At 40.1% G+C, this 66,373-nt stretch overlaps 1 protein-coding gene across 1 annotated transcript; it reads right to left on the bottom strand.

Moving 5' to 3' along the window:
* Positions 1-15,583: 15,583 nt before the first annotated feature.
* LOC130045739 (olfactory receptor 1J4-like) lies at positions 15,584-43,881 on the bottom strand. Its single transcript, XM_056138575.1, has 3 exons — positions 43,387-43,881; positions 31,648-31,662; positions 15,584-16,516 (listed from the first exon to the last, which is right to left on the bottom strand). Exons 1-3 carry the CDS (start codon positions 43,879-43,881, stop codon positions 15,584-15,586), a joined length of 1,443 nt encoding a protein of 480 aa, XP_055994550.1.
* Positions 43,882-66,373: the final 22,492 nt, after the last annotated feature.

Below are 66,373 nucleotides of genomic sequence, written 5' to 3'. Positions count from 1 at the left end.
CATAGTACTCCATTGTGTAGATGTACCAAAGTTTCTTTAACCAGTCATCTGTTCTTGGGCACTCAGGTCTCTTCCAGTTTCTGGCTACTGTAAAGAGTGCTGCAATGAACAAACAAGTGCAGATGTCACTTCGGCTACACATTTTTGCCTCTCTGGGATATATTCCCAGGAGTGGTATCGCTGGGTCAAATGGGAGCTCAATTTCTAATTTTTTGAGGAACGGTCATACTGTTTTCCAAAAGGGCTGAACCAGTCGGCATTCCCACCAACAGTGAAGGAGTGTCTCTTTCTCGCCACATCCGCGCCAGCAATGGTTGCTTTTGTTCTTTTGAATGTGGGCCAGTCTCTGAGGTGTGAGATGGTATCTCATTGTGGTTTTGATCTGCATCTCCCTGATGATTAATGATGTAGAGCATTTTCTCATGTGCTTTTTTGCCATTCGGATTTCTTCTTTGAGAAAGTTTCTGTTCATTTCATTGCCCCATTTTTGGATGGGGTTGGATGTTTTCTTCTTGTGGAGTTCAACCAGTATTTTGTATATCCTTGATATCAACCCCTTGTCAGATGTGTATCCGGCGAATATTCTTTCCCATTCTGTAGACTGTCTTTGTATTTTGGTCACTGTTTCTTTGGAGGTGCAGAAGCTTCTTAGTTTAAGATAGTCCCATTAATCTATCTCTGTTTTCACTTGCTCGGCCAGTGGCGTGGCATCTTTGAAAATACCATTAGCCTCAATGTCATGGAGGGTTTTGCCAACTTTGTCTTCAATGTACCTTATGGTTTCTGGTCTGATGTTGAGGTCTTTAATCCATTTTGATCTTACTTTTGTACATGGTATTAGGCAGAGTTCTGAGCCCATTTTTTTGCATGTAGCCGTCCAGTGATGCCAACACAATTTATTAAAGAGGCTTTCCTTACTCCACTTCACATTACTTGCACCTTTATCAAAGATTAGATGAACATATGATTGAGGGGAGATGTCAGTGTATTCAACCCTGTTCCATTGGTCTGCAGTTCTGCCTTTGTTCCAGTACCATGCTGTTTTAGTTATTACTGCTTTGTAGTACAGTTTGAAGTTAGGGAGGTTGATTCCTCCCATTTTCTTTTTCCCAAGAATTGCTTTAGCTATTCGTGGGGGCTTATTGTTCCATATAAATTTCAGGAGTGTTTGCTCCATTTCTTTGAAGAATGTCATGGGTATCCTTATAGGGATTGCATTGAATTTATACAATGCTTTTGGTAGTATTGCCATTTTGACAATGTTAAGTCTCCCGACCCATGAGCAGGGGATATCTTTCCATTTCCTCATGTACTCTTTTATTTCCTGAAGTAGCGTTTTGTAGTTTTCTTTGTACAGGTCCTTTACTTCCTTAGTTAAGCTGATTCCTAGGTACTTGATTTTCTGGGGCACAATTGTGAACGGGATTGATTTTTTCATGTAGCTTTCCTCTCTCTCACTGTTTGCGTATAGGAAAGCCATGGACTGTTGGGTATTGATTTTATAGCCTGCAACTTTACTATACAAGTCTATTGTTTCTAGGAGTTTTTGGTGGAGGTTATTTGGTTCTCTAAGTATAGTATCATATCATCTGTGAATAGTGAGAGCTTGATTTCTTCCTTTCCTACCTGAATGCCCTTAATATCTTTTTCTTGCCTAATTGCTATTGCAAGTACTTCCAGTACTATATTGAACAGCAGTGGAGAGAGTGGGCATCCTTGTCTCGTCCCTGATCTTAGAGGGAAGGCTCGGTGGAGAGCAATTTTTCATGTGCCTTTTGCTCATTTGAATTTCTTCTTCGAGAAAATTTCTTTTCATTTCTACTGTCCATGATTTGATGTGGTTGAATATCTTTTTTTTGTAAAGTACTACAAGTGCCTTATATATATTTGATATTAAACCCTTATCAGATGGGATTGTGTAAATAATTTTTCCCATTAATGGGCTGTCTTTGTGTCTTAGGCACTGTTTTTCTTTTTTTTCTTTTCTTTTTTTTTAGTTTCATTTCCTTTACTCCATTTTTAACTATGAGATATCATTCCAATACCATATAAATACTTGCAAAATTTTATTTCTTTTTTTCTCCTAAATTTTTATTAGTGAAACACCATGAGGTACAGTTGTAGACTTACAAATTTTTGTGCTTGGGTTTCATACAATGATCGAATACCCATCCCTCCAGCAGTGCCCATTCTCCACCACCACCTGTCTCAGTATCGCTCCCACCCCCCTTCTCCCCATCCCACCCTACCTCTGTGGCAGGGCATTCCCTTTTGTTATCTCTCTCCTTTTGAGGGCTGTGGTTTGCAAATGAGACATTGAGTGCCAGTCTTTTTCGGACTATAGTCTACTCTCATCACGCATTTCCCATCCTGAGAGGAACCTCCCAACACCCTTTATTTGGTGCTCCCTTCTCTATCTGAGCTGACTTTTCCCCTAGCGTGTGCGGCTGTCCTCAAAGCCATGGAGTAATCCTCCTGGTACTTATCTCGGCTATTCTTGGGTGTTAGTCTCCTATTTTGTTTCTTTATGTTCCCCAGATGAATGCAATCTTTCTATGTCTATCCCTTTCTTTCTGACTCATTTCGCTTAGCATACTTTCCGTGTAGTACCACTTGTATGTAAATTTCATGACTTCATCCTTTCTGACAGTTACATAGTATTCCATTGTGTAGATGTACCAAAACTTCTTTAACCAGTCATCTGTTCCTGGGTACTCAGGTTTTTTCCAGATTCTAGCTATTGTAAACAGTGCTGCAATTAACAGACAACTGCAGATGTCGCTTTGACTATACTTTTTTGCCTCTCTACAGTATATTCCCAGGAGTGGAATTGCTGGGTCAAATGGGAGCTCAATTTTGAGAATCGTCCATACTGTTTTCCAGAAGTGCTGAACCAGTCGGCATTCCCACCATCAGTGAAGGAGGGTCCCTTTCTCTCCACATCCATGTCAGTACCGATTGCTTTTGTTCTTTTGGATGAGGGCCAGTCTGTGTGGTGTGAAATGATATCTCATTGTTGTTTTGATCTGCATCTCCCTGATGATTAATGATGTAGAGTATTTTCTCATGTGTCTTTTTGCCCCCATTCGGATTTCATCTTTGAGGAAGTTTCTGTTCATTTCGTCGCCCCATTTTCTGATAGGGTTAGTATTTGCAATAGCGATTAGACAAGAAAAAGATATTAAGGGTATCCAAGTAGGAAAAGAAGAAATCAAGCTCTCACTATTCGCAGATGATATGATACTATACTTAGAGAATCCTAAAACCTCTACCAAGAAACTCCTAGAAACAATAGATCTGCATAGTAAAGTTGCAGGCTATAAAATCAATACCCAAAAGTCCATGGCTTTCCTATATGCAAATAGTGAGAGAGAAGAAAACCACATGAAGAAAACAATCCCATTACAAGTGTGCCCCAGAAATTCAACTACCTAGAAATTAGCTTAACTAAAGAAGTAAAAGACCTGTACAAAGAAAACTACAAAACTCTGCTTCAGGAAATAAAAGAGGTCACAAGGAGGTGGAAAAATATCCCCTGTTCATGGATCGGGAGAATTAACATTGTCAAAATGTCAGTACTTCCCAAAGCACTGTACAAATTCAATGCCATCCCTATTAGGAAACCCATGACATTCTTCAAAGAACTGGAGCAAAAACTCCTGAAATTTATATGGAACAATTAGCCCCCACGAGTAGCTAAAGCAATTCTTGGGAAAAAGAAAATGGGAGGAATCAACCTCCCTAACTTCAAACTCTACTACAAAGCAGTAACAATTAAAACAGCATGGTACTGGAAAAAAAGCAGAACAGCAGGCCAATGGAACATTGTTGAATATACTGACATCTCCTCCCAAACATATGATCACCTTATCTTTGATAAAGGAGCAATAATTGTGAAGTGGAGTAAGGAAAGCCTTTTTAACAAATGTTGCTGGCAAAAGTGGATGGCTACATGCAAAAAAATGGGCTCAGATCTCTGCCTAACACTATGTACAAAAGTAAGATCAAAATGGATTAAAGACCTCAACATCAGACTGGAAAATATAAGGTACATTGTAGACAAAGTCGGCAAAACCCTCCATGAAATTGAAGCTAATGGTGTCTTCAAAGATGTCACACCACTGGCTAAGCAAGTGAAAACAGAGATAGACAAATGGGATTATTTTAAACTAAGAAGCTTCTGCACCTCAAAAGAAACAGTGACCAAAATACAAAGACAGTACACAGAATGGGAAAGGATATTCGCCAAATAACATCCAACAAGGGGTTGATATCAAGGATATACAAAGTACTGGTTGAACTCCACAAGAAGAAAACATCTAACCCCAGCACTGTTTTTCTTGAGGTGTAAAGGCTTCTTGGCTTAATGTAGTCCTGTTTGTTTATATATGCTTCCCCTTGCTTGGTAAGTGGTGTTTCATCTTTGAAGATGCCTGTAGCTTCAAAGTCATGAGGGGGTTTGCCAATGTTTTCTTTGATGTATCTTATGGATTCGGGTCTGATATTAAGGTCTTTATTTCATTTTGATCTGCCTTTTGTGGATGACGTTATATAGATGTCTGAGTTCATTTCTTTTTTTACCTGTAGCTACCCAGTTTTTCCTGCACCACTTATTAAAGAGGCTATACTTGCTCCTTTACCAAATATTAAATGACTATATATTTGAAGGTCTGTGTCAAGATATTCAACTCTCTTCCATTGTTCTGTGGGTCTCTCTTTATTCTAATACCATGCTATTTGAATTAGTACTGCTTTGTAGTGCGGTGTGGACTGATTTTTTTCTTTTTGGTCACACGGAGGGATACTCAAGGTTACTCCTGGCTTTGCACTCAGGAATTATTCCTGGCGGTGCTTGAGGGACCACATGGGATGCCGGGGACCGAATCCAGGTCGGCTGCGTGCAAGGCAAATGCCCTACAGGCTGTGCTACCGCTCCGCCCCCTGTAGTGCAGTTTGAAGTCAGGGAAGGTAATGCTTCTCATCTTCTTCTTGGTCCCACATATTGCTTTAGCTATTCATAAGGGTTAGTGCCCCATATGAATTTTAGAAGTATTTGGTCTATTTCTTTGAAAAATATTCTGGGTGTTCTTACAGGGACTGCATTAAATTTGTATAATTCTTTGGAGAGGACTGCCATTTTGACTATGTTAATTCTCCCAATTCAAGAGCAGGGTACATTTCTCCATTTATTTGTGCCATCTTTTATTTCCTAAGGTAGAATTTTGTAATTTTCTTTGTACAGATCCTTTGTCTTCTCAGTTAAGCTGATTCTGAAGTATTTGATTATTCATATACGTAAGTATATAATTATTTCTTTTGAAACCATTATCGGTTGTCTTCTACTTGACACGACATTAAATGCCCTACTCCTGGTACATCAGTGGCTTGGAATATGAGATGTCAGGCAACGGTATTTGTGGCTGTGCACTCCAGGAATTCTAAAATTTTAAATAGGATCATACAGCTGAGGCTAATTTATTGAATTAAAAAAAAACTGGTTGGTACCTTTGGAGTCTATAGGCATCTCTGCAGTGTTTTGCTCTTCTCTGAGATTTATTTGTGACTCTCTGGATCATGGTTATTAATGAGCTTACAGGTTGCCAGGGGCAGTTCGTGGGCATGACTTCCAGCTCCCGGAAAAACAGGGAGATGTATGCCCATTCCCAACTCTGTGCAAGCCTTGAGGTTTTGGTCACAATACTCGCATGCCTGAGGTTTCCTGCAGATTCACTCAGAGATGAGGCCAGTCCAAGCCTGTGGAGATGGGCTGTGATCATGCAGGTTATTGAGTTCTGGAGGTTTTTTGCTTCCCTAGTCTTTGTTGGGACAGGTGGAAGGCCTTTGGATCATGGTCCCTGGATCATGGCCATAAATGAGCTTCTACACCAGCTTCGATTTCTTACACATGGTTATCCAATTCTCCCAATACAATTTGTTGATGGATTGTATTTATTCCAAAACATGCCTCAGCTCCTTGGCCTAAAATGGCATGGCCATCTATCTTTGGATGGGGATGTGTTTGGATATCTATTCTTAAACATTGGTCAGAGGACCTTTAATCTCGTACCACTCTATTTTGATCACTATGGCTTTATAGTATAATTTCAAGTAAGGTAATGAGAAGCCTCTCAATTTCTTATTTTTCTATGATTTTGACTATTTGGGACCTTTATAAATCCACACCAACTTTGTAATGGACTGTTCAAAGTTTTTTTTCTAATTTCAATAAATATTGCATTGAATACATACATATATGTACATATATACACATATATACTTAGTATTATAGGTAGGATGGTTATTTTGACAACATTCATTCTTCAATCCATGAGTATGGAATGCTTTTCCACTCATTTTGGTCTTTTTTTCATTCCTTTCTTTTGTGTTTAAAGTATTAGTTGTTTAGGTTTTTTGCCTCCTTTGTTAAGTTGGTTCTCATGTACTTGATTTTTGGCACACTATTTTATTTTATTTTTTTAAATTTCTAAAGAATCACCGTGGGGTACAGTTAAACACTTATAAACTTTTATACTTATGTTTCAGTCATACAGTAATCAAGTATCCAACCCTCCACCAGTGCCATTCTCCACCCACCAACGTTCCCAGTATCCCTCCACCAGCACCACCCACTCCCCAACCTCTGTGGCAGGAATATTCCTTTTTACTCTCTCTCCCATTAGAGTGTTGTAGTTTTCAATAGTATTGAGTGACCATAATGTTCGGCCTATAGTCTACTTTCAGCACACATCTCCCATCCTGATTGTGCCCTTCAAGGATCCATTACTTGGTGGTCCCTTCTGTACTGAGCTGCCTTTTTCCCAAGCATGTGAGGCCAGCTTCCAAGCCGTAGAGAAATTCTTCTGGTCCTTTACTATCCGTTGGTGTTAGTCTCCCATTCTGTTACTGTATATTTAACTAATGAGTGCAGTCCATCTATGTCTGCACCACTCTTTCTGACTCATTTCATTTAGCGTGATACTCTCCATGTTATCCACTTATATGCAAATTTTATGACTTTATTTTTCTAACAGCTGCACAGTATTCCATTGTGTAGATGTAATAAAGTTTCTTTAGCAAGTCATCTGTTCTTGGGCACTCAGGTTTTTCGCCCCCAGATTCTGGCTATTGCAAACAGTGCTGCAATGAACATACGAGTGCAGATGTCGTTTCAACTATACTTTTTTGCATCTCCTGGATATATTCCCAGAAGTGGTATTGCTGGGTCAAATGGGAGCTCAATTTCTAATTTTGTGAGAATCATCCATACTGTTTTCCAAAAGGGCTGAACCAGTTGGCATTCCCACTAGCAATAAAGGAGAGTTCCTTTCTCCCCATATCTACACCAGCACCGGCTGCTTTTGTTGTTTTGGATGTGAGCCAGTCTCTGTGGTGTGAGATGATATCTCATTGTTGTTTTGATCTGCATCTCCCTGATGATTAGTGGTGAAGAGCATTTTTTCATGTGCCTTTTGGTCATTCAGATTTTTTCTTTGTGAAAGTTTCTATTCATTTCATCGCCCCATTTTCTGATGGTGTTGGATTTTTTTTGTTTTAGAGTTCAACCAGTGCCTTGTAAATCCTTGATTTCAACCCCTTAGCAGATGGGTATTGGGTGAATATCCTTTTGCATTCTACAGATCATCTTTGTATTCTGGTCACTGTATCTTTTGAGGTGCAGAAGCTTCTCAGTTTAAGGTAGTCCCATTTGTTTGTCTCTGTTTCCACTTGGTTGGCCAGTGGAGTGTCACCTTTATAGATACTTTTAGCTTCAAAATTGTGGAGGGTTTTGCCGACCTTGTCTTCAGTGTACCTGATGCATTTGTTGAGGTCTTTAATAAATTTTGATCTGACTTTTGTACATGGTGTTAGGTAGAGGTCTGAGCCCATTTTTATTGCATGTACCTGTCCAGTTTTGCCAGTATCATTTGTTAAAGATGCTTTCATTGCTCCACTTCACATTTCTCTATCCATTATCAAAGATTAGATGATCATATGTTTGAGGGTGTGTGTAAGAGACTTTGGTCTGCAGCTCTGCCTTTGTTCCACTACCGGACTGTTTTCATTATTACTGCTTTGTAGTAGAGTTTAAGGTTGGGGAAGTTGATGCCTCCTATCTTGTTTTTATCTTAGAGGGAAGTTTTTCCCCATTATGGATAATGCTTGCCAAAGGTTTATGATAGATGGCTTTGACTATATAGAGGAAAGTTCATTTAAAAGACATTTTGGTGAGAGTTTCATCATAAACAGGTGCTGAATCTTGTCAAATGCTTTCTCTGCATCTATTGATATGATTATATGGTTTTTATCTTTTCTTTTGTTGATATAATGGATTATATTGATTGATTTCCAAATGTTAAACCATCCTTGCATCTCCGGATGAATCCCACTTTTGGGTGTTGTATGGTCTTTTTGATGAGTTTTTGGATTCTATTTGCTATTTTTTTTTGAGGATCTTCGCATCCAATTTCATCAGGGATATTGGTCTCTAGTTTTCTTTTTTTCTGGTGTCTTTGTTTTAGTATTGTATTAGGGTGATATATGCCTCATAACAACAGTTCGGAAGAGTTTCTGTTTCTTCAATTTCCAGGAAAAGCTTGAGAAGAGCTGGTAATGGGTGCTCTTCAAATGTTGGGAAGAATTCGCTGGTCAATCAGTCTGGACTCGGGCTTTTGTTTTTGGGAAGACTTTGGATTCCATTTTCAATTTCTTTGATATTAACAGTCTATTTAGGTATTCCAGTCCTTCTTGGTTCAACTTTGGGAGATTATAGGAATCCAGGAATTTATCCATTTCTCCTAGGTTCTCTAGTTTCGTGGCATAGACTTTCAAAGCAGTATCTGATGATCTTTCGAATATCTTTGGTTTCTGCTGTGATGTCACTCTTTTCATTTCTGATTTGGTTTATTAGGATTCTCTCTCTCTTTCTTTGTGATTCTTGGTAGTGGCTTATCCATCTTATTTATTTTATCAAAGAACCAGCTCTTGGTTTCATTCATCTTTTGGAATGTTTTTGGGTTTCCATGTCATTTATTTCTGCTCTAAGTTTTGTTATTTCTTTCCTTCAGCCAATGTTGGGATCTTTTTATGTCTCCTTTTCTAATATCTTGAGTTGTGAAGACGAATTATCTATGTAGGCCCTTTCTTTCTTCCCGAGTATTCCTTGCAGAGCTATAAATTTTCCCCTTCACGCGGCTTTAGTTGCGTCACATAGGTTCTCTTGTCTTTATTCTCATTTGTTTCCAGGTATCTTTTGATTTCTCCCTTGATTTCCTCCCTGACCCACTTGTTGTTCAACATTGAGTTGTTTAATTTCCAGGTGTTTGATTTGGTTCTCTGGATCTGTGTGTGATTAACTTCTATCTTCAACTCATCGTGGTCTGAAAAGATAGTAGATACAATTTCTATTTTTTGATTCTATTCAGGTATGTTTTGAGACCCAGCACATGGTTTGGTTTGGAAAATGTTCCGTGTGCCATGGAAAAGAATGTGTGTTTTTTCTTTTTGGGATGCAAAGTACTGTATAGATCTATTAGCCCTCTCTCTTCTATCTCTTCCTTCAAAGCCAGTGTTTCCTTGCTGAGTTTCATTCTTGTTGATCTATCTAGAGGTGATAGGGCAGTGTTGAAGTCTCCAACTACTATTATGTTGCTAGCAATGTCCTCGTTAAAATCTGTTAGCAGTTGTTTTAAGTATTTAGCTATTCCTTCATTAGGTGCATAACGTTTAGGAGTGTGATTTTTTCCTGCTGTAGGTATCCCTTGATTAGTAAAAAATTACCTTTGCTGTCCCTTTTAATCTTTTTCAACCTGAAATCTATGTTATTGGATACTAGTATGGCCACCTTAGCTTTTCATGAGTGAGTTGTTTGCTTACGGAATTGTTTTTCATCCTTTTACTTTGAGTCTGTATTTGTGAATGGTTGCTGTGGCTGCGTTTGGGTGGACACTGGTCTAGCCTGCCTCTTTCTGGGGTGCCCAAGAGGACTCAGCCATAAATAGGTGTCTGAAAAGATTTTCTTCAACTTGGTTTCTTTCAAGATTTATTTACGAGTATCTGGGGGCAAGGCCAGTAGATGAGCTTATATAATGGCACCAGAGGTGGTTCGTGGGTATGACCTCTGCATACCAAATATTTTGGCAATTTAATTTCTTGGAAAACTTGGTCCTGATCCAATGGAGTCCTGCCGGAGGCATGGTGGTGACTTTGGGTTATCAGGAAGCCTGAGAGTACCATCATGCGGCTTATTCTCTCGCCTAGTAAGTCCAGGTTGACCTGCAGGTGGTGCTATGCCATTGAGCGCCACCTGTTGGGGTGGTCGCCATGGCCAGGACTGGGACTGGGGTGGCGGCCATTCATGGCTCAGGTGCTCTGGGTGGGTCATCCCTATCAGTCCAGTAGAGTTCAGTCAGGGGGAACTTACCCTCATCCTGGGGTCTGGTCTCTAGGTAGTTGGAGCAGCTGAGGTACTTGGACAAGATTTCCCTCTGAGACATACTTCAGGTGGTGGTGGCAGTCAGGGCTGCGGTGTGGCTTGGCTAGGACTAGGGCCATGGGCCAGGGGTTGGGATCAGGGCCAGAGTGATCACTGTTCATGACTCCCGTGCCCCCTGTGGTCGCCTCTATAGTTCCAGCAGAGCCTGGCCAGGGGGCATTTGCTCTTGTCCTAGAGTCTGGTCTCCAGATAATCAGAACTCAGAGAGCTGAAGGACTCTGAGAAAATTTTCCTCCCAGATATACTGTGAGCAGCAGCAGCATCAAGGGCTGAGCTAGGTGAGCAGTGGTGGTGTTAGGTATGTCAGGGACATCCAGCTGCAGTGAGTTGCTGGGGCCACCCTATGCAGTCAATTACGGTGGGAACTAGGGGCTCCTTGGCAGCTCAAGGGCTGAATTGGGCTTGAAAAGCACTCTTTTGAGAGAAAATATCTAAATGACATATACATTCAAGGACACAGAGATTCTGTGACCACAGGAGACTGCTGTTCATAGGGCTGAGAGCTGCCACAACTTTTCCAGCCATGATGCCTGCAGTTGCACTTCTGCCATCTTCTTTCCATATTGAACGATCCTTGCACCCCTGGGATGAATCCCAGGAATTATGGTGTTGTATTGTTTTTTGATGTAGTTTTGTATTTGTTTTACTAAGATTTTTGTTGACTATGTTTTCATCAGTCTTCATCAAGATGATAAGTGTCTGTGTAAGCCAAAAAGATGGCAGCGGTCTATCTCTCCTGCCGCCTGTGTTTAGTAGTTTCAGGCCGTTTCCCCCACACCAGGTAGGTCGACTGCGATGGGCAGGCAAAGGAAGGAAACGAGGGCCAGTCTGGTTGATATTACTTGCAGTTTATTCCAATCCTCTCTCCATTCACTCCTGTCTCTCCTCTGTCTCCTTCAGCCCCCTCTTACAGTCCCATTTTATCCCATAAAAAAAAATTTATGTCATGGAGGGCCCAGGTTCTCTCAGACCTATCACTCTTGGTTCTCTCAGCCTGTGTTCCCCGGTTCTCTCAGACCTATCTCCCCCAGGTTCTCTCAAGCCTGAGTTCCCCAGATTCTTTCGGCTTGTGTTCCCCCAGATTCTCTCAGCCTGTGTTTTCCCCAGAGAGCCCCTAAAAATCTCATTATATAGATCATGGGACCTCTAAAGGGCACAATGCAGTGATGTCATCAAAAGGAGTTACAGAAAGAACATTGAGGCAGCAAAACATACATTGTTTCTTTACATCTGCAGGTCAGTAATTTTGGCCTTAGGAAAGAAGCTACAAAACCAAAACTGAAACCTTTCTTGGGCTACAAGAACTTGTATCTGCATTCCAAAGACTAGTCTGGCTAGAACCTGGAATGTACATCACAAAGATCAGGCCTGGCTAGCACCTGAGATCTGCATGTCAAAGACCAGCCAGGTTTCTGTGAGAAAAGGAAAACTGTCCTTTACAATATACTGAAATTATTCACTGAAGGCAGTTTGAAGGGGAGAGATATTCAGCCTCATCCAAACTAGTCAGTACACACAGGAAACCTGCTTCTAGGACAGATTCTCATGATCAGGTTGACCCACCCTAGAATGGAATCCCCTGGGTGTGTTTCTCCTCTCCTTGTCCAACAAACATATAAGCAAGCATAATATAATATAATATAATATAAATATAATATAAAAACATAATATAAATCATTTTGTATGGATATAGTAAGAAATACCATAAACTTATAGAATTGCTCTCCCTAGGGTCATCTCAATCTCAGACTACAGTGCTCAGGCCAGATATTCTTTCCTATCCCTAGCAGGGTCCTAGTCTCGTCATTATTTTTGGATCATGACACCATTTGTCTTGAAAGAATCCATATTAGGGCATCACATTTTTGTGTACTTTAGCTAACTTGCAACATTGCTTTCTGTAAAACTGCTTGGCTGCTTTGCACCTGGGGGAGAGGGGACTTGGAAAGTGAACAGGGCATAACTTCTTTCTAAACCAAGTGTGACAGGATTCAGGTGTATTTACTGTCCCTGAAATGTATTGTCTCAGTAAAGCAACCTGCAGATTTGGGTAAAGGATAACTCAGGATGCGGGTGGTTGGGGGAAATTGCCCTTTCCTGGAATGTATTGTCTCACTAAAGCACCCTGCAGACTTGGGTAACTCAAAAGGAGGATGGTCAAGGGAGATTACCTAAGGCTTAATGATTCCAGCTATAACCTTGCTTGTGCTGACAATTGATGTATGTAAATGCTGATCTTTGAATCTATAGGCTAAGGAGTGAGGTACTTTTAAATGGATTGGTTAAGAAAGTATATGTTGTTGCAAATCTATTGGCTATGAAATGCGCGGGCTTTGCTGTAACAGCCAGTGAAGGCCTATATATGATCCCCTTTGAAGAAGTTCGGGGCTCTCAGCCACTGCCCGTTTTTGGGGTATGCTGCGGAGCCCCAGCATGCTGGTCTAAATAAACCCCGTTTTTACTCCTGCAGGAATTGTGTCTATCTGGTCTCTCCGCGCCTCCCAGGGCTAGGGAACTCCCGATCCCAACAGTCTATGATAAAACTCTTAACTTATAGTTAAGAATTGTGGCACTTTGGCCTGACCCATCTCGATGCCAGGGTAGCACATAGCTTACAGCTTGCCCTGGAACACTCCAATTTCTCGTTGGGACCCTGCTTTTAGGGACGCTTGGAAGTAAGGGCAACTGAGGCTTAAGCCAAGAAAGCAGATGCCTGGGAGTGAATAATATTCAAAGCCAAATAAATCCTAAGCCACAAAGCATAATATTAACTGTCTTCCTGTATCTATACAAAAAGGACATTGCATTAAACTATTCAAAAGACATAAGGAGAGGAGAAAGGCAATATTAACTTACAATACAAGTTCAGTGTCCTAGAAGGATCTGACTTTACAAATTAACAGATTCTGACTAGGGGAAAAGCTGATTGATTGGTTGGGGTGGAGAGCACAAAGAAGTGGTTACAGACAAAAAAAAGGAATGGGAGTGGCTCGGGAGCACTGTGATGGGTGTGACTCAATGAACCTAAGCTCCTTGTGGCAAGGGAGAAAGGACAAATCAATTGTTAGGCCTAAAATATTTGGAGCTATATTCTAATAGGTCTGATATTTTCGTTATTTGTTTTATTTTTGTAATATCAGTCAGCTTTGGGAATCAGTGTATTGTCAACTTCATAGAAGGTGTTAGGAAGGATTCCTGTTGCTTTGACATTTTGAAAGAGCTTAAGGATCAGTGGAAGTAAATCTCTGAATAAAACTCTTGTAAACTTATCTAGAACAGGACTCTTTTCTTGAGGCTGTTTTTTTTTTTTTTTGCTTTTTGGGTCACACCCGGCATTGCACAGTGGTTACTCCTGGCTTGTGCACTCAGGAATTGCTCCTCACGGTTCGTAGGGGACTATATGGGATCCTGGGAATCGAACCCGGGTTGGCCATGTGCAAGGCAAACTCCCTACCCGCTGTGCTATTGCTCCAGCCCCTTTGAGGCTATTTTTAAATTACTGTTTCAGTTTCCTTGCTTGCCATTGGGCTATTCAGGTTTTCTGCTTATTAGGTTTTGGGAGATTATATGTTTCTAGGAATCCATCCATTTCTTCTATTATTTTCCAGCTTAACAGAGTCAAGTTGCTCACAGTATGCTCTCATATCGTTGTGTATTTCTAGGGGTTCTGTTGGAATTTCTTCCCTCTAATTTCTGATCCTATTTATTTAAGAATGTTCTTTTTTCCCCCACATGATTCCAGCCAATAGTTTGTCTCTATTGTTTATTCTTTTAAAGAACCAGCTTCTGGTTTCATTGATTCTTTGTATTGCTCTCTTGGTCACTGTATCATTTTTATTATTTTCTTACTTTTATTTGGTTGAATTTGTTTTTGTTTCTCCACACATTATTTGTTGTAAGGAGAGGAAAAACAATCAAGTAGGATCAATGGAAACATTTGGCCACCTGAGTGGGACTCATTTTTTATTTATGTATAAATGTATAAAGACCTGCCATTTTTGTCTTCACACGTTTATGTCTGAATATATTCACATATATGTCTACATTTTATTTGCGTACAATATTTTTATATTTTACATGTCAAATGGACTGGAGCGATAGCATAGCGGGTAGGGCTTTTGCCTTTTATACAGCTGACAGGGATTTGACTTCTCCATGCCTCTCAGAGAGCCCGCCAAGTTACCGAGAGTATCCTGCTCCCATGGCAGAGCCTGGCAAGCTCCCCGTGGCATATTCAATATGCAAAAAAACAGTAACAACAAGTATCACAATGGAGACATTACTGGAGCCCGCTTGAGCAAATTGATGAACAATGGGACGACAGTGCTACAGTGCTACATGTCACATATGTCTGTTGTAAAATAGAAAAGTTCCATTATTTATGTAATTTACATATGTGTAGATATTTCATAATAAACCTTACAATCAGAAAGTTATATATTGTTTTAATTCATCTCTATATTGTGTGTCCAAGCATAAAGAAAGCAAATAAACATAAAAAGCATATCATGTTCAATTTCTAGACATGTAATACATACATTAAATAGTCACCTGGATCAAGACAGAAAACATTTCTGACACGCCCATCAGAATTAATTTTGAAGAAGTACCTGAAGCATTATAGAGACAGAAAGTTTTCAAAATTGTGTCCTTAAACTTATTTAATAAAAAAATTAATTCATTTAAAACCGTACAATTATTGTAGGGGCCATCTCCAGTTCTAGGGAGCTGGGAAATCCCAGTTATTATTAAGTGGGGATGAACTGATAAAAAAAACTATCATATGGCAATATAGAGATTCTGAGGACTGGTATAAATCCATACTTAAGAGGAAACGCAAAGCAAAAACTAAAAATTTATAATGGAAATGTCAGAATAAAATAGAAAACATGATTATGTAAACCTTTCTTCCTTTAATATTCTCTTTACTGATCAGAATAGGTAATAAAACCTGTTTTATGTCAGCAGAGTGGAACATGGGAATACCAACCTCTCTGAGATGTGTGTGCTCGTAAACAGGTTTACTAAGCTCTCAGAACATCAGTTCTTGTATAATAGCTTCCTTATTCTTTTGTATATATGTTTTTTCTGTCATTTAGACTTAAAGAACATCATCTTATTAGAAAAAAACTTTAGTGCTTGTTTTATATCTCTGTTTCTCAGGCTGTAGATGAAAGGGTTCAGCATGGGGGTGATTATCATATACATCACAGAAGCAGCTATTTCTTTACCACTGGACATGGATGGGGAAGAGAAAAAGTACACTTCTACAATGGTACCATAGAATAAAGCTACTACGAGGAGATGGGAACCACAGGTAGAAAGGACTTTGAAGAATTTTTTAGCAGAAGGATTTTTCAGGACAGTGGCCCATATACAGATATAAGATCCAATGATAGAAGTAAATGGAATACATACAATCATTCCTCCCTCAATGAATATGACCAGTTTATTGAGTGAAGTGTCTGAGCAGCTTACCTCCAGCAATGCAGTGAGTTCACAGAAGAAGTGGGGGATTGTAATATCACCACAGAAGGACACTTGAATCAAGAGCAGGGTGTGAATCAGTGCATGTGAAAAATTGATGATCCAGGTCCAAGCTACTAAGGAGATACATCGTTCTTGCCTCATGATCATGGTGTAGTGGAGTGGCTGACAGATGGCTACATACCTGTCATAGGCCATCACTGCAAGAAGGAAATTGTCAGTACAAGCAAAAAATATTAAAAAATATACCTGAGAAATGCACCCTGAATAGGGGATGGACTTGTGAATACTCTGCATGTCCACCAACATTTTGGGAACCGTGACAGATGATAAAGACACGTCGTTGAAAGCCAAGATACTGAGGAAGAAGTACATGGGTGTGTGGAGACGAGAGTCTATCCTGATGAGTAGGATGATGAGCAGGTTCCCCAACATGGTGGTAAGGTATATGACCAGGAAGAGGGTCAAGAACCAGCCCTGTTGTTCTGGTGGTATAGGGAGACCCTGGAGGAGGAATTCAGAAACTCTGGTCTCATTCTGTCTCTTCATGATGCTCCTCTTTCTTCTGGGAGTCAAAAACAAGGAAATGTTCAGAACCCGAATAGCCATATTATAGTAAAACACTGTCCTCCCGTTGTTTATCAATTTGCTCGAGCGGGCCCAGTAACATCTCCATTTTGAGACTTGTTGTTACTGTGTTTGGCATATTGACTACGTCACGGGTTGCTTGTCAGGCTTTGCAATGCAGGGAGATAGATGCTCTCGGTAGCTTGCCGGGATCTCCCAGAGGGGCAGAGGAATTGAACCCGGTTCGGCCGGGCTGGCTGCGTTCAAGGCAAACACCCTACCGCTGTAGTATTGCTCCAATAATTTTTATATGAATGTGTTATTTTTAAACTAGTCTTTGTTTATAACTCACATATATGTATGCATGAATCATTTACCATTTGGGTTCTAATAATACATCACTTCTTCATAATTTATAAGATAGATTTCTTAATCTGGAAAAATACTTTGAACAACAACTTAATTCATGCTCTGTACAAAGCATTCCACAAAGTTCTATACACAAGAGTAAACAAGCAATGCAAGTCTCAGTGCTGAAGAAGTGTACAAAATCATAATATCTAAGTGTGCAAAGTTGCTTCGATGCTACAGATAACGGTGAAAGGAATGACAACATGTATCTAACCAGAATCTGTCTCTTAATTACAACACCCTGGCTCTCTTACTCCTCATTTTTTAGCATCTTCTGACATGCTAAGTGACACCACTCTAACATAGTTGAAGGATGGCATCTTTGCTGTCCTTGTATTCAAGATAAACAGCAGGATGGCAAGTATTTCTTAGAGCCTGAACTGCTCAGGGACACTGGTCTAACTCTCCAAATTCTCAAATGTGAATAGTGACTGAGCATGTGGGGACACACCACAATAAACTAACAAACTATAACAGAGAGCTTTGATTTTCACAGGATTCAATTTTTGATTATTGTAGTCCTTCACTCAGGAAAAGAGGAACAGATCATGTTCACAAAGAGTGTGAGATACCTATTTAGACAGGCTTATTTCATAAAACTTCTATAAGTATTGTCTCAGAATTTGGAGATTTATGAACATTGGAGATTTATAACAAAACATTTAGTTTGAGGAAAGATTATTATGATCCGTCTTGTAGACTGAACACCGATTATTTTTCAGACACAGTGCTGAATGATTAGTGAATGCTTTTCTATTTAAAATCTCAATATAGCATTGTGATTGAGACAAAGTCACCGTTTCTTTACCAGTGAAAGATGAACATAAGAGACAAACATAGCAGTCTCAGACGGTGGATTAAATCATTTCTGATCTATCGAGATATTGGAGTCAAAGGAACAAGTTTGTATACTTACCTAGAGGAAGAAATGTACCTGATCCTGCCAGCTCAATGCAGTAATGTGGCCATCATTGACAGATTCCTGAGTGTCTGTGGGCAAAAAAGATGGGCCCCATTTACTCACAGATTCCATCAGAGAAATACTGTATAAATCAGACATCATTAATTAATAAATAGAGCAAGCTTGATGACATGCAGAGATAACATAAGAGACATGAAGGAAAACAAAGATTACACATCACCACATCACTGAGTTAGAATTTCAAACCCCCCCCATGCTGACCATGGTTAAACTCAGGAAATTTCTCCTCCATTCTGGTGAGCATATCTATGTTTCTTGGACTCTGTATTCTCATGACTGAACTTTGATATCTGTTTACAAGTTGAGAATATGGAAGATATTAAACAAGAGCAGGCTAGATATTTGGTAACGAGGGTCCAAAGCACACTCGGAGTGCTCTACACTTGCTTCCTGGGACTTTCCTGATGCTTTGTGCACTGGTCGTAGAGAAAAGAATCTTTATGTCAAACGTAGTTTTATTTATAGCTTTTATTTAGATCTTGCCTTTTCTCCCAGTCTTTCTCTGTTTTTTTTAAATTGTTTTGAGTATTAGTCTCATACTATATTTTACATATTGCAAAATGACTGCAATCACTTTGTGTCTGTCCCTTCCTTCTGAATCACTTATAGTAGAAACCAGATTCAGGCAGACTGGTAAATGATTTAAAACTTGCCAGAGGGAGAGTGCAATTAGGATAGAGAGGGGCCCTCTAGGACAATGACAGTTGGAAATGATCATTCTGTAAATAACTGATAGCTGACAGGAGAAAAAGGGAAATACATGGTAATCATTCAGTACCTTTACTGAAAACTATAATGTGTAAAAGGAAAGAGAGAATGAGAGAAAGATATATATATAGAGAAAGAGAGAAGTAAGGTGTTTGCTGTAGATGCATACTGGGAGTGTGGGTGGCAGAATGGAAATGGGGAGATCAGTGCTCTATCTCATGATGGTTCAATGAAAAAAATAAAATCTTGTTTTTAGCCACACTCTATGGTACTAAGAGCATATCACTGGCTCTGTGATCAGGGGTCCCTCCTGGGTGTGCCTGGAAACCATTCGGCAATGCCAAGGATTGATGCAGATATTTGCAGGACAAATACCTTACCTCTTATCCTGTCTTTTAAGTCCTTCTGTGTCTGTTTTCTCTTACTGCATCAGAGATATCACATAGATAAAGATACCTGTTGAGTAAACGTACATTTTATCATATTACACAAGCAAGAAATCACCACACATCACATGCACATGGGGTGCACATACATGCTTCTATGCACACAGAGACAGAACTTTCTGTTCTACTATTATAAGCTTACTCTGATATCTTTACTCTTGGTTGGACAAGAGCCTTCTCATCCACTTTACGTGTCTTCAGCTTCTGTAGTACTTAAGAGGAACAAAACAGTGGGATGGAACCCACTGTGAGCCCATAATCACCTGAGCTTTCTGTGTCCGTCCTTGACCTACAAGTCAATAAAGAAGCCATTTTATAAACCTCATAGAGGACTAAGTCAAAGTCCCTAAGCTCCTGGTTAAATAAAGAAAAGTAATTATCATAGCCCATTTAGACCTTGGGGAGGTGGTTGAGCAGAGATCCTCAGGCCACATAAGAGTGTTTTCCAAGTATCAAGGGTCCCTGGAACTGAAATGCCTGCTAAGTGCCTGCTGGACACAGGAATGGCTGAGATGTTTCCAAACACCAGTGAAGCAAATGCACATGTCCGCCAGGGCTGGTTGTGGGTCTCTACCAGACACTCCTAATTGACCCTACATAGGTAAAGTAACTTCTCTCAGCCTTTTTTTTTTTTTTTGGTTTCTATTTTTTTTTTTCCGTTGTAGATTTACAATTTTTTTGTGCTTGGGTTTCGATTATACAATGATCAGATACCCATCCCTCCACCAGTGCCCATTTTCCACCACCATGAATAATATCCCCCCACCCCCATCCCCCCATCCCCCCCTGCCTCTGTGGCAGGGCAATCCCCTGTGTTCTCTCTCTCCTTTTGGGTGTTGTGGTCTGCAAAAGAGGCATTGAGTGGCAAACATGTTCAGTCCATAGTCTACTTTCGACATGCATCTCCCCTCCTGGGATGATCCTCCAAACACCCTTTATTTGGTGCTCCCTTCTCTATCTGAACTGCCCTTTCCTCTAGGATACCCGGCTGGCCTCTAAGTTATGGAGTAATCCTCCTGGTGCTGATCTCAGCTATTCTTGGGTATTAATCTCATACTTTGTTGCTTTATATCCCCCAGATGAATGCAATCTTTCTATGTCTATCCCACTCTTTCTGACTCATTTCGCTTAGCATGATACTTTCCATATTGTACCACTTGTATGTAAATTTCATGACTTCATCTTTTCTAAGAGCTACATAGTACTCCATTGTGTAGATGTACCAAAGTTTCTTTAACCAGTCATCTGTTCTTGGGCATTCAGGTTTCTTCCAGTTTCTGGCTACTGTAAAGAGTGCTGCAATGAACAAACAAGTGCAGATGTCACTTCGACTATACATTTTTGCCTCTCTGGGATATATTCCCAGGAGTGGTATTGCTGGGTCAAATGGGAGCTCAATTTCTAATTTTTTGAGAATTGTCCATACTGTTTTCCAGAAGGTCTCAGCCTTTTCTTTAGAAGGCTGACAGAAATATACTTAAGATAATGATTTCTGTCATTAAAAATATTTTATTACTGTTTTAGGCAGGACAGTGAAGAAAAGAACCGGCTGGAGGGCCCCACAGCTCTGGGAGAATGCTCTGGCCCTTTCTCGAGCCGATATCACTGGGAAGTCCCAGATAGGGTAGGTGCTGTCTCCCCGCCTTCCTCAGATGGAATCCCGGTAACCATGAACTTCTACAAGCATGGCTCTGGCATGCGGGTACCAGGACTTTTTCTGAACTGTAACAGAGCCGCCCCGGCTCCTAGGCAACCTTTGATTCCAGAAGTCATGCCCACAGCCCACTCCCAGCGCCATCTTACAGCACACCGCAGTGAAGAAAAAAACCGGCTGGAGATTGATGATGTAGAGCATTTTCTCATGTGCCTTTTAGCTATTCAGATTTCTTCTTTGAGAGGGTTTCTGTTCATTTCATCGCCCAATTTTTTGATGGGGTTGGATGTTTTCTTCTTGTGGAGTTTAACCAGTGCCTTGTACATCCTTGATGTCAACCACTTGTCGGATGTGTATTCGGTGAATATCCTTTTACCAGGAATTTTGCTCCATGGCTTGGAGGACAGCCGCACATGCTACGGGAAAAGGGAGCCCAGATAGAGAAGGGAGCACTAAATAAAGGGTGTTGGGAGGATCCTCCCAGGATGGGAGAATCATGCTGAAAGTAGACTATAGACCAAACATGATTGCCACTCAATGCCTCTTTTGCAAACCACAACACCCAAAAGGAGAGAGAGAGAACAAAAGGGAATGCCCTGCCACAGAGGCAGGGTGGGATGGGGATGATGGGGGGTGGGAGGGATACTGGGACCTGTGGTGATGGAAAATGGGCACTGGTGGAGGGATGGGTACTTGATCATTGTATAACTGAAACCCAAGCACAAAAATTTGTAAGTCTACAACTGTACCTCATGGTGTTTCACTAATAAAAATTTAAACAAAATCTTTTTATTACTGTTTTATTAGATCATCAAGCTAAGAAATATAGGTGCACAATATATGTCTAATGCTCTAATAAACATCACATATTTTAGTGAAAGATCACTCAATAGCTTAGTCACTGCTATTGAATCAGAATTGATAGTGATTGAATGGAGCTACAAGTTGATTAATATAGTCTTCATTTGTTAACTTCTGAGTTGCCCACACTCTCCTCACAACAGCACAACTATGTAACACAACATCCAGCAAATCATCAGCACAATTACATCCCCTCCATATTTAACAAGTACAAACACACACTCATTGTCAGAGGCAGATCAGAGCTTCATTCAGACTTCTCAGAAAACGGTTCTAAGTACATGATCCTTCTCAAGTTTTCCTTCAACACACTTTATTCAACTCACTCTCATCCCCAGTTGTTATGATACATTAATATGCCCTCCAGTAAAAAAGAGATAATTTTTTTTTTTTTATTTTTTATTAGTGAAACAACATGAGGTACAGTTATAGATTTACAAATTTTGTGCTTGGATCTCGGTCATACCACGATCAAATACCCATCCCTCCACCAGTGCCCATTTTCCACCACCAGGATAATATCCCTCCCCCCCATCCTCCCATCCCCCCATCCCCCCCTGCCACTGTGGCAGGGCATTCCCCCCTGTTCTCTCTCTCCTCCTGGGCGCTGTGATCAGCCAAAGAGGCATTGAGTGGCGAACATGTTCAGTCCAGTCTACTTTCAACCTGCATCTCCCCTCCTGGGAGGATCCTCCAAACACCCTCCACTTGGCGTTCCCCTCTCCATCTGAATTGTCCTTTCCCCTAGAATACCCAGCTGGCCTCTAAGTTATGGAGTAATTCTCCTGGTGTTGTGGGTATTAATCTCATATTTTATTATTTTATATCCCCCAGATGAATGCTATCTTTCTATGTCTATCCCTCTCTTTCTGACTCATTTCGCTTAGCATGATACTTTCCATATTGTACCACTTGTATGTAAAGTTCGTGATTTCATCTCTTTTAAGAGCCACATAGTACTCCATTGTGTAGATGTACCAAAGTTTCTTTAACCAGTCATCTGTTCTTGGGCACTCAGGTCTCTTCCAGTTTCTGGCTACTGTAAAGAGTGCTGCAATGAACAAACAAGTGCAGATGTCCCTTCGGCTACACGTTTTTGCCTCTCTGGGATATATTCCCAGGAGTGGTATCGCTGGGTCAAATGGGAGCTCAATTTCTAATTTTTTGAGGAACGTCCATACTGTTTTCCAGAAGGGCTGAACCAGTGGACATTCCCACCAACAGTGAAGGAGTGTCCCTTTCTCGCCACATCCGCGCCAGCAACGGTTGCTTTTGTTCTTTTGAATGTGGGCCAGTCTCTGAGGTGTGAGATGATATCTCATTGTGGTTTTGATCTGCATCTCCCTGATGATTAATGATGTAGAGCATTTTCTCATGTGCTTTTTTGCCATTCGGATTTCTTCTTTGAGAAAGTTTCTGTTCATTTCATTGCCCCATTTTTTGATGGGGTTGGATGTTTTCTTCTTGTGGAGTTCTACCAGTATTTTGTATATCCTTGATATCAACCCCTTGTCAGATGTGTATTCGGCGAATATTCTTTCCCATTCTGTAGGCTGTCTTTGTATTTTGGTCACTGTTTCTTTGGAGGTACAGAAGCTTCTTAGTTTAAGATAGTCCCATTTATCTATCTCTGTTTTCACTTGCTCAGCCAGTGGCGTGTCATCTTTGAACATACCATTAGCCTCAATGTCATGGAGGGTTTTGCCAACTTTGTCTTCAATGTATCTTATGGTTTCTGGTCTGATATTGAGGTCTTTAATCCATTTTGATCTTACCTTTGTACATGGTGTTAGGCAGAATTCTGAGCCCATTTTTTTGCATGTAGCCGTCCAGTGATGTCAGCACAATTTGTTAAAGAGGCTTTCCTTACTCCACTTCACATTTCTTGCACCTTTATCAAAGAAAAAAAGAGATAATTTTATTTATTCAGTGTAAAATATTCAGTGTAAAATAAATAACAATGTAAAATAATTTTTTCCCTTTTTGGGTCACACCCGACATTGCGCATGGGTTACTTCTGGCTCATGCACTCAGGAATTACTCCTGGCGTTGCTTGGGAGACCATATGGGATGCTGGGAATCAAATACGGGTTGGCTGCATGCAAGGCAAACACCTTACCCATTGTGCTATCGCTCCAGTCCCTCCACATCATCTTGTTATGGTTAATTTCTATTTTTGTTGCATTGTGGTCTGATAAGATATTTGATATGATCCTTATCTTTGTAAATTTGTTAGTTATACTTATGTCATTAAATGTGATCTATCCTGAAGTATGTTCCATGCATACTACAGATGAACATGTAATTGGCTTTTTCAGAGCGGAATGCTCTATATAAGTCCATTTGTCCCAGCATTACTAGTTGTTCATTTAGGGCTCTTTTGTCTTTAGTGACATTCTGTCTAGTGAATCTATCCAGGGTGTCAGTGGCGTGTTGAAATTTCCCACTTCTGTTACATTTCCAAGCATGTACTATTCTAGGTACACTGTAGGGAAGCTGTAGCACTGTCCTCCCATTGTTCATCGATTTTGCTGGAGCGGGCACTAGTAATGTCTCCATTGAGAGACTTGTTACTGTTTTTGGCATATCGAATATGCCACGGGGAGCTTGCCAGGCTCTGCTGCGAGGGAGGGATACTCTCAGTAGCTTGCCGGGCTCTTTGAGAGGGATAGAGGAATTGAACCCGGGTTGGCTACGTGCAAGGCAAATGCCCTACCCGATTACCCGATTTGAGAAAACATTGTTGACTCAACATTTGTTTTGTATATGTTAATTAGTTAATATCTCTTGGTCTATTGTTCCCTTGATCAATAAGCAGTGCACATCCCCATTTCTAATTCCTTTCTATAGATTGAACAGCGCCTGGTCTAAGAAATTTGTCTCTCTCTTTGGTTTCTCTGTGTCTTTATATGTTTGAGTCTACTTTGTTTGGTAGTTTTTTTTTATTTTTGCTTCTTGAATCTGCAGCTGTGTCTCTGCAGAGATTGGTGGTGTTCTCAGCTATTAGCCTTTCCAGAACTTTTTTTGTCCCCTATTCCTTTTTTCCTTCACCTTCTGATATTCCTATAATTCGGAGATTATCTTCTCATCTTTGTTCATTAAGTATCTTACATTTTCTTCCATTCTTTTGTTTCTCTTTTCTCTTTTGACTTTCTTTTCTTTTTTTAATTTTATTGAATCACTGTGAGATAGTTACAAGCTTTCATGTTTGGGTTACAATCACACAATGATCAAACACCTATCCCTCCACCAGTGCACATTCCCCATCACCAATATCCCGATATGTCCCCCCCTTTCCCACCCTCTCCCTGCCTCCATGGCAGAAAATATTCCCCATAATCTCTCTCTACTTTTGGGCATTATGGTTTGCAATACAGACACTGAGAGGTTATCATGTTTGGTCCTTTATCTACTTTCTGCACACATCTCCCATCCCAACTGATTCCTCCAACCATCATTTTCTTAGTGATCCCTTCTCTATTTCAACCGCCTCCTCCCCTTTGCTCATGAGGCAGACTTCCAGCTATGGAGCAATCTACCTGTCCCGTATATCTACTATCCTTAGGTGTTTGACTTCCTTTTCAATGCTGGCCTGTATCTTGTCTTCAAGGTCAGCTAAATGTGAGACTTTGCTACTGACTTGCTAGTGTGTTCTTTAGCTCCTTCAATTTCATTTGTGTGGAATATTTCACTCTCTGAAAGTTTTTTGGGGGGTTTGTTGAATTCGTTTATCTAGTGATTTTTCAATTTCGCTGGCAAGTTCTTGCTTAATTTTGATTTCCAATATAGTGAGAGCTGATTTTAGGTCCTCATCGAGTTGGGTAAAGTGTTTTGATGGGCTTGGGGACTTGCCTGGGTTTTTATTACTGTCTTAAACTGCAGCTGAGTTCTTTGGTTTCCCCGTTGTTCTTCGAGTTTTGTGGGTATTAATGGTGGAGGTTAAGATTCCCAATTACTTGGGAACTTATCTGCCTAGTTGTTTCTAAAAGACAGCTACTAATAATATATCTGCTATTCAGGTTATTTTCCTTATCATGCTGTTGTTATCCAAGTGTGCCCAGAAAATTGTCAGCTAGTTATTGGGTTGGCTAACTGAGATTTAAGGCTGTCAACTAGTTATTAGGTTGGCTAACTGAGATTTAAGGCTGTCAACTGTTTGAGAAATCAGAGCCCACCTGCCCTCTATAGAAGAGGTGTATGAAGTAAAGTTTTCACATGATGCTGGTGTGTCTACATGGGTTTAGTTTCAGGGGATAGATTGATGACTGACAGGGCCAATCCCTGGTCTAGTGGTGGATGCAGTAGCACAGCAAAGAAGGATGGGGGTCACCAGGCTTTCAGGCAAGTGGTTTCAGGGCAGGGAAGGGCTGGTCTGTGTCTGAAGGAACACACTTAGGTTTAGAACATATACTGATGTCAAGCACTGAGTTTCAGGCAGTAATTGCAGGTATTTAAAATGTGCAACTTGACGAATTTTGGATATACATTCATTCTTCAAAGCACTGGTTCAATCAAACTGGAGCTAAGAGGCCTCAACTTGAAAATCACCTTGTTCTTCTTTGGAAGTCCTGTTTAGCAAGGTCTTTCTACCCTCATATTTGCCAGGCATCCACTTCTCTTTTATTTCTATCAAACAGAGTGATTTTATCTTGAATTTATATTAATGGAGCGATAGCACAGCGGTAGGGTGTTTGCCTTGCACGCAGCCAACATGGCTGACCCGAGTTCGATTCCTCCGCCCCTCTCGGAGAGCCCGGCAAGCTGCCCAGAGTACCTCGCCCGCACGGCAGAGCCTGGCAAGCTACCCTTGAAGTATTTGATATGCCAAACACAGTAACAACAAGTCTCATGATGGAGATGTTACTGGGCCCGCTTGAGCAAATCGATGAATAACGGGAGGACCATGACCGTGACCGTTATATTAATGGAACAACACTAGTACATGCTGCTTAATGCCTAAGCTTTCCACTGGTGTGTTATTTTGAAATATATCATGTTGGGTATATTAAAAGGTTGTTTTGCATTTTCTTTTTTCTGATTTGGGTCCATAAAAATTAAGCTATGGGTGTATAAATCACTTTTTAAAGGATCTTAGCTTTCGGTCTTATGGCTACACATTTAAGATGAAGGAGTTAGATCATATGGTTTATTTTGATGAGAATTTTAAATGACTTCCTCCATTTTTCATATACATCATATCATTCTCCATCCTTGCAAATATTGTGAAGAATTTGAATGCCCTCAGATAACTTTTGGAGGTCACTGTTATTGAAATCAACATTCTCATAGGTGTGATCAACATTTACTATGACCTGACTTTGTAATTGTAACATTACAGTAAATGTAGAGTGATAGCTTTTGCTATCTTTACTCAATAACTGATGTATTTAACACATATTTGTCTTTGCCATTCATCTTTTCCTATCTATTGCTTATTTAAAATATTTATTTAATTTGTGGACACATCCCAGGGTGCTCAGGACATAGTTGTGGCTCTGAGCTCAGGATCATGCAAGGCAATCTCAGAGCATGGCAAGAACCCACCCTATGTAATATATATCTGGCCCCTTAGATTATTTTTAAAAAATCTTTTATTGTGAGTTCTTGAAATTTTTTTGGTACATTTTTAAAAGATGAGAGTTCAGTAATTTTATTTAAAGACAATACAGTGTACAGTTCTTTATAGATTTTGGATACAAGTCCTTGATTTCATATATTACTTAGAACTATCCTCACCCCTTTTGTGACTTATTCTTTAATTTACTAACAATATTACTCAGAATGACATAATGATGATTTTATCACCCAATTTTCAAAACTTTCTTTTTATAAACCGTGATTTCTACATTTTTATAAGAAAATACATTTCGTTTTAAAGAAAAATGTATTTTCTTATTGAGAAATAATTAAAAAATGATCTAGGCCTGTGATTTACAAGCTACCCATAATAGAATTCCTGGCACACAGCTTACAATAAATCTTTAGAAATCTGTGCTTATCATAAATTAAAATATTTCACATCACACATCTTCTAAGTATTTTAAACTTAAATCTTGTATTTAATTATATGCCTATGTTGTTTCAGTTTTTATTCATTGAAAGAAATGTCTAAAATTTAATTTGTTCCATCACTTGTATTACTTGTTACTTGTCATCCCGTTGCTCATGGATTTGCTTGAGTGAGCACCAGTAATGTCTCCATTTGTCCCTGTCACATGCTAATGTAGTCCAATGGCGTCTCTCGCTTCAGGAACACAAGAGCATCAAACCGTTCACTCAGGTTTTGACAAAGAAGTCCGACAAGTAGGTGGGCGGCCAGGCTCTTTTGACATCCCGTGGAATCCAGTTGGTAATGGCTCTAGTCCAGCAGTCGTCTCCAAATCGCATTATGTGTCCAATTTGTTCCATATAGACATTAAAATTTTTAATTATTTCTAGCTATTTTATTTTTTTCTGCACAGTTGCAAATGAATTATTTTCTAAAATTTTCTTTTAAACTTACATTATTTGTGTACATGAATGAACTATTTAAAAATATATTTCTTCATATTTTTTAAAAATTAAATTTAGGTATGTACTCTGCTTTACAATACTCTTTAGAATAATGTTTCAGGGATACCTGTTTCCACACCAAACCCCATACCAGAATGTCATTAAATCACTGATTCTAGATCCTCTCACCCTTTCTCACCAAAGCCACCTCTTAGTCAATCACTTCTGCAGCTAGATTATCAGGATCTGTTTCAACTGCTTACTTTTAAATTCTGGTATTATTTATAACTTTACTTCAAATAAGAGGAATCATTAGCTATTTGTTTTGTCTTTGATTTACCCTCTATTATGATTTACCCTCTATTTCTATTCAAGTAGTAATAATCTGCAGGATTTCTTGTTTCTCACAGCTGACTAGTATTCCATTGAGTGGGTATACATAGGATAGATTCTTTTTTAAGTCGCATGTTCTCAGGTCTTGGGTTGCTTCCATATGTTGGCAACTGTGACTAGCAGGGCAAAGAACTTAGAAGTGCAAGCATCTTTTCAAGTGAAAGAGTTTAGATTCTTCAAGGCAGGTGCCAAGAAGCGAAATCTCAAAGTCAAATGGAAGTTCATATCTCAGTGTTTTGAAGTCTCCATACTATTTTCCATAGAGACTGAAGCACAGGATATGCCCAGCAATAGTGGATGAAGGTTCCTTTTCCTTCACCCTCAACAGCGCTGTTATTTCTAGTCTTTGAGTGTGTGTTAGTCTAACTGGTGTGACATGATATCTTCTTGCCATTTTGCTTTGCACTTTATTTCTGAAGAGTGAAAAAAGACATTTTTACATATACCTGTTGCCCATCTGTATGTTTTTAGGAAGTGTTTGTTCTGCTTTTCCCCATTAATTAGAGGGGTTCTTTTAAAAAAAAATTATTAGTGAAACACCATGAGGTAAAGTTGTAAACTTACAAATTTTTGTGCTTGGGTTTCAATTATACAATGATCAAACACCCATCCCTCCACCAGTGCCAATTAACTACCACCACGGATCCCAGTATCCCTCCCACCCCCCATTCCCCCCCATACCACCCTACCTCTGTGGTAGGGCATTCCCTTTTGTTCTTTCTCTCCTTTTGGGTGTTGTGGTTTGCAAAAGGGGTAATGAGTGGCAATCATGTTTGATCTATAGTCTACTTTCAGCATGCTTCTCCCATCCTGGGAGGATCCTCCCAACATCCTTTATTTGGTGGTCCCTTCTCTATCTGAGCTCCCTTTTCCCATAGCATGTGTGGCTGGCCTCCAAGCCATGGAGTAAACCTCCTGGCACTAATCTCGGCCAATCTTGGGTGTTAGTTTCCTATTTTGTTACTTTATGTTCCCCAGATGAATGCAATCTTTCTATGTCTATCGCTTTCTTTCTGACTAATTTCCCTTAGCATGATACTTTCCATGTAGTACCACTTGTATGTAAATTTCATGACTTTATCTTTTCTAAGAGCTACATAGTACTCCATTGTGTAGATGTACCAAAGTTTCTTTAACCAGTCATCTGTTCTCGAGCACTCAGGTTTTTTCCAGATTCTAGCTATTGTAAAGAGTGCTGCAATGAACAAACAACTGCAGATGTCACTTTGACTATACTTTTTTTTTGCCTCTCTGGGATATATTCCCAGGAATGGTATTGCTGGGTCAAATGGGAGCTTAATTTCTAATTTTTGGAGAATTGTCCATACTGATTTCCAAAATGGCTGAACCAGTTGGCATTACCACTAGCAATGAAGGAGGGTCCCTTTCTCGCAACATCCGCGCCAACGCCGGTTGCTTTTGTTCTTTTGGATGTGGGCCAGTCTCTGTGGTGTGAGATGATATCTCATTGGGTTTTGATCTGCATCTCCCTGATGATTAATGATGTAGAGCATTTTCTCATGTACCTTTTTGCCATTCGGATTTCTTCTTTGATAAAGTTTCTGTTCATTTCATTGCCCCATTTTTTGATGGGGCTGGATGTTTTCTTCTTGTGGAGTTCAACCAGTACATTGTATATCCTTGATATCAACCCCTTATCAGAAGTGTATTTGGCGAATATCCTTTCCCATTCTGTAGACTGTCTTTGTATTTTGGTCACTGTTTCTTTTGAGGTGCAGAAGCTTCTTAGTTTAAGATAGTCCCATTTGTCTATCTCTGTTTTCACTGACTCAGCCCCTGGCATGCCATCTTTGAAGATACCATTAGCTTCAATGTCAAGGAGGGTTTTGCCAACTTTGTTTTCAGTGTACTTTATGGATCCCAATCTGATGTTGAGGTCTTTAATACATTTTGATCTTGCTTTTGTACATGATGGACACTACCTCCATTATCCAGCCGCCGCCACACTCCAGGACGCTTTCCGGACCCACATGGTAGCTCCAGCTGAGACTCACGCAAGACTGGAGACCCACAGAACAAGATAAGCGGAAATCTCTGAGACCTTGGACTCCAGGCTCAGCGGACCCAGGGACAGAGATTCTCTGCTTGCTCCCACCAACCACAGGTGACAAAGGGATTCTAATCAGGAGCACCACCCTACTCTGCCCTGTCTGCTCCTACCAACCACTAGAGACCCAGGGATCGGATTGCACACAGAAGACCCACCCTACCCCTACCGGGACCAGATAAATACCTCACTGGCAGACCTCCACTACCGACACTACCTCCAATACCCAGCCGCTGCCACACTCCAGGATGCTTTCTGGACCCGCGTGGCGGCTGCACGACACATCATAAGACACTACATACCCATCTTCCGGAATTGCCATACCATATTGATAGGGTTCAAATATGGTAACACCTACGAGGGCGATTAGAGGTCGCCCCCAAAGCCTCTATCCACCCTCTCGGAAAGTCTGGCAAGCTACCGAGAGTATTCAGCCCACACGGAAGAACCTGGCAAGCTATCCGTTGTGTATTCGATATGCCAAATTACAACTGGTATCATTCACCTGACCCTGAAGGCTTCACCGACATTGCAGCACTGAGAAGAATGAGAAAGGAGAGGCCGATAAAATCTCAAGGCCAAACCAGGCTGCCACAACGAAGGAAGACAAAAATGATCGTCTGTACTTTCAATGCACGTACGCTAGCATCAGATGCATCCATCGAGGACCTGATGGTACAAGCGCAAATGATCAAGTACGACATCATTGGTCTGACCGAGACAAGAAGGCATGAATCTCACCATGCTGTTTTCGACACTGGAGAAGAATTGTTCCTTGGAGCATGCGATAAAAGAGGTGTCGGAGGCGTCAGTGTCCTTGTCAACATAACCTTGGCCATGAGCATTGATTCATTCAAATGCCTAACAACCTGAATTGGACGTTTACATTTGAATAGATGTGGCTCACTGCTGGCAGTTTCTATCTTCGTTGTCTATGCACCAACATCTCATTATGATGAAAGAGAAATCGAGAAGTTCTACATGGAACTGGAGAAGTTCTATAAAGAAGACCACACCTTCTACAAGATCATTGTGGGTGATTTTAATGCCAAGATAAGACCGAGAAGATCAGCTGAAGAACTTCACATCGGGACCCATGGCCTAGAATGGAACGAACAGGGTGAGAAACTGTCTGAGTTCATCATGTCGACCAAGACCATTCATGGTAACTCACAGTTCCAGAAGGCAGAATCTAAAGGTTGAACATGGGAGTCTCCCGGTGTACGATTCCACAACGAAATAGACCACATCATATTCAATCGACGGTTTTGCCTAACCGATGTTGCTGTTGTCCCAAAATTCTGAATGGGATCAGATCACCGTCTCCTTCATGCAAAATTCTACTTCACAGAGTGGGGAGAAAGGGCCGCAAAGTTTAAAAAGAGAACTCCCAGAATGACCACCAACTGGGAGCTCTTTGGCACTACTGCAGCAACATGGGAAGATGCCATTGTTGACAACATTGACAAGGAATACGATTGACTGGTTCAGCACCTCCATGATTGTGCGAGGAACGCCAAGAGAGAGATAGTCACAAAAAAACGCCTGTCTTCGAAAACTCTTGAGTTTATTCGCCAACGTGGTTTGGCGCATGCCTCAGGCAACTGCAAGCTAACGTCCGAGATCGCAAAGCAGTGCAGAGATGCTTTCAAGGAAGACCTCAAAGAGAAGAGCAGAAGTGCTGATAGATGCGGCAGAAGCTGGGAAAAGTATTCGTAACACCCGCCTGTCCTTCGCCAACTACAAGACCAAGATGACTGCCCTCCGACGTCCTGATGGATCCATCACATCCTCCAGAATGGCAATGGAGAAGATTATCCATGACTTCTACTCAAATCTCTTCGATAGCCATGTCCACTTGCCGACGTACCAAATTCCACAGGATGGATATGTCGTTCCCAACGTTCTTCCTTCCGAAATCCGACACGCCATTTCGTCAGTAAAGAAATGAACAGCACCCGGCCCAGACAAGGTCAGACCTGAACACCTGAAGAACCTGCCGTCAGTACTCATCAATACACTGGCTCGGCTCTTCACACGCTACCTGACTGAATGCAAGGTTCCGTCCCAAAGGAAAATCAGCAGGACCGTACTACTGTTCAAGAAGGGAGACATCCATGACATTGGCAACTATCGCCTGATCTGCCTATTGTCTTTCATCTACAAGTTGTTCACTCGAGTCGTCCTAAATAGGATTGGCAGAATACTAGATGAAGGACAACCATGCGAGCAAGCTGGGTTCCGCAAAGGATTCAGCACCATCGACCATATCCACATGATAACCAAGCTCATTGAGGTTTCTCGGGAGTTCAAGATGCTGCTCTGTTTAATGTTCATTGATTTAAAGAAGGCCTTTGATTCTGTTGAGACGGAAGCGGTCATTGAAGCCCTAGCCAATCAGGGCATTCAAGCCCAATACATCAAGATTCTCCCTGTGCTGTATTGCGGATTCACTACCAGGATCTCACCATTCTACAAAGAAATGATCGTTGATGTCAAGGGAGGGGTTAGGCAGGATGATACCATTTCACCGAAACTCTTCAGTGCCACCCTCGAGAACATCATGCGACGACTGGAATGGGAAGGAATGGGAGTGAAGATAGATGGTCGGCAACTACACCACCTCTGCTTTGCTGATGACATTGTTTTAATAACACCAAACATCAGCCAAGCGGCACAAATGCTGGCCGACTTTGACTGTGAGTGTGGAAAGGTAGGACTACAGCTGAATCCTACGAAGACAATGCTTATGAGAAACAGTCTTGCTCCTGATGCCCCATTCACTCTCAATGGAACGACCATCTCCGAATGCAACAGCTATGTGTACCTAGGTCGAGAAGTCAACATGACAAATGACCTGGCACCCGAGCTGCACAGGAGGAAGAGAGAGGCTTGGAACGCCTTCAAGAACGTTGAAGAAATAGCTAAGAGGATGAAGAACCTCCAGCTCCCGGCACATCTCTTTGATTCCACTGTTCTTCCTGCATTAACATATGCCTCAGAGACCTGGGCCCTACGTAAACAGGGTGAGAATGCTATTCGGGTCTCCCAAAGAGGAATTGAAAGAGCTATGCTTGGAATATCATGTTTCACTCAAATGAGAGAAAGACTCCAGAGTTCTGACATCCGTCAACGATCAAGAATCAGGGACGCTGTCTCGTTTGACAAGGTGTCAAAAATCAGATGGGCTAGTCACGTAATGAGATTTAAGGACGACCGTTGAACTAGAGCTGTTACCGACTGGATTCCACTGGATGTCGAAAGAACGCGTGGCCGCCCACCTACCAGATGGTCAGACTTTTCCATCAAGATCATGAACGATTGGTTTGAGGCTCTTCATGTTCCCAGACCGAACAGATGCCATTGGGCTACACTAGCACGCGACAGGGACAAATGGAGACGTTACTGGCGCCCGCTCGAGCAAATTGACGACTAACGGGAAGTTAAGTGATTAAGTGATTTGTACATGGTGTTAGGCAGAGATCTGAGCCCATTTTTTTTGCTTGTAGCTATCTAGTTTTGCCAGCACAATTTGTTAAAGAGGCTTTCCTTGCTCCACTTCACATTTCTTCCTCCTTTATCAAAGATTAGATGATCGTATGATTGAGGAGAGATGTCAGTTCCATTGGTCTGCAGCTCTGCCTTTGTTCCAGTACCATGCTGTTTTAATTATTACTGCTTTGTAGTAGAGTTTGAACTTAGGGAGGTTGATTTCTCCCATTTTCTTTTTCCCAAGAATTGCTTTAGCTATTTGTGGGGGCTTATTGTCCCATATGAATTTCAAGAGTGTTTGCTCCATTTCTTTGAAGAATGTCATGAATATCGTTATTGGGATCACATTGGATTTGTATAATGCTTTGGGAAGTATTGCCATTTTGATTATGTTAATTTTCCCGATCCATAAGCAGGGGATATCTTTCCTTTTTCTCGTGTGTCCTCTTTTATTTCCTGACATAGCATTTTGTAGTTTTCTTTGTACAGGTCCTTTACTCCCTTGGTTAAGCTGATTCCTAGGTACTTGATTTTCTGGGGCACAATTGTTAAAGGGATTGTTTTTTCATGTCACTTTCTTCTCTCTTACTGTTTGTGTATAGGAAAGCCATGGACTTTTCGGTATTGATTTTATAGCCCGAAACTTTACTATACAAGTCTATTTTTTTCTAGGAGTTTCTTGGTGGCAGTTATAGGGTTCTCTAAGTATAGTATCATATCATCTGCGAATAGAGAGTGCTTGATTTCTTCCTTTCCTACCTGAATGACCTTAATATCTTTTTCTTGCCTAACTGTATTGCAAGTACTTCCAGTACTATATTGAACAGCAGTCTCATCCCTGATCTTAGAGGGAAGGCTCTCAGTTTTTCCCCATTGAGGATGATGCTTGCTGTAGGCTTGTGGTATATGGCTTTAACTATAATGAGGAAAGTCCCCTCTATACTTATTTTGGAGAGGGTTTTCATCATAAATGGGTGCTGGATCTTGTCAAATGCTTTCTCTGCATCTATTGATATAATCATATGGTTTTTATCTTTTCTTTTTGATATCATGGATTATGTTGATCGATTTCCGAATGCTAAACCATCCTTACATCCCTGGGATGAACCCTACTTTGTCATGGTGTATGATCTTTTTGATGAGTTGTTGATTTCTATTTGCTAATAGTTTTTTGAGGATCTTTCCGTCTGTGTTTATTAGGGATATCGGCCTGTAATTCTCTTTCTTTGTGGTATCTCTATCTGCTTTTGGTATCAGGGTGATATTTGCTTCTGAAACAGTTCAGAAGTGTTTTTGATATTTCAGTTTTGTGGAAAAGCTTAAAGAGGATTGGGAGTAAGCCCTCTTTAAATATTTGGAAAATTCGCTAGTGAATCCATCTGGGCCGGGGGTTTTGTGCTTGGGGAGACTTTTGATTACCATTTCAATTTCTTTGACGGTGATAGGTCTGTTCAGGTATTCCAGGTCTTCTTGGTTCAGCCTTGGGAGTCTATAGGAATCTAGGAATTTATCCATTTCCTCGAGGTTTAGATGTTCCGTGGCATAAAGCTTCTCATAGTACTCCCTGAGGATCCTTTGAATTTCTGTAGTTTCTGTTGTAATGACCCCCTTTTCATTTCTGATTCGGTTTATTAGGGTTTTCTCTCTCCCTTTTTTTGTGAGTTTTGCAAGAGGCTTATCGATCTTGTTTATTTTCTCCAAGAACAAGTTCTTGATTTCATTGATATTTCGGATTGTTTTTTGGATTTCCATCTCGTTAATCTCTGCTCTGAGTTTTATTATTTCCTTCCTCCTGTTCGGGTTGGGCTCCTTTTGTTGGTCCTTCTCCAAGCTCTTAAGCTGTGAGGTTAGGTTACTTATGTGTGCTCGCTCCTCCTTCCTGAGGAATGCTTGTAGAGCTATAAACTTTCCTCTTATCACAGCTTTTGCTGTGTCCCATATGTTTTGATAACTTGCGTCCTCATTTTCATCAGTTTCTAGGAATCTTTTGATTTCCTTTCTAAGCCACTCATTGTCTAATAGTGCACTCTTTAATTTCCAAGTGTTTGATTTACTTTTCTGTTTTTGTGTGTGATTTACTTCTAATTTCAGCGCATTGTGGTCTGAGAAGATTGTTGATAAAATCTCTATCTTCTTAATTTTATGGAGGTATGTTTTGTGGCTCAGCATGTGGTCTATCTTGGAGAATGTTCCATGTACACTTGAGAAGAATGTGTATTCAGCTTTTGGATGGTGAAATGTCCTGTATATATCTACTAAGTCTCTTTCTTCCATTGTTTCCCTCAGATGAAGTATGTCCTTGCTAAACTTGAGTCTGGTTGATCTATCAAGAGGTGATAAAGTGGTGTTGAAGTCTCCCACTAGTATTGTGTTGCTATCAATGTCTTTCTCCAAGTCTATGAGTAGTTGTTTTAAGTACTTTGCTGGTCCCTCATTAGGTGCATATACATTTAGTATTTAAGTTCTTCTTGTTGTACAGATCCCTTGATCAATGAGAAATGGTCTTCACTGTCTCTTGTGACCTTCTTCAGTTTGAAATCAATGTGGTCTGATATTAGGATGGCTACCCCAGCTTTTTTATGGGAGTATTTTGCTTGTAGGATTGTTTTACAGAGACTTTGACTCTGAGCCTGTGTTTGCTTTGACTGTGGAGATGTGTTTCTTGCAGGCAGCAGAATGTTGGGTTCAATTTTCTAATACATCCTGCCACTCTGTGTCTTTTAATTGGTGCGTTTAGCCCATTGACCTTGAGAGAGATTATTGTTTTGGAGTTTTGTACCATTTTTCTGTTGAAATTTGGTGTATTTGAGAGTCCCGTCTCTCTTAAAGTAGCCCATTTAGTTGTTCTTGTAACCATGGTTTTGAGTCTATGAAGTTCCTTGAGCTGTTGTTTGTCTGTGAACCTGTGTGTTGTTCCTTCTGTTATGAATGAGAGTCTCGCTGCGTAAAGTATTTTTGGTGAGGCATTTATTTCATTGAGTTTTTTCACTATATCCCACCATTGTTTTCAGGCAATGAGGGTTTCATCAGACAAATCAGCTGTGAATCTTAAGGATGCTCCTTTGTAGGAAATTTCTTTCTTTGATTTTGCTGCTTTCAGAATTTTGTCTCTATCTAAGGTTTTTGGTCATTTTGATGAAGATGTGTCTTGGGGTAATTATATTCGGATTTCTTCTAGCTGGTACCCTTCAGGCCTCCTGCTTGTGGTCACATGTTTTCTTCATCTCTGGAAATGTTGTAGCAATGATGTCTCTGATAGTTTCTTCTTCATCAGGATTTTCTTCTTGTCTCTCTGTGACTCCAATAATTCTTATGTTACCCCTCTTGGCTTCATCAGGATCTTCTCTTGCCATCTGTTCCCAAATTGTGAGTCTCTTTTCCATTTTCTTCTCTTTTCTGGAGAGTCTCTGGACTTCATATTCGAGCTCACTGATTCTGTCCTCAGCAGCTGTTACTCTGCTGCTGAGGCCTTCCACTGAGTTTTTCAATTCGCCTACCAGGTTTTTCAGGTCTGACATTTCTGTTTCTAATTTTGTTTGTATTTTCCTAATTTCTACCTTCAAATACTCTTGTCTTTTATTGGCATTGCTTTGCATTGTTTCTTTTAGCTCCCTAAGTGTCCTCAGTAGCTCCCTTCTAAATTTCTTGTCAGAGAGGCTGTTTAGCCCTCCAATACTGTTGGTGTCTTCTGGGTTAGCCTCTTCAATAAGAAAGCTTGGTGGGCTTCTGCGTTGCTTTACCATCGTGACCTGTGTGGTTTAGACCTTCACGCTCACTGTTACTATTCTGCTTAAGATGGAGAATGAATTGAGATGGGTTTAATGCATTATTGGCTAATCTGTTTCTGGTGGTTAAGCTAACCTATTAAAGGTTCCATCTAAGCGGGTAACTTATAGTTCCAATGGGATATGTAGTGGGAGAATAGGTCGTGGCCGCTAATGTGGCCACAGCTCCAGCAAGGGTCCCTGACCAAAGGTACCGGGTGGGTAGGTACCTATTTGAATGAGGAGAGAGTGCCCGGAGCAGTTCAGCTTTGTTTCCACATAGTGTGCCTCAGTTCCCGTCCCGTGCAGACCAAGGGTGAAAACCGGCTGTTCTCAGGGGATCTAGTTAGCTGCGCAGGCCGGAAAAGGGTCCCTGGTGCTGGGCGCTGGGCGGGTACCTATTTGAATGAGGAGAGAGTGCCCGGACTAATTGGAGGGGTTCTTTTTTTATTGTGTTTTTGACTGCCTTATACATCTTGTGGTTACTTTTTTTGCATTATAATTGTTAACCATAGTTTCATGCATATTGTTTTAGATAAACCCCATGACCAGAATGCCCTACATTCCTCTACCAATACTTTAAAGTTTACTGAGATATATCCCAGTCCCCTTAAACTCAGTTCTGTGAACTATCTCTCAATTTCTGCTCTTTGTTTCATTTCTGGGTATTTATAGCCCACATGAGAGAGATCACTCTGTATCCATCATTCGCTTATGACAGACTTTGCTCAGTATGATAACCTCTAGCTCCATCCACATCCAAGTTATTGCATGATTTCACCTTTTCTTACAGCTGCACAAGGTTCCATAATGTAACTATGCAACAGTTTCTTGATTCACTTGTCAATAGTTGAACATTTGGGCTGACTCCATATCTAGGCTATTGTATGAAATGCTACAGTCATTATAATGTGCATATATACTTTGAAATTCATGTTTTTATAGTTTTGAGATAGATGTCAAGAAGCGATATTGCTCAGTTGCATGGAAGTTCTATTCAAAGAAAACAAATTTCTATATTTCTTTTCATTGAACAAGACATCCTCACAACAAAGAATGAGGGTTCTCTTTTCACCACAACCCTCTACTCATTTCTCTTGGAGTGGAAAAGTTTCATAATCTGATGTGGTCCCCTTTGTCTTTATCAGCTCTATTTTTTTGTCCTGTGGTTTGAGTCAAGTGGTTCCTTGAGATAACTCTAAGGAGAGTTGTGAGATTTTTTTTTATTTGCTCTCTGGATTTGAGTCACGTATCAAGGTTTTTAATCCATTTAAAATTAATTCGCTGCATGGTAAAGATGGATTCAGATTCCTTTTAATTTTTTTTTTAATGTAGCTATCCTGTTGTCCTCTTTGTTGAAGAAGCTCTCCTTGTTGCTTATCATGTATCTAGGCAATTTTGCCAAGGTATTGGGACATAATCCATTCACTTTAATTTGCTTTTGAATATTTTTAATGTCTCAATGTAGCACAGCGGGTAAGGCGTTTGTCTTGCACGTGGCGACCCAGTTGGCCCAGGTTTGATTCCTCTGCCCCTCTGGGAGAGCCCGGGAAACTACCGAGAGTATATTGCCAGTATGGCAAAGCCTGGCAAGCTACTCATGGCATATTCGATATGCCAAAAACAGTAACAAGAAGTCTCACAATGGAGACGTTACTGGGCCCGCTCGAGCAAATCAATGAACAATGTGAGGACAGTGCTACCTTCCAATTGTATTTTTATCAAGTCAATTAATGTTCAGGATTATGTTATATCATCTCTACTATTTTGATCTTTTAATAAACCTTTTATGATTGATTTGTGGTTTCATCAGTACAGAAAATTTGCCTTGTTAGGGCGCGGATCGTGATCTCCCTTTAACGACAAAGAGACTCCAGAGACTGCAAACAGTAAGCAAGGTTTATCGTAAGACTGGCTAGCCAGGGTCAAGCCGCCTACACAGACACGCAGGTGAGTTAGGTGAGGCAAGACTCCGACCTTCTTCAAAGGCCTTCACTGGCCGTTACAGCAAAGCCCGCGCATTTCATAGCCAATAGATTTGTAACAACATATGCTTTCTTAACCAATCCAATTAAGGGTACTTCACTTCTTAGCCTTAGCATTTTGCGTCAGTGCTTAGAAACTGAGAGGTTTTAAAGGCAGTCCTGGGTCTTGCAACATGGGTCTTGTGAGAGACATCCGGTTATCTGGTCTGACCCCCACCCTTCGAGTACCTGTATCTGAATTCCTTGCTCAGGGGTAGAAAAACCAGTTATTTTGCAGTGCAGGCTCCTATAAAGCGGATCTGAAAAAGCTTATCTAGACCTGTTCCTTGAAAAACAAGTTATTTTGCAATGCAGGTTCCTATTAAGCTAAGCTAAATTAATTCTGGTGGTAGTCCATTTTGGGCCTGTCCCTTACAGCCTGATTTGAGTTCACTTTTCTCATATTTTTTGAGAATTTTTTTCTGTCCCCACATAGGCTTTCTCTGGTGACTATTCCAGAAACTCATGAAAAGAAGGTGTGTTTTGTTGCTTAATTTTGTGCGCATGGAATTTGTCACCCTAGGTGATACTCCGGGTCTATTCCTGGCTCTGTGCTCTGGAGTGTCCCCTGGTGGTATTTCAGGGATCAAACCTGAGTCAGCTGTTTGCAAAGTAAGTGCCTAGCCTCCTCTATTATTTCTTTATGCCACTTGGTAGTATATATATATATATATATATATATATATATATATATATATGTGTGTGTGTGTGTGTGTATTTGGTGTATTTGTTTAGGGACACACCGGTAATATTCAGGGGTTAATTCCAGGCTGAGAACTCAGGAATCAGTCTTTGTGGTACTCAGTGGACCATTTGGAGTGCTGGGAATTGAACCCAGCTCAGCCGCATGAAGGCAAGCACCTAAGAAAGTTGTACTCTCAGTCTGGTCCCTAGTCTAGTGCTTTTTAAATAAAAACTTATTGACGTGACTTTGGTAGCAAGAGAATAAATTCTTATATACTTATCTTATATTGTTTCAGAGAAAATGTTATTACACCCTGCCAGCCACCGGAACACTACTCTTTGGATGGAATGTTCTGCACCAATAGTATATTCATTTAATATGTATTATCTCTTTAATGCATCACTCAGATAATTATTTTCTTGTTAAGTTTCTTATGGATTATTCATCCTTTGTTATAAATTCATTTAAATTCCTGTTTTTGTATTACTATAAATATTCCGCTCAATGTAATTCAATAGTTGTTTACTTTATTTTGTGTTCCTATAATGATTACATATATTTTAATAAACTATATCTTGGTAGTTGCAAGCTTTATAAATACCTGGTTTCCATAACTTTCTCTTGCTACTATATTGTGCTGAAAGTATATCTTATGATATAGCTTCTTTAGCTTTTCTTTCATTATCATTCACTTTGTAGACCTTTCACTTTTCACCTTTCACCTTTCAATGGGTCTATGATTGTTTATACACGGTGTTTTGGTTGTTGTAAATAGTATACGGCTTGCCTCTCTCTCTTACTCTCTCTCTCTTTCTCACTCTCTCCCTTGCTCTCTTTGGTTATGGAACACCTAGCTATATTAGGACTTACTCCTGATTCTGTGCTTTGTAATATTTCCAGGTGTTGCTTGGGATATTGTAGTCTGGCTGGGAAGCAAACCCAGGTCAGATGCAAGCAATGTAAGCTCTGAACTCACAGTAACATTGCTCTGGATAAAGAGAAACACTTTTAAAATCGCATTGTTTGGTGATTGTTGTGTTCTTAAGAGTTCTTGTAACTATATAGGTGTTCTTAAAATGTCATGAATATGTAATTTTTCAATGAAATATTTTCACTCTAGACTATATTGTATCTTTATAATAGTTACTAGTGCATATAGTGTCATTACACAGTTTTGTTCCTTACATATCTCTCAAAAATTTGTCTTCATTCATTCTTGTAAGTAAGTTAGTTTCTGAAAAGCTCACGGTGGCCTTGCTAACTCAGACCATAGTCTTAATTATTACTCACACTTGTGCCAACTAGCAACTTTAGAGTGATGGATTTGGTTTGATAGTGGTAATGTTTGATAGTGTTTGGTAATGTTTGATAGTGATGCAAGAAGAGAGAGAACTCTTTTTAAATGACTTAGAGTGAAAGCAAATACCTGAAATTATTAGAAAGGAGAGAAAAACAATCAAGTGGATAAATGGAAACATCAGTCATGATAACAATGGAACTCATGTTTTATCTATGTATAAATGATATAAAGACCTATAATTTATATCTTTACATGATTATGCATTAATATAATCACATATGTGTCTACATTTTATTTGTGTACATTGTTTTCATATATTACATGTCACAGATGTCTATTGTAAAATACAAAATTTCCATTATTTATGTAATTTAAATATATATGTAGATATTTGATAATAAACCTTTCAATAAGAAAGATATGGGTTGTCTCAATTGCTTCCTAATTCATCTTTATACTGTTTTGTCAGAGCATAAAGAAAGTGTATAAACCTAAAAAGTATATCATGTTCAATATTTAGACAAGTAATGCATATGTTAAATAGCCACCTGGATCAAGAAAAAAACAATTCTGATACCCCCTTAGAATTAATTTTGAAGAAGTAACTAAAATATTATAGAGAGAAAGCTTTCAAAATTGTGTCCTGAAATTTATTTAATAAAAAATTGAATTCATTTAAAACTGTACAATTATTGTAGGGGCCATCTCTAGTCTGGGAGCTGGGGAATCCCAGTTGTTCTTGAGTGGGGATGAACTGATACTGATTAAAAACAGTCATCTGATGGCAAAATAAGATCCTGAGGAAGGGTATGAATCCATACTTAAGAGAAAATGAAAAGTAAACATTAAAATTTTATAATGGGAAGGTTAGAATAAAATAAATTTGAAAATATGATTTATGTAAGCCTTTATTCCTTTCACTTTCTCTTTACTGTTCAGTCTGGTTTATAAAACCTTTTTATGTCAACAGAGTGGAACATGGGAATACCAAGCTCTCTGAGATGTTTGTGTGTGTGTATGTAAACAGGTTTATCAGAGCTCTCAGAACATCTATTATTGTGTAATAGCTTTCTTATTTATTCATATATGTTGTTATCTTATTCAGGCTAAGTTGTTTGACTTATAGAACATCATCTTATTAGAAATCAACTTTAGTGCTTGTTTTATATCTTTGTTTCTCAGGCTGTAGATAAAAGGGTTCAGCATGGGGGTGATTATCATATACATCACAGAAGCAGCTATTTCTTTTGCACCAGATATGGCTGGTGAGGGTAAAAAGTACACTTTTGTAATGGTTCCATAGAATAAAGCTACAACTAGGAGATGGGAACCACAGGTAGAAAGGACTTTGAAGAATTTCTTAGCAGAAGGATTTTTCAGAACGGTGGCCCATATGCAGATATATGATCCCATGATAAAAGTGAATGGAATATATACAATCATTGTTCCCTCAATTAATTTTACCAGGTTATTGAGGGAAGTGTCTGAGCAGCTTACCTCCAGCAATGCAGTGAGTTCACAGAAGAAGTGGGGGATGGTAATAACACCACAGAAGGACACTGGGATCAAGAGCAGGGTGTGGATCAGTGCGTGTGAAAAACTGAAGATCAAGGACCAAGCTACTAACGTGATACATCGTTCTTGCCTCATGATCATGTTGTAGTGGAGTGGCTGACAGACAGCTACATACCTGTCATAAGCCATCACTGCAAGAATAAAATTGTCAGTACAAATAAATAATATTAAAAAATACATCTGAGTAACGCACCCTGAATAGGGGATGGACTTGTGAATACTCTGCATGTCCACTAACATTTTGGGAACCGTGACAGTTGATAAAAACACGTCGTTGAAGGCCAAGACACTGAGGAAGAAGTACATGGGGGTGTGGAGACGAGAGTCTATCCTGATAAGTAGGACAATGAGCAAGTTCCCCAACATGGTGGCCAGGTAGATGACCAGGAAGAGCATCAAAAACCAGCCCTGTTCTTCTGATGGTATAGGGAGACCCAGGAGGAGGAATTCAGAAACTCTGGTCTCATTCTGTCTCTTCATGATGCTCCTCTTTCTTCTGGGACTCAAAAAGAAGGAAATGTTCAGAACCCGAATAGCCATATTATAGTAACACAATTTTTATATGAAAGTGTTGTTAGTTTTTAACTAGACTTTGTCCACTACTCACATGTATGTATGCATGAATCACCATGTACCTTTCAGGTTTGACTAATACATCACATATTCACAATTTATAAGGTATTTTCATAATCTGGAAAAATACTTTGAACAACAGCTTAACTCATGCCCTGTACAAAGCACTGTACAAAGTGCTATATACAATAGTAAGCAAGCAATGCAAGTCTCAGTGCTGAAGTGGTGTACAAAATCACAATATCTAGGTGTGCAAAGTTGCAGTACTGCTACAGATAATGGTGAAATGGATGACCACATGTATCTAACCAAAATCTGTCTCTTAATTACAATACACTGGCTCATCTGAGCTGAGACGTGGCAGCTGAAGACCTCCGGAACCAGCCACAGCCATGCTTAAGACCACTCTCCACATGTTTGGGTGAACTTCATGCATGAAGAAACTGTCAGAGGAACTCAGGTGTGCAGGACCTGGGGCTGAGATCTCCAAGCCTGCTCGGATCGGGACTGGGCCTCCTCCACCCAGATCCCCCATATTCCAGTAGCTAGGCATTACACCCACCAACTGCCCCTGGTGCCATGTTATTCCATCAATTGCCAAGACCCAGGGACTATAAAACCCAGCTCCCGGAAATGCGACTGCATGACCTCTTAGCCTGGCAAGCTCCCCGTGACATATTCGATATGCCAAACACAGTAACAACAAAGTCTCCAATGGAGACGTTACTGGGCCCACTTGAGCAAATCGATGATCAACGGGAGGGCCTTTACTTTACTTTTACTTTACGCTCTTCGAGAACCCGACAAGCTACCGAGTGTATTCTGCCCACATAGCAGAGTCTGGCAAGCTCTCCGTGGCATATTCGTTATGCCAAAACCCAGTAACAATGATGGGTATCATTCCCCTGACCCTGAAGGAGCCTCCAATGTGGCACTTGCTAAAATCTTAGGGCTAGGACAAATGGAGACTTTACTGGGGCCTGCTTGAGGAAGTCGATGAACAACAGGATGACAATGATACAGTGATACAATGGCTCTCCTACTCCTCATTTGTCAGCATGTCCTGACATGGTAAATGACATCACTCCAACATAGTTGAAAGAGGGAATCTTTGATGACCTTTGTATTCAAGATAAGTAGCATAATGGCAAGTACTTCTTAGAGACTGAACTGCTCAGGGACATTGGTTCTATCTCTCCGTGTTCTCTAAGGTGGATTATGACTGAGTATGTGAGGAGACACCACAATAAACTAACAAACTATAACAAACAGAGAGCCTGATTTTCATAGGATTTAACTTTTGATTTAATGGCCATGCTGGGACCACTGTCCACATGTCCGGATGGGCTTCATGCATGAAAGAATTGGCAGCGGAACCCAGGCATGCAGGTGTCGGGGCTGAGGTCTCCAAGCCTACTCGGATTGGGACTGGGCCTTTTCCAACCAGACCCCCCATTTTAAAGTAGGTAGGCGTCACACCCACTAGCTGCTGACAGCGCCAGGTTGGTCCCATCAACGGCCAAGATGCAGAGACTATAAAATCCAGCTCCCAGAAGCACGTGGCTGCAAGTGTGGCCGCACGACATCTTATTAATTTTTCCTTTGGAGAAACTGGCAGGCTACCAAAAGTATCCTGCCCGCACAGCAGAGTCTGGCAAACTTCCCGTGTCGTACCCAATATGCCAAATACCAGTAACAATGATGGGTCTCATTCTCCTAATCCTGAAAGAGCATTGAAATGGCTCTTTTAAAATCTTAGGGCTAGGAAGAAGGAGACATTACTGGTGCCTGCTCGAGGAAATCGAGGAACAACAGGATGATCGTGATTGTGATCATTAACTTTTGATTATTGTTGTCCTTCACCCAGGAAAAGAGGAACAGATCATGTTCACAAAGAGTGTGAGATACCTATTTAGACAGGTTTATTTCATAAAACTTCTATATGTATTGTCCCAGAATTTGGAGATTTATGAACATTGAAGATTTATAACAAAAACATTTAGTTTGAGGAAAGATTATTAAAATCTGTCTTGAGATTCTACACTGATTATTTGCCAGACACAGTGCTGAATAACTAGTGAATACTTTTCCATTTAAGATCTCAATATAGCATTGTGATTGAGACTAAGTCACCTTTCTTTACCACCGGAAACTGAACATAAGAGACAAACATAGCAGTTCCAGACTGTGGATTAGACCGTTTCTGACCTATTGAGATACTGGAATCAAATTTGTATACTTACCAGGAGCAAGAAATGTACCCACCTGATGGCTCAATGCAGTAATGCAGCCATCACTGACAGACTCCTGAGTGTCTGTGGGCATAAAGATGGGACCCAGTAGTCACAAATACCACCAGAGAAATATTGTAGAAATCATACATAATTAATAACTAATAAAAGCAGAAAGCTTGGGTGACATGCAAAGATAACATAAAAGACATAAAGAAAAAAATGATTACACATCACCACATGATTGAGTTAGGATTTTAAAACTCTCCCATGTGACCATGGGCAAACTCAGGAAGTTTCTCTTCCTTGCTGGTGAGCATATCCATGTCTCTTCAGACTTGGCAATAAGGTAAAGGTAAAAGGTAAAGGCTCTCCCGTTGATCGTCGATTTGCTCGAGCGGGCCCAGTAACGTCTCCATTGGAGACTTTGTTGTTACTGTGTCTGGCATATTGAATACTCTCGGTAGCTTGCCGGGCTCTCCGAGAGGGGCGGAGGAATCGAACTCGGGTTGGCCATGTTGGCCGCTTGTAAGGCAAACGCCCTACCCGCTGTGCTATCGCTCGAGCCAGGCTGCATGCCAAGCAAGTGCCCTATCACTGTACTGTCCGGCTCCCGCCGCTTGCCTTTCACTTTTTTTTTTTAAATTATTATGATTCTTTTATAATTACATCGCCGGGTGTAACCCAAAAAGGAAAAAAATTGTTCAGAATTCTGTCCATATCCAAACCTCAAGTGTGTCATCATGTAACCCTTTAGGACAGCATGCAGGTTTTGATGTGTTCATTCCTCCCAGAGATGAGAGAAGTTTTGTTACTTTCAGAAATATTTTATTATTTTTCTAACCATACATAGATTGAGCGGTGGGGAGGTGGAAAATAGGATCGGATTCGACTATTCAGTGTTTAACTTGGTGGGTACACGGAACCAATGGGAAAGGGGGAGATATGACAGCAAGGACCTCAGTCCCCAGCCCGAGTTTTCTGTTGGGGCTGTGAACCCCATTTCTACGACTATGTGGTGAGTGGTCTCTTGGCCTGTTGCCTTCTCCTCCAGTGAGGACTGGGATGATTTTCCAGGTGACCGACTCAGGAAGCCCAGAAAGGAGAGGTAGGACCTCAGTCCCCCGCCTGAGTGTTTTGTTGGGACCGTGAATCCCATTTCTATCGCTGTCTGGTCAGTGGTCTCTTGGCCTGTTGCCTTCTCCTCCATTGAGACTTGGCAATATCATGACTTAATTTTGATATCTGTTTACAAAGTTGAGAATGTGGAAGAGATCGAAAAAGGACAGGATAGATACTTGGTAATGGGAGTCCAAATCACACTCAGAGCGCTTTACACTTGCTTCCTGGGACTTCCCTAATGCTTTTTTCACTGGTTGTATAGAAAAGAATCTTTAAGTTCCATGTAGTTTTAGACATAACTTTTTAGATCTTGCCTTTTCTCCCTGTCTCTCTCTGTTTTTTTTAACTTTCCTTGAGTATTAGTCTCATAATATGTTTTTTTTATATCCCAAAATGTTTGCAAGCATTTTGTGTCTGACCTGCATTTTGATTCATTTACAGTAGAAACATGGGTCAGGAAGACTGGTCCATAGTTGTAAATTTGCCACAAGCTGAGGGGAGAGGTCAGTTAGGGTAGAGTTGCGACCACTAGGACAATGATAGTTGGAAATGATCACTGTGGAAAGAACTGATTGCTGAAAGGTGATAAATATGCGCAAATTAGTCAGTACCTGTATTTCAAACTATAATACCCAAAAGAAAAGAAGGATAGTGAGAGAGAGCTAGAGAAAGAGAGAAGAAAGATGTCTGCTGCAGATCATTACTGGGACTGTGGGTGGCAGAATAAAAATGAAGACATTGGTGCTCTATCTTATGTTGGTTCAATGAAAACAAAGAAAAACTTGTTTTTGAGCCACACTCAATGGCACTATGAGTTTATTACTGGCTCTGGGATTGGGGTCCTTCCTCTTGGTTCTTGGGAACCTTAGGCAATGCTGTAGATCAAACCAGGTATTTGCAGGACAAATATATTACCTTTTATCCTATATTTCAAGCTGAACTCTATCTGTTTTTCTTACTGCATCATCAGAGATATCACACAGTTACAGACACCTGTTGAGGAAACACATTTTGTCATATTACAGAAGCAAGAAATCATCACGCAGCATATGCACATGGGATGTATGTACATCCTTCTTTGCACACAGAGGCAAAACTTTCTGTCCTACAATTTTAAGCTTACTTTGATATCTTCACTCTTGGTACATCAAGAGCCTTCTCATCCAGTCTGCAAGTCTTCAGCTTCTGTAGTACTTAGGAGGAACAAAACAGTGGGATGAAAACTTCACATTATGTCAGCCTGTAATCGCTTGAGCTTTCTGTGTCCATCCCTGACCTACAAGTAAATAAAGATATAATTTTATAAACCTCATAGAGGACTAAGTCAAAGTCCCTAAGCTCCTGATTAAAGAAAGAAAGGTAATTGCCACAGCCCAATTAAACCTTGGGGAGATGGTTGAGCAGAGCTGCTCAGGCAGGCCACCTGAGAGAGCTTTCCAGGTGTCAAGAGCTGCTGGAATGGAACTACTTGCTAAGTTCTTTCTGGACACAGGAATGGTTGGGGTGTTTTTCAAACACCAATGAAGCCAATGCACATGTCTGACAGGGCTGGTTGTGGGTTTCTAACCAGACACTCCTAGTTGTCCCTAAAAGGTAAAGTAACTTCCCTCAGCCTTGTTTTAGAAGGCTGAGAGAAGTATATTTTAGATAATGATTTCTGTCATTATAAATCTTTTATTAATTTTTATTAGATTATGTAAGCTAAGAAACATAGGGACACAATATATGTCCACTGTTATAATAAACTTTACGTATTTTAGCAAAAGATCATTCAATAGCTTTGTCACTGCTATTTATTCAGAATTGATAGTAATTGAATGGAACCTCCAATTGATTAATACAGTTACTTACACTCTCCTCACACAAAAGCAAAACTTTGTGACAAAAAATCCAGTAAATGATCAGCACAATAACATCCCCTCCATATTTAACAAGTATTAACACACAACTTATTGTCAGAGGCAGATCAGCGCTTCATTCAGACTTCTCAGAAAGAGGCTCTAAGTATGTGATCTTTCTCACGTTTTCCTTCAACACAATTTGTTCAACTCACTCCATCCCCAGTTATTATGAGACATTAATATGCCATTGAGTGTAAAAGAAACTTCCTTATTATATCTGCTCACATAATGCACTTGAGCAGAAGTTATAAAATCATTTCCCCCTCACTCCCCAATCACTAAGCCCTAGCGTGAATAATCAGGAGCAGTTTTGGGATGTCAGATTCTGAATTGTAGCTAGTTTGATCCAAAGAGAAGGTCCACTGTGTTCTCAACAGTGATGCATCTATCTGAATGCCATTTATTTCATTTCTTTTAGTTGTTTTAATAAAAACAGGGGATAAAAGAGACAAAGGATTTTACTTAGTTCAAATCTTTGTTCTATTTTATTTATGTAGCATAAGCCCGGCAAGCTACCGAGAGTATCCCGCCCGCATGGCAGATCCTGGTAAACTCCCTGTGGCGTATTCGATATGCCAAGAACAGTAACAACAACAAGTCTCACAACAGAGACATTGCTGGTGCCCGCTCGAGCAAGTTGATGAACTATGGGACGACAGTGCATTGCTACAGTGCTAAGCTGATAGTAGAGAAAGTTTAGTGAAACGACAAATTCTACCATATCAAAAATTTTTTGATTGAATTGCAGTGAGATACACAGTTACAAAGATGTTTATGATTCATTCATACAATGTTTCAACCCCATAACTTCACTAGAGGACATTTCCCACCATCAATGTCCTCAGTTTCCCTCTCTTCCCTCACCCTGATGTCTCTATGGCAGGCACTTCTCTTTCTCTCTGTCTCTGTTTCTCTCTCTCTCTCTCTCTCTCTCTCTTTCTCTTTCCTTTTGAAAATTATGTTTTGCAATGAAAATATTGAAAGGCCATCATTTACATTCATTTACCTACATTCAACATTCAATCCTTGTTCAGAATGATCATTTCCAGTGATTATAGTCATACTGGTTCCTTCTTTATCCTAACTGCCCTTTGTCCCGCCACTCCCTTCCACAGCTCTTGTAGCAAGCTTCCAATCATTGAACAGTGTTCCTGGGCCCTATTTTCCCTGGCCTTAGATATTAGTCTCATATTACTTTGCTTTTTAAATATTCCATAAATGAATGCAGTCATTTATATCTGTCCGTCTCTCTCTGACTCATTTTGCAGCATGATACTCTCCATGTCCATCAATTAATAATCAAATTTTATGACTTCACTTTTCCTAACCAATGCACAGTATTCCACTGTGCAGATGTACCATTGTTTCTTTATCTAGTCGTCTGTTTTGGGGCACCAGGGTTGTTTCCAGATTCTGGCGATTTTGAGTAGTGTTGCAATGACCATAGAAGTGCACATGGTGTTTCTGTTGTGTGTTTTTGTTTTTTTGTTTTTTGTTTTGAATTTGAAGACAGAATGTTTTATTTATTTTTTTCCTGTTATCTTTTATTTATTTATTTATTTTTGATTATATTTATTTATTTTTTAATAGTGAGGCACCATGAGGTACAGTTGTAGACTTACACATTTTTATGCTTGGGTTTCGATTATACAATGATCAAACACCCATCCTTCCACCAATGTGCATTTCCCACCACCACGGATCCCAGCATCCCCTCCCCCCCCAGCCCCAATCCCACCCTGCCTCTGTGGCAGGGCATTTCCCTCTCTCTCCTTTTGAGTGCCATGGTCTGCAAAAGAGGCATTGAGTGGCAATCATGCTGGTCGACAGTCTACCCTCAGCATGCTCTCCCATCGTGGGCGGATCCTCCCAATACCCTTTATTTGGTGTTCCCTTCTCTTTCTGAGCTCCCCCTTCCCCTAACATGTGTGGTTGTCCTCCGGGTCATTGAGTAAAATTCCTGGTACTAATCTCTGTCATACTTGGGTATTAGTTTCCTATTTTGTTACTTTATGTTCCCCAGATGAATGCAATCTTTCTATGTCTATCCCTTTCTTTCTGAGTCATTTCACTTAACATGATACTTTCCATGTAGTACCACTTGTATGTAAACTTCATGACTTCGTCTTTTCTAACAGCTACATAGTACTCCATTGTGTAAATGTGCCAGAGTTTCTTCAACCAGTCATCTGTTCTTGGGTACTCAGGATTTTTCCAGATTCTGGCTATTGTAAAGAGTGCTGCAATAAACAGACAATTGCAGATGTCACTTCGGCTATACTTATTTGCCTCTCTGGGAATATTCCCAGGAGTGGTATTGCTGGGTCAAATGGAAGCTCAATTTCTAGTTTTTTGAGAATCATCCATACTGTTTTCCAGAAGGGCTGAACCAGTCGGCATTCCCACCAACAGTGAAGGAGTGTCCCTTTCTCACCACATCCGCGCCAGCACCGGTTGCTTTTGTTCTTGTGGATATGGGCCAGTCTCTGTGGTGTGAGGTGATACCTCATTGTGGTTTTGATCTGCATCTCCCTGATGATTAATGATGTGGAACATTTTCTCCTGTGTCTTTTAGCCATTCGGATTTCTTCTTTGTCAAAGTTTCTATTCATTTCATCTCCCCATTTTTGATGGGGTTGAGTGTTTTCTTTTTGTGGAGTTGAACCAGTATTTTGTATATCCTTGAAATTAACCCCTTATCAGATGTGTAGTTGGCGAATATCCTTTCCCATTCAGTTGACTGTCTTTGTATTTTGGTCACTGTTTCTTTTGAGGTGCAGAAACTTCTTAGTTTAAGATAGTCCCATTTATCTATCTCTGTTTACACTTGCTTGGCCAGCAGTGTGACATCTTTGAAGACACTATTAGCTTCTATGTCATGAAGGGTTTTGCCAACATTTTCCTCAATGTATCTTATAGATTCCGGTCTAATGTTGAGGTCTTTAATCCACTTAGATCTTACTTTTGTACATGGAGTTAGGCAGAGATCTGAGCCCATTTTTTTGCATATAGCCGTCCAGTTTTGCCAGCATAATTTGTTAAAAAGGCTTTCCCTGCTCCACTTCACTTTTCTTGCCCCCTTATCGAAGATTAGATGCTCGTATGCTTGGGGGGGGGGGGGACGTCAGTATATTCAACCCTGTTCCATTGGTCTACAGCTCTGCCTTTGTTCCAGTACCATGCTGTTTTAATTATTACTGCCTTGCAGTAGAGTTTGAAGTTCGGGAGGTTGATTCCTCCCATTTTCTTTTTCCCCAGAATTGCTTTAGCTATTCGTGGGGGCTTATTGTTCCATATGAATTTCAGGAATGTTTGCTCCAATTCTTTGAAGAATGTCATGGGTATACTAATAGGGATTGCATTGAATTTATACAGTGCTTTGGGAACTATTGCCATTTTGACAATGTTAATTCTCCCGATCCATGAACAGGGGATATTTTTCCATTTCCTCGTATCCTCTTTTATTTCCTGAAGTAGAGTTTTGTAGTTTTCTTTGTACAGGTCCTTTACTTCCTTAGTTAAGGTGATTCCTAGGTACTTGATTTTCTGGGGCACAATTGTGAATGGGATTGTTTTCTTCATGTCTTTTTCTTCTCTTTCACTATTTGCATATAGGAAAGCCATGGACTTTTGGGCATTAATTTTATAACCTGCCACTTTACTATACAAGCCTATTGTTTCTAGAAGTTTCTTGATAGAGGTTTTAGGGTTTTCTAAGTATAGTATCATATCATCTGCGAATAGTGAGAGCTTGATTTCTTCCTTTCCTACCTGGATGCCCCTAATATCCTTTTCTTGCCTAATCGCTATTGCAAGTACTTCCAGTACTATATTGAACAGCAGTGGAGAGAGTGGGCATCCTTGTCTCGTCCCTGATCTTAGAGGGAAGGCTCTCAGTTTTTCTCCATTGAGGACGATGCTTGCTGTAGGCTTGTGGTAGATGGCTTTAACTATATTGAGAAAAGTCCCCTCTATCCCCATTTTGGCTAGGGTTTTCATCATAAATGGGTGCTGGATCTTGTCAAATGCTTTCTCTGCATCTATTGATATGATCATATGATTTTTATCTTTTCTTTTGTTGATGTGGTGGATTATGTTGATTGATTTCCTAGTGTTAAACCAGCCTTGCATCCCCGGGATGAATCCTACTTGGTCATGGTGTATGATCTTTTTGATGAGTAGTTGAATTCTATTTGCCTGTATTTTGTTGAGAATCTTTGCATCCGTGTTCATCAGGGATATCGGCCTGTAGTTTTCTTTTCTCGTGGTATCTTTGTTTCCTTTTGGTATTAGAGAGATATGGGTTTCATAGAAACTGTTTGGGAGAGTTTCCGTTTTTTTCAATTTCCTGAAAGAGCTTGAGAAGGACTGGCAGCAGGTCCTCTTTAAATGTTTGGAAAAATTCGCTAGTGAATCCATCTTTGCCAGGGCTTTTGTTTTTGGGAAGGCTTTTGATTGCAGTTTCTATTTCGTTGATGTTAATAGGTCTATTCAGATACTCCAGGTCTTCTTGATTCAGCTTTGGGAGATTATAGGAGTCCAGGAATTTGTCCATTTCTTCTAGGTTCTCTTGTTTCGTGGCATACAGACTTTCAAAGTAGTCTCTGATGATCTTTTGGATTTCTTTTGTTTCTGTTGTGATATCCCCCTTCTCATTTCTGATTCGGTTTATTAGGGTTCTCTCTCTCTGTTTCTTTGTGAGTGTTGCGAGTGGTTTATCTATCTTGTTTATTCTCTCGAAGAACCAGCTCTTGGTTTCATTGATCTTTCGGATTGTTTCTTTGGTTCCCATGTCATTGATTTCTGCTCTAAGTTTTATGATCTCTTTCCTTCTGCCTGATTTAGGTTCTTTCTGTTGATCCTTCTCTAAGGCCTTGAGCTGTGAGGTCAAGTTGTTTATGTGCACCATTTCCACAGACCTAAGATATGCTTGCAGAGCTATAAATTTTCCCCTTAATACAGCTTTCGCTGCATCCCATAGGTTCTGGTAGCTCGTGTCTTCATTCTCATTTGTTTCCAGGTATCTTTTGATTTCGTCCTTGACTTTGTTCCTGACCCATTCATTGTTTAGCATCGAGTTGTTTAATTTCCAGGTGTTTGATTTGGTTCTCTGTGTCTGTGTGTGATTCACTTCTATCCTCAGTGAATCATGGTCTGAAAAGATGGCTGATACTATTTCTATCTTCCTTATTTTGTTGAGGTATATTTTGTGTCCTAGCACATGGTCTATTTTGGAAAATGTTCCATGTGCACTGGAGAAGAATGTGTATTCTTTCTTTTTGGGGCGTAAAGCCCTGTATAAATCTATAAGCCCTCTCTCTTCTATTTCTTCTTTCAAAGCCAATGATTCCTTGCTGGGTTTTGTTCTTGTTGATCTGTCCAGAGGTGACAGGGCAATGTTGAAGTCTCCAAGTACTATTGTGCTGCTTGCAATGTCCTCCTTAAAGTCTTTTAGCAGTTGTTTTAAATATTTGGCTGTTCCCTCATTAGGTGCGCATACATTTAAGAGTGTGATTTCTTCCTGTTATACGTATCCCTTCATGAATAGAAAATGGCCTTCACTGTCCCTTCTAGCCTTTTTCAGGGTGAAATTAATGTTGTCAGATACTAGTATGGCCACCCCAGCTTTTTTACAGGTCCCTAAGGTGGCTAGCACCTACTGAGGCTTCTACACGTATTTCCTCATGGTCTTCCTGTGGTGGGGATTTGCGTTGTTTCCTCATGTTGTTGTGTATGTGGAGGGGTAATATTTGTTGGTTTGAGTGAATTACCTGCGGCCGCGTGAGCTTTGTCCCGCCGAAAATTAGGCCACGCCCACTTTTTATATGCGTTTTGGCCATTTGAATTTCTTCATTAAGAACATATTTGTTCATCTCTGCTCCCCATGTTTTGATGGGGTTGCATATATTTTTCTTGTAAAGTACTACCATTGCCTGATATATATTTGATATTAACCCCTTATCAGGTGAGTATTGTGTAAATAATTTTTCCCATTCATGGGCTGTCTTTGTGTCTTGGGCACTGTTTTTCTTGAGGTGTAAAAGCTTCTCGGCTTAATGTCGTCCTGTTTGTTTATATATGCTTCCACTTACTTGGTAAGTGGTGTTTCATCTTTGAAGTTCCTGTAGTTTGAATGCCATGAGGGGGTTTGCCAATGTTTTCTTTGATGTATCTGATGGATTCGGGTCTGATAGTTAGGTCTTTAATTCATTTTGATCTGACTTTTGTGGATGGCATTAAATAGAGGTCTGAGTTCATTTTTTTTTACAGTTTTACAGTTTTTACCCAGTTTTCCCTGCACCACTTATTAAAAAGGCTATTGTTGCCCCTTACCAAAGATTATATGACTATATATCTGAAGGACTGTGTCAAGATATTCAATTCTACTCCATTGGTCTATAGGTCTGTCTTTATTCTAATATCATGCTATTTGAATTAGTACGCTTTGTAGTGCAGTTTCAAGTCAGGGAAGATGATGCTTCTCATATTCTTGGTCCCAAAGTTTGCTTTATCTATTCATGGGGGTTTATTGTTCCATAGGAATTTTAGAACTATTTGGTCTATTTATTTGAAAAATGTGGTTATTCTTATAGGGACTGCATTGAGTTCATATAATGATTTGGGGGAATACTGCCATTTTGACAATGGTTAATTCTCCAAATCCAATAGCAGGGTACGTTTCTCCATTTATTTGTGCCATCTTTTATTTCTTAAAGTAGCATTTTGTAATTTTCTTTGTACAGATCTTCTATCTTCTCAGTTAAGCTGATTCTGATGTACTTGATTATTTATATACATACATATATTCTTTTTAAACCGGTAATGTTTGCCTTCTACTTGACACTCCATTAAATGTGGTGTGCTACTCTTGGTACATCAGTGATGTGGAGAATGAGATGTCAGGCAGCGGTATTTGCGGCTACACATTCTAGGAATTCTAACATTTTACATAGGATCATACAGCTGAGGCTAATTTAATTTAATGAAAAAAACCTGAATGGTACCTTTGGAGTCCAGAGTCATTTCTGCTGTGTTTTCCTCTATTCCGAGATTTATTTGTGAATCTCTGGATCATGGCTGCTAATGAACTTACAGGTCACCAGAGGCAGATTGTGGGTGTGATTGCCAGGGTCCCGGAAAAACAGGGAGATGGCGGGTGTTCTCCCATTCCCAACTCTGTGCAAGCCTGGAGGTTTTGTTCACAAAACTTGCACGCCTGAGGTTTTCAGCAAATTCACTCAGGGATGAGGCTCGTCCAAGACTTCGAAGATGGGTTGTGAGCATAGAGGTGATTGAGTCCTGGAGGTTTTCTGCTTCCCCTAACCCTGTTGGGGCAGGTGTAAAGACTCTGGATCATGGTCTCTGGATCATGGCCATACATGAGCTTATATGCCAGCTTTGATTTCTTATATGTGGTTATCCAATTATCCGAAAACAATTTGTTGATGTCTTTATCCCCAAAAATGCCTCAATTTCTTTGCCTAAATATGGCATGACCGTCTATCTTTGGATGGAGATGTCTTTGGGTGTCTATTTTTAAACATTGTTCAGAGTCTTTAATCTTGTACCAGTCTATTTTGATCACTATGGCTTTATAGTATAGTTTCAAGTAAGGTAATGAGAAGCCTCTGAATTTCTTGTTTTTCACTATGATTTTGGCTATCTGGGCCTTTTATAACTCCACACCCACATTATAGTGGATTGTTCAAAGTTTTTTTTCTAATTTAGATGATATTGCATTGAATTATATATATAGTATTATAGGTATGATGGTTATTTTGACAATATTCATTCTTCAATCCACGAGTATGTTATGCTTTACTACTTATTTTCTTTCTTGTGTGTTTTAAAGTATTACTTCTTTAGACTTTTTGCCTTTTTTGTTAAGTTGGTTCTTATGTACATGATATTTTGGCACAATATTTTATTTTATTTAAATTTTTTTTATTCTTTAATGAATCACCGTGAGGTACAGTTACAGACTTACAAACTTTCATGCTTACGATTCAGTCATACAATGACCGAGTACCCATCCCTCCACTAGTGCCCATTCTCCATCATCAATGTTCCCAGTATCCCTTCCACCAACACCCCCTCTGCTCCCCCACCCCCCCGGACTCTGTGGCAGGCACATTCGCAACTTTTAATCTCTCTCACCTTTTGGGTGTTATAGTTTGCAATAGAGGTATTGAGTGTTAATCATGTTCGGTCTATAGTCTACTTTCATCATGCATCTCCCATCCCAAGTGGGCCCTCGAAGCATCCTTTACTTGGTGATCGCTTCTCTATCTGAGCTGCCTTGTCTCATAGCATGTGAGGCCAGCAACCAAGCCTGGGAGCAATCCTCCTGGTCCTTATCTCTACTATCCTTGGGTGTTAGTCTCGCATTCTGTTACTTTATATTCCACAAGTGAGTGTGGTCCTTCTATGTCTGGACTACTCTTTCTTAATCATTTCACTTAGCATGATACTCTCCATGTTGAGTCACTTATATGCAAATTTCATGAATTCATCTTTTCCTACAGGCAGTAGTATTCCATTGTGTAGATGTACTAAAGTTTCTTTAACCAGTCATCTGTTCTCGGGCAATAGGGATTTTTTTTCCAGATTCTGGCTACTGTGAACAGTGCAGCAATGAACGTACAAGTGCAGATGTCATTTCAACTATACTTTTTTGCATCTCCGGATATATTCCCAGAAGTGGTATAGCTGGGTCAAATGGGAGCACAATTTCTAGTTTTTCAAGAATCGTCCATATTGTTTTCCAAAAGGGCTGAAGCAGTCGGTATTTCCACCAGCAGTAAAGGAGAGTCCCTACCTCCCCATATCCATGCAATAACCTGTTGCTTTTGTTCTTTTGGGCCAGTATCTGTGGTGTGAGATATCTCATTGTTGTTTTGATCTGCATTTCCCTGATGATTCGTGATGAAGAGCATTTTTTCATATGCCTTTGGGCCATTAGGATTTCTTTCAGAAAGTTTCTGTTCATTTTATCGCCCCATTTTCTGATGGTGTTAGATGTTTTCTTCTTGTAGAGTTCAACCAGTGCCTCGCTATCCTTGATATCAACCCCTTATCAGATGGGTATTGGGTGAATATCCTTTACCAGTCTGTAGACTGTCATTGTATTCTGGTCACTGTTTCTTTTGAGGTACAGAAGCTTCTTTTTTTTTTATTAGTGAAACACTATGAGGTACAGTTGTAGATTTACTATTTTTTGTGCTTGGATTTCGATTATACAATGATCAGATACCCATCCCTCCACCAGTGCCCATTTTCCACCACCATGGATAATATCCCTCCCACCCCATCCCCCCATCCCCCCTGCCTCTGTGGCAGGGCAATCCCCTGTGTTCTCTCTCTCGTTTTGGGTGTTGTGGTCTGCAAAAGAGGCATTGAGTGGCAAACATGTTCAGTCCATAGTCTACTTTCGACATGCATCTCCCCTTGTGGGAGGATCCTCCAAACATCCTTTATTTGGTGCTCCCTTCTCTATCTGAAGTGCCCTTTCCCCTAGAATATCCGGCTGGCCTCTAAGTTATGGAGTAATCCTCCTGGTGCTGATCTCAGCTATTCTTGGGTATTAATCTCATACTTTGTTACTTTATATCCCCCAGATGAATGCAATGTTTCTATGTCTATCCCTCTCTTTCTGACTCATTTCGCTTAGCATGATACTTTCCATGTTGGAGGTACAGAAGCTTCTTAGTTTAAGATGGTCCCATTTGTTTATCTCTGTTTCCACTTGCTTGGTCAGCAGCGTGTCATCTTTGAAGATACCTTTAGCTTCAATGTCATGGATGGTTTTGTTGACCTTGTTTTCAATGTACCTGATGGATTATCTTCTGATGTTGAGGTCTTTAATCCATTTTGATCTGACTTTTGTGCATGGTGTTAGGTAGATGTTGGCCCATTTTTTTTTTTACTTAACTGTCCAGTTTTGCCAGTACCATTTGTTAAAGAAGCTTTCATTGCTTCAGTTCATATTTCTTTCTCCTTATCAAAGTTCAGATGATTATATATTTGAAGATATTCCACCCTGTTCCATTGGTCTTCAGCTCTGCCTTTGTTCCAGTACCGTGCTGTTTTAATTATTACCACTTTGTAGTAGAGTTTGAGGCTGGGAAACGTGATGACTTCCATCTTCTTTTTCCCAATATTTTCTTTAGCTAGTCGTGGGAGTTTATTCTTCTACATGAATGTCAGGAGGGTTTGATCCATTTCTTTGAAGAATTTCATTGGTATCCCTACTGGGATCGCATTGAATCTGTGCAGTGTTTTGGCGAGTATTGCCATTTTGATAATGTTAATTCTTCCAATCCATGAGCAGGGGGTATGTTTCCATTTCTTCGTGTCTTCTTTTATTTTGTGAAGTAGAGTTTTGTAGTATTCTTTGTATAGCTCCTTTACCTTCTTAGTTAAGCTGATTCTGAGGTACTTGGTTTTCTGAGGCATGATTGTGAACAGGATTGCTTTTTCCATGTCACTTTTTACTCTCTCATAATTTGCGTATTGGAAAGCCATGGATTTTTGAGTATTGATTTTATACCTTGTGACTTTACTATACAAGTGTATTGTATCTAGGAGTTTCTTGGTGGAGGCTTTAGGGTTCTCTAAACATAGTATCATATTATCTGCGAAAAGTCAGAGCTTGATTTCTTCCTTTCCAATTTGTATGCCCTTAATATCTTTTTCTTGCATAAGCGCTATTGCAAGTATTTTCAGTACTATATTTAACAAAAGTGGTGAGAATGGGCATCTTTGTCTTGTCCTTTATCTTAGAGGGAAGGCTCTTAGGTTTTCCCCATTGAGAATAATGCTTGCCATAAGCTTGTGGTAGATGGCTTTGACTATATTGAGGAAAGTACCTTCAATACCTATTTTGGTGAGAGTTTTCATCATAAACGGTGCTGGATCTTGTTAAATGCTTTCTCTGTATCTATTGATATGGTCATCTGATTTTTATCTTTTCTTTTGTTGATATGATGGATTATGCTGATTGATTTTTGAATGTCAAACCATCCTTCCATCCCTGGGATGAATCCCACTTTGTTGTGGTGTATGATCTTTTTATGTGTTATTGGATTCTATTTGCTCATACTTTGTTGAGGATCTTTGTATCCGTGTTCATCAGGGATATCAGCCTGTAGTTTTTGTTTTTTAGTGGTGTCTTTGTTTGCTTTTTGTTTTAGGGAGATATGAGCCTCATAGAAACTGTTTGTGAGCATGTCTATTTCTCCAATTTCCTGGAAAAGCTTGAGAATAACTGGAAGAAGTTCCTCTTTAAATGTTTGGAAAAATATATTAGTGAATACATCTGGATCTGCGCTTTTGTTTTGTGGTAGACATTTGATTACAGTTTCAATTTCCTTGATAGTAATAGGTCTATTCAGGTCTTCCATATCTTCTTGGTTCAGTCTTGGGAGATTATAGGAATTCAGGTATTTATCCATTTCTTCTAGGTTCTCTTGTTTGGTGGCATACAAACTTTCAAAGTAATCTTCGATGAACTTTTGAATTTCTTTGGTTCCTGTTTTAATGTTCCGTTTTCATTTCTGATTTGGTTTATTAGGGTTCTCTCTCTCTCTATGTATTTGTGAGTCTTGCTAGTGGTTTATCAGTTTTATTTTTTGAAAGAACTAGTTCTTGATTTCATTGATCTTTCAGATTATTTTTGGGTTTCCACATCGTTAACTTCTGCTCTAAGTTTTATTATTTCTTTCCTTTTGCTTGGTTTGGTCTCTTTTTGTTGGTCCTTTTCTAAGATATTGAGCTTGAAGTCAAGTTATTTAATGTGCCATTTCGTTTTTCCTGAGAAATGCTTGCAGAGTTATAAATTTTCCCCTTCACACGGCTTTAGCTGCTTTCTATAGGTTCTGGTAGCTTGTGTCTTCATTCTAATTTGTTTCTAGGTATTTTTTGATTTCTTCCTTGATTTCCTCTCATTCTCACTCATTGATTAACATTGAGTTTTTTAATTTCCAGGTGTTTGATATGGTTATCTGCGTCTGTGCGTGATTAACTTCTATCTTCAGTGCATCATGGCCTGAAAAGATAGTGGATACAATTTCTATCTTCCTATTCTACTGAGGTATGTTTTGTGACCCAGGTCTATTTTGGAAAATATTCCAGGTGCACTGGGAAAGAATGAGGCACTCTAATTTAATGGGTTATAGTGTTTAATCTCTTTCTCCTTTTATTCATTATTTGTATTAAGAATGCAACCGATTTCTGGGTATTGACTTTGTAGCCAGTTATGTTGCTGTAGTGGTTCATTGTTTCTATGAGATTTTCTGTTTAGGGTCTTCAATGTGTATCATCAGGTCATCTTCAAATAGAGATAATTTGACTGCCTGTTTTCCAATTTGAACCTCTATAATTTTCTTTTCTTGCCTGATTGCAGTTGCTAAGAGTTCTAATACAATGTTGAGTAAGGGTGGAAACAGTGGACATTCCTGCCTTGTGCCTGATCTCAGCTGGAATGTTTTAAATTTTTCACCCTGAGGAATAATATTGGATATAGGATCTTTATACGTAGCTATACAAAAGTACACATCTAGACCTACAGTTATAATCTAGACTGTCTTCTAGCTGAGCTAACTATCAGAGCCATTTCCTTAACCCTTTGTCTTCTTTCTTCACAATTTCAGTGACTAAATACAGGACACATCTTGCTCCAAGAGGTGGATTAATCAACTCCTAGAAGACAGTCCTTCCTAAAAACTAAAAATTATATAGGAATTATTTACTAACATTATTTTTTAAAATATACTTTGTTAGGACTTATTTTATAGCCATGTTAACTAAAATGCATATATAAAACAAATGATAATCTGAACGTGCCTATAAGACTCACAGAACCCTTCCTTGCAAATCCCTACCAACAGTCAGCATTCCCTTCATCAGTTCCTTTCCCGGACACAACTATTCTTACGAATTCTTTATAAAAAGGTTCTTTTCTTTCTACTTTTAATGTTGTGCACTTTCAAACATCTGTGATGAAATGTTTCAAATAAGGATTTGTTAGGTCCTTTCTCCACTACAATCTGAGTGCCTTCTACATAAAAACTTTCTAGCCTAGGATTTTTATTTTTTTAGATTTTTAAATTTTTTTTTTGTGGGGGCGAGAAGTTTGGGCCACACCTGGCTGTCCTCAGGGCTTCCCCTTGCCTCTGCACTCAGCAATCACGCCTGGTGGGCTCAGAGGAAGTGGGAATCAAACCCAGGTTGGCCACGTTCAAGGCAAGCACCAACCTGTTGTGCTGTTGCTCCAGCTCCTCTAGCCTAGAATCTTGCCTTTTCTCATCCCTAGCAACCTAGAGGACAGACTGGGTTGGCAAAACGACTCTTATGTCAAGTATATATTAACAGTTTTACTCCCTCAAATTTTTTTCAGAAGACTTTCCTAAGAATTTCAACAAAGTGTACACAATGGACTTGTTTACTAACTCTGCGTTTACACTGGCAACCTCTTTAACATCTAGAAAGATTAGATGTTTGCGATGACGACATTTGTCCTTTATATACAATATATACACAGCTAAATAAGCAAAAGACAGACATAAGGGACAATGACTAACTGAAAACATATGAGTCTAAAAGCCCTCCTTGCTTTCTTCCTCCCTCTTTGAACCAGTACAATGTGAACTGCTCAGAAGCAAGTGGATCATTCTGGTCATTCCATTTCCAAAAGGTTACCTCTAATGTATTTTAACAAAAAACTATTTATAAAATGTGTTAATTTCACTACCTCTACTTTTAACATACTTTGTGCACTTCTAAACATCTAGAAAGACTAGATGTTTCAAATAAGGACTTAATTTGTCCACGATATACATAGTGGTGTGGAATAAACCACACACAAGGAACAATGATTGTATCTCAAAGCCTCTTCACTGTGGTCTAGAACCTTTCATTTTCCCCAATTCTTCCTCTCCACCACAAATTCCTGGTGAGGGTAAGTACAATTCCATTTCCAAAAAGGTCCTTTTCTTTCTTTTTAAAGGTCTTTTTTCTTGAAGACAGCTTTTGATGAATTTTAACACTAAGTTACAAATGTGTTGGTTTACTAACTCTACTTTTGTTATACATTGGCAACCTATTTAATATCTGGAGATTAAGTATTTAAAAAACCAGGACCCATTTGTCTATATATATACAGTAAAGATATAGATGAAATACAATGTAACATATTTAGGTTAGCAGGTAAGCTGAAAATAAGCTGAAAATTTCTACTCAACAATTTGTTCCCCTCCACCTTCCTCAATCCAGTAAGTATTCTGTTTGAAGAGGTGGTTTAAAGATTGCATTTCTAAGGGTATTTCCCACCAACTTTTTATTTACAAGAAGCACTAGACTACTTTTAACTAGGTATCTAGAAAGACTAGATATTTCATTTAAGAACTTGTCCACAATCTACACAGCACTATGAAAGCAAACTGCACACATAACAATGATTATATTTTGAGGTTTCTTCTTAATATGACCATTCTAGCCTTAACTTTTCCTCTATTATTTCTATTATTCTATCCACCACCAATCCAATTTCATGGACAAGTACAGGAATGTATGTTTAGAAAACAAATTCATACCCAAAAGTCTTTTATAGAAACCCTTTCTGTAACAGTCAACAGATTTAAAGGTGCTAATTTTACCCTTTTGCCATACACTGGCAACTTTTAAAATCCAAAGCAGAGGCCCCCAAACTTACTTTGGCCTCGGTGGTGGTGGGGGGAATCACTCAGTACCCTCTGGGAAACAAAGGACTCACCCCCGCACCCCCAATTGCACGTAAGGCTGCCCTTCCTGCATTCCTCTCAGTGGCCCCTAGGCGGCAGTATCGCCCACTTTGAGAATCATTTTGAACTAGAGACTAGATGTTGCAAAAATATTACCCCTTATAAACAGAGCAAAAGAAAATGTGTGGAACAAAAGTGATTGTCTTAAAAAATGTCTTTGCATGAACAAACACACTAGCACATCACCTTTTGCAATTATTTCCCTTCCACCTCCTCAAACCACTTAGCAGGCAAGTACACTGCACAGAGGTGATGTAACAGCCCCACTCCCAGGACAATATTTCCCACCGGTTTTAGTAAAAGTAGTATTTACAGCGTGGTATTTCACTACCTCTACATTTAACATACGTTGGGCACTTCTAGACATCTAGGTGGACTAGATGTTTCAATTAGGACTTAAATCTGTCCACTGCTGGAGCGATAGCACAGCGGTAGGGTGTTCGCCTTACAAGTGGCCGACCCGAGTTCGATTCGTCCGCCCCTCTCGGAGAGCCCGGCAAGCTACCGAGAGTATTCGATATGCCAAACACAGTAACAACAAAGTCTCTAATGGAGACGTTACTGGGCCCGCTCGAGCAAATCGACGATCAACGGGAGGGCCTTTACCTTTACCTATACATACAGCAATTTTGAACCAACTGCACACTTGTAATCGAATCTGAGAGTGGCTTGGAAATATGAACATTCTATCTTACACTGCCCTCCCCCATCTGTCCCTCTTCCAACCCCATTTATAATGCTCACATTTCAAAAGACAATATTTCCCCTAAAATTTTACAGAAAATGCACTTATTCTCTTCATTATACACTGGTAATCTCTGTTAACATCTATAAAGATTAGATGTGATTAACTTCGCACTCACTGTGCATTATACACACTATATATATAGCAATGTGAAACCTCCACTACCTCCACTACCCAGCCGCCGCCACGCTCCAGGACGCTTTCCAAATGCTTGGGCAGCGACTCATGCATGAGTGAAGCTCCACAGAACCCGGTAAGCGGAACTCTGTGACCTTGGACTCCAGGCTAAACGGACCTGGGAACAGAGATCCTCTGCCTGCTCCCACCAATCTCTGCTGACCAAGGGATTAAAACCAGACACCCCACCCTACCCTACCCTGTCTGCTTTCACCAACCTCCGGCGACCTGGAGATTACACACAGAAGACCCACCCTACCAGTACCAGACAAATACCTCATTGGAAGACCTCCACTACCTTCACTACCTCCACTACCCAGCCACCGCCACGCTCCAGGATGCTTTCTGGACACATCATAAGACACTTAATATAAGATTACCTCACTATATTTGATAGGGTTTAAATATGATTTGAACCATGGGAACACCTGCAAAGGCAATTAGAGGCTGACCTAAAAGCCTCTATCCCTCTTGGAGTGCCTGTCAAGCGACTGAGAATATTCCGCCTGCACGGCAGAGCCTGGCAAGCTCTACCAGGAGACAGTGGTCCAATCCCATCGTGGCATATTTGATATGCCAAAACCAGTAAATATAATGGGTCTAATTCCCCTGACCCTGAGAGAGCCACCAATACGGCAGCGTTAAGAAGGATGAGCAAGGAGAGGTTGATAAAATCTCAAGGCCTAACTAGGCTCCCAAAATGAAGAAAGACAATAATGACTGTCTGTACTTTCAATGCATGTGCGCTGGCATTGAATGCATCCATCGAGGACATGATGGTACAAGCATGAAAGATCAAGTATGACATCATTGTTCTGACCAAGATGAGGAGGCATCAATAACATCATGCCATTTTCAACACCGAAGAACTGTTCCTCAGAACATGCGACAAAAGAGATTTCAGTGGTGTCGGTGTCCTTGTAAAACGAACTTGGCCATAAGCATAGATTCATTCGAATGCCTATCAACCCAAATCAGATGACTACACTTGAATAGACATAGCTCATTGACAGCAGTTTCTATCTTTGTTTTCTACGCACCAACATCTAATTATGATGAAGGAGAAATTGAGAAGTTCTACATGGATCTGGAGAACTTCTATAATGAGATTTTACAAGATCATTGTTGGTGATTTTAATGCCAAGATAGGACTGAGAAGATCAGTCAAAGAACTCCACATTGGGACCCATGACATAGAATGGAATGAACAGGGTGAGACACTGTCTGAGTTCATCATGTTGACCAAGACCACCCATGGTAACTCACAATTCCAGAAGACTGAATCTAAATATTGGGCATGGGAGTCTCCTGGTGGATGGTTCCACATGGAAATTGACCACATCATATTCAATCAATGATTTTGCCTGACCAATATTTCTGTTGTCCCAAAATTTCAAATGGGATTGAACCACTGTCTCCTTTGTG

This window comes from Sorex fumeus, unplaced genomic scaffold (genome assembly GCF_029834395.1).
Source record: "Sorex fumeus unplaced genomic scaffold, SorFum_2.1 ptg000129l, whole genome shotgun sequence".
In the NCBI taxonomy this organism is placed as follows: Eukaryota; Metazoa; Chordata; class Mammalia; order Eulipotyphla; family Soricidae; genus Sorex; species Sorex fumeus.
Note: the sequence above shows the minus strand (reverse complement) of the source record. Positions and strands in the feature narration are given on the sequence as shown.

Excerpts from the sequence above, each read along its gene's own strand:
- LOC130045739 (XM_056138575.1), bottom strand. The coding sequence starts at position 43,881 with ATGAAGAGACAGAATGAGACCAGAGTTTCTGAATTCCTCCTCCTGGGT.